This window comes from Canis aureus, chromosome 3 (assembly GCF_053574225.1).
Source record: "Canis aureus isolate CA01 chromosome 3, VMU_Caureus_v.1.0, whole genome shotgun sequence".
NCBI lineage: Eukaryota > Metazoa > Chordata > Mammalia > Carnivora > Canidae > Canis > Canis aureus.
Genome location: NC_135613.1, coordinates 78,999,315 through 79,054,755, shown reverse-complemented (window position 1 = coordinate 79,054,755; position 55,441 = coordinate 78,999,315). Strand labels below are relative to the sequence as shown.

At 36.6% G+C, this 55,441-nt stretch overlaps 3 protein-coding genes across 3 annotated transcripts; 2 read left to right on the top strand and 1 right to left on the bottom strand.

Moving 5' to 3' along the window:
* The first annotated feature begins 7,916 nt into the window (after nt 1–7,916).
* LOC144305857 (olfactory receptor 8D2-like) lies at nt 7,917–8,843 on the top strand. Its single transcript, XM_077884985.1, has one exon. The coding sequence runs from the start codon at nt 7,917–7,919 to the stop codon at nt 8,841–8,843; it is 927 nt and encodes a 308-aa protein (XP_077741111.1).
* A 10,082-nt stretch (nt 8,844–18,925) lies between these two features.
* LOC144305849 (olfactory receptor 8D1) lies at nt 18,926–19,858 on the top strand. The gene has a single exon (XM_077884971.1). The coding sequence runs from the start codon at nt 18,932–18,934 to the stop codon at nt 19,856–19,858; it is 927 nt and encodes a 308-aa protein (XP_077741097.1). The 5' UTR covers nt 18,926–18,931.
* A 10,672-nt stretch (nt 19,859–30,530) lies between these two features.
* Nucleotides 30,531–31,484, bottom strand: LOC144305841 (olfactory receptor 8D1-like). Its single transcript, XM_077884969.1, has one exon. The coding sequence runs from the start codon at nt 31,470–31,472 to the stop codon at nt 30,531–30,533; it is 942 nt and encodes a 313-aa protein (XP_077741095.1). The 5' UTR covers nt 31,473–31,484.
* Nucleotides 31,485–55,441: the final 23,957 nt, after the last annotated feature.

The window sequence follows — 55,441 nt, the reverse complement described above, 5'->3', positions numbered from 1 at the left end:
GACATGGAAAGAGAGAGAGGCAGAGACACAGGAGGAGGGAGAAGCAGGCTCCACGCCAGGAGCCCGACGCGGGACGCGGAACTCGATCCCGGGACCCCAGGACCGCGCCCCGGGCCAAAGACAGGCGCCAAACCACCAACCCACTCAGGGATCCCCTCATAGTGTCAGATTTTAACGCACTTCTCTCAAGTATTGATGCATCAAGCAGAATCTAAAAAGGAAATAGCCAATTTCAGCAAGAAAAGCAACAACCTGGACCTGTAGATATTATGCATAGGACCTTGCATTTGTCAATAAAACATATATTATCTTTTTAAGCAAATGCAGAATATGCTTCAAAATTCGCTTAAGGACAGGTCCTCAGATTGAGTCTCAAGTAAGAAAATATTCTGATTAAAGTTTAGTGCAGATAGAAATAAAAGAGAAAAATATACTCACCCCTCCTGTCTTTGGAATTTTATGAAACATTTCCGAATATTTCATAGAGCAAAAGATTAAAAAATAAAAATTATTTGGAACTGAATGATAATTAAAACACATATACCAAGACATGTGAGGTAAATTCTAGAGTATACAGACATTAAAGCCTTAAATTAACCTTGTTTAAGAAGCCATTTTGAAATCAAGGTGCTTAGGTTACAATGTATAAATTAACATAAATCCAAAGAAAAACACTATAATAATAAGATAATATTACCAATATAGTAATATAATACGTTAATAATATGTATTAGAAAGCAGAGCAATATAGTAAGAAATGAGAGTGAAGAGGAACAGCAAAAACAAAAGCTGACTATTTAAACAACAAATAAAATAAAAAAATTTCTAGCAAGGTCCAAAAATCAATAGCTCTTGATAATAAGAAGATGCAAATAAATATTAAGCATCAAAAATGGAGAAATAACTTAAAATGTCAGATACAGTAAAAACATATTGAGGACACCATGAATTTTACATAAATATTTGAAAACAGATGCAGTGGGTAATTTTGTGTAAAAACATAACTTATCAGAAACTCATTTAAAGAGGTCTGAATAAACCTATAAGCAGTAAAGAAATCAATTTTATATACGTGCTGCCGAAGCAAGCACCTAAGCAGTAAAGAAATCAGATTAGTAGTTTGAAATCTCTCTCTCCAAAAATGCTTAACTAGTTTTACATTTAAGTTCTCACATAAATACAAAAATAGATTATCTCTAACTTATGTGAACATCTTTGTGGAGCAAAAATAGAGGGCTAGCTCTCTCAAACTGTTACAATACCATTCATATCTCAACCATAAGAGAATAGTATGAGAAAGGAATATTAAAGGGAGACCTCACATGTTTGGAAGGGTTAGAAATTTACTCGCATTTTACAGAATTATTCAAGCTCTCTGGCATTTTTGTCACAAAGTATGAAGTTGGGTTTTGAACAGGTGGCATAAGCTAATTAAAATACTGAAGTCATCAAAAGGGTATTTTAATTAGATCTGTTCCAGAACCAGCTGTATTTAAGGCCCTATGTTCCCTTATTGATTTTATGACAGCAAACAGATGGACTATTTAATAGAAAAAAAAATTCAGGGGCTTTCCCAGACAACAAATTCTTTGGGGGCTATCTGAGAACATTAAGAGTTCAGGCAAAAATATTTGCTAAGAAGAATAATATTTGGCAAAAACCTTTGTAAGTTCTAAGCTCTTGTAGAGTATATTTTTACTATTGATTTTTACTAACAGGGACCAATCCCTTGCATAATGAGATATTTTTGAGATTGTACAGACCTCTAATTTGTTTTGTTTCATGTTCATTAATTGTGTAATGTACACAGAGCCAAATCTTGAGAGATTTGTCAACCTTTGGGAATTAGTTGTATGTTTTTAAGCTCCACTTCCACATTTGCAGATAGTATTAGGGTCCAGTTTTTGAATGTTTCAAGGTAAGTGGATATCATCTTCTTGGTAGATTAGAGAAAAAGGCTCTACAGATTTGGATTGGCTCTGTTTAAATCCTCTAATCATTCTTCTTCCAAATAGTAGATTAACATTATCAGTTATATGGCACTAAATATGTACTAGTTGTTTTTTTTTTTAATAATCTCCATTAACTGAGAAAACATTTCTGTAAGATGGGTTTTACAGATGAGGACATGGAAACATAGGTTATATAAATTGCTCAAAGTCCAACAACTCCAAATGACAAGGCCAAGATTTGATCTGAGGTAGACTGGCTCTAGAATGGTATTAAAGTTCTAATCGCTATGTTGTTGTATTCATTTTTTTTTGAGGGTGCATTCATTTACTTTTTTAAAAAAAAAGATTTTATGTATTTATTTGAGAGAGAGCAAGAGCAGGTGGCGGGGAGGAGGGCAAAGGGAGAGGGAGAAACAGACTCCCCGCTGAGCAGGGAGCCAGCCTCAGGGCTCAATCCCAGAACCCCAAGATCCTGGCCTGAGCAGAATGCAGACACTTAACCGAGTTACCCAGGCGCCCCTATTCATTTGCTTTTTTAAACAACTGCAAAAAAAATTACATTGCAAGATGGGTAGTTTGCTTTGAAAAGTTTGCCTGGAGTAGGTAATCTTGAATTTTAGATGTACTTATTTATTTACATTACATGTACACTGGATGACTTAATTTTCTTAATTTGATTTCCCGTTATCTGCGTTGGGTTTCGATGTTTCCTATCAGTGAGCCAAACAATTTCCACAGAGCCCAATATTTGAATGCCTTTTTGTCCTGAAATCTGTTGTGTTGGCTTAACTGCAAGATCTTTCTTATGCAGATGGATTTTGCTAGTTAAATGGTGTCCAATCAAAAGCATAATCTGCAAATGTAGTACTCACTTGTCAAACTTAAGTTGTTGGGCTGTTAGCCCCTGGTTGTTAGAGTTTAAGAAATTGGTAAAGATATTTAGATGTGGAAAGGTCTATGTATTCACTCATATTGACAGCATTTAATGACCTCATCCTCATGTTGCTCCCACTGCTGGTCTGGGCAATTTAATGCCATAGCTCTTCCTAAAGAGAGCGAAAACAGAGTTGGCATAATTGCCAATACAGCTCCTTCTTAAATCTAAATCATAATATCCTGTTATTCATAGCCACTAATAAGCACCCAGCTCTAGACAATTCTTCCAAGTTTGCTGTAGGAACCCTGGGACTCTCCAGACCCCTTTGCTTCTTGAATTATGACTTTTAAAGTTTTTTTGCTTTTCTAGTAGAGAGTGCTCTTCTCCATGAGACCCAAGAACAAACACTGTTTTTCTCATTGAATACATTCCCCCAAGCTCCCATTTATGCTCCCTGGGTAAGGGTGCCTACTGCTTTGGGGATCTTTGGAATGATACAAAGTAAACTTGGAAAGTACTTTATAAATGTAAGAAATAATAAAAAAATAAAAACAATAGTAACTGATAATTACATAGTGGCTTAAGGTTTTTCAAAGCTCAGTACAGATCTTTTTATCTTCATAACTACCTTTTTTTTCGCAACTACTTTTTTTGTAGGAGAGAGAACAAAGATTCAGAGAGGATAAATCTAGTCACACAGACTCTAAACTGAGTTCTTTTAGCCCATTCTACCTCCAAATAAGATGCCTTTCTACTTATGTCACCATAGGATCATAGGGTAAATGATTTGAAATTAACAAAGATTTTATTCTGATGAAAGTCATACAGATGTTCTGTAACATTTACTTTGGATAAATTAATAAACACAGGAATATGTCCTTTCCTCAGTGTTTGAATTCTATGAAAAATTAAACTTTATTCTCTAAATCCAGAAGATTGAACCTTATGAATTCTATTTTCTTAACAAAAATATCTACTTCATTGGAGCTCAAAAGACTGCTACATTCCCAATAATATTTGAGACTGTAGTAAATAATATTTGGTATCTAGTAAATTTCATTATTCTTTTTTTTTTTAAAGATTTTATTTATTTATTCATGAAAGACACACAGAGAGAAAGAGAGAGAGGCAGAGACACAGGCAGAGGGAGAAGCAGGCTCCATGCAGGGAGCCCGATGTGGGACTCGATCCCAGGTCTCCAGGATCACGCCCCCTGGGCTGAAGGCGGCGCTAAACCGCTGAGCCACCCAGGGATTCCCTATTGTTTCTTGAATAAAGTTACATTGTAGAGAGGAACCTAACAGTGGGATTTCTCCAATAACTATAACATTTCATTCTGGATCCTACAACAAATTATTTCAGTAGATGTCATCTCAGATTTATATAGATAACTATATCTAAAAAGTAAGAGTATGCAGGAAGAACTGTCTGAGATTTACATATCTCTGTTAAATAAAAGAAATAAAATTTTATTTTAAAATTTAATTTAGGCACACATTTGTATTTATAATTATTATACATTATATATTATATATACTTAATATATATTTATATTTTAATCCTGGATGTTTTATTGGTAATTTGATAAAGGATCTGTTGAGTAATATTCTTATATCCTTAAAACACTAGGTACTTTCCTTAGATATTCATTTATGCTTCTCAAGGATGGGAGCTGACACTTTTCTGTCCCCACTACACTACCCCCACACTCTAAAACCTCAATAACAATAGCATTGTAGGCCACTAACCACAGGGGAGAAAAATTGGGAGGTAAACAAAATAGTGTCTTTCTTTTCCTTCATTTGGTGTAATAACCTCTCATTTTCAGTGATATCTCACATATGTAAATACCTTATTATCCTTGCCAAACTTTAAAGTGCTTCATTTACTGAATTACTTTGATAGGAAATTTAAATATTTCATTTCATGATCCCTTGCCTTTTTCAGTTGATGAAACTGAAAATAAATAAATGTTCTTTTGGTGATTCAGAGCAATCATTTTTATGCACAAGAACTATTTTGTGTATGTGCCTGTGTTTTTTTTTTTAAGATTATTTATTTATGAGAGAGAGAGAGAAAGAAAAAGGTAACAAGGGGAAGAGCAGAAGGAGAGAAACAAGTAGACACCATGCTGAGTGTGGAGCCTTATGCCAGGGGTCCATCTCATGAGCCTGAGACCATGACCTGAGCCAAAACCAAGAGTCAGACGCTTAAAGTACTAAGCCACGCACGGCACCCCATGTATCTACGTTTTTATGTGTTCACATTTTCCTGATTCCTAGGTAACTATGCAGTGTGAGGAATATTTTTTACTTTTTTTTTTAAGATGGTTTTCTGGAGGCCTCTTTTCTTACTCTTAAACTGTTCTTGCTATCCTCAGCTTTTTAAAAACAGTTTTCTCATGTCTCCCTTCTTTTAAACTTGCTGCCTTCAATTCTGATCTCATCCATGTTTGTTAAAATTATTTCTTGGGCAGCCTGGGTGGCCCAGCGGTTTGGAGCCACCTTCAGCCCGGGGTGTGATCCTGGAGTCCCTGCATGGAGCCTGCTTCTCCTTCTACCTGTGTCTCTGCCTCTCTCTCTCTCTCTCTCCCTCTCTCTCTCTCTCTTTCTCTGTGAGTCTTTCATGAATAAATAAATAAATAATAAATAAATAAATAAAATCTTTAAAAAATTATTTCTTAAAAATAATAGGGCACTGAGAGGACCAATGTCAGCTGAGAACAAGCAAACTGTAATAAATGGCTATTATGACATTTATATTGATGTCTGCAAGGTGTTTTTGCTTGCATGTAGTTTTTTGGCAATATTGAAAAATTTAAGTCACTACATAAATATCTCCAGAAAGGTGAAATATTACTTCACATTTGTTGCTTTCCTCCATCTATTGAGCTTCCTCAAAACCTAACCTAAAGGGCTTTGTTTGCGCTGACACATCAGCAATTTTAGTCTCCAAATCAGCAGGAATACCTCTACAGTCAGAGAGAGATAGGTCTGTCCTGGTTCTGACCTCTGGAAAACCCACCCTGATGGTCATAATTTCCACATTATTTGGGATTATAGAAGGAATTTTAGTAGTTTATGTGTGAAACTATTAAAAAACTATGGTATCTACTAAGTGAATCTCAACCCCAAATCCCCCACCTTTCTCCTGGCTCACTTCCATGGAGTATTGTCTTCTATATGAGTAATGACAACCTAAGACATTGGTCTTATTCTCATGGATCCTTGGAGAAGTTCAGAGCATTTATCTGGTGATGGTCACATCTTATCACCATTGCTAATTGCTAATTGGGCTGCATAGAGATGTATCCTGACAACTCCCACTCGGTTTCTGTTAGGTTATTATCTAATTTCCTGAATTCAGAAACATAGCTCTCTTCTCATATGTTCTTAGAGCTAATAACACCCTAAAGAATTAAGCCTTTAAATCCACACATATTGAACACCCTTCTTATGTTGTGGAAGTCATAGAAAAATAGACTGCAGCAAAGTTTCATAAATTTTTGTTTGTGATTTTTGTTTGTGATGGAAGATGATCACATGTTGCATATTTTTCACACAAAATAAAAAGCAAACTATATATCACTCTGGAGTTTTTCTCTATTGATATATATTTTTTTAAGATTTTAGTTATTTATTTGAAAAAGAGAGAGAGAGTATGAACAGGGAGAGGGACAGAAGGAGAGGGAAAAGCAGACTCTCAGCTGAGAGCCAGCCCGATGCAGGGCCCGATCCCAGGACCCTGAAACCATGACCCGAGCTGAAGTCAGAGGCTTAATTAACTGAGCCACCCAGCAGCCCTGTTCTATTGATATTTTTTCTCATTTTAGAAATTGGAATTTAAAGTCATATCAAGGTCTAGATACTGCATATAATCTCTCTTGAGTATCATGAATTAAGGAAACATTTTGTACCATTCAACATGCCTCAGTGAAAAATGATCAAACTTGATTCCTCAGATAATAAGAACATATCACATGAAAGCAGGAAATCCTTTTCCCTGGATCCTCTGCTTTCACTTTAGGGAAAACTAAGTCCAGGAATGAGAGATCCTCCAGTTCTGAGCTGTAGTTTTTAGAGAAAGGCCAGTGAGAGTTTGGCTTTTAATTATGGACAACAGGAAAGAGGAGGGAGGGAGGCAGCATTTCATTGATCATTTAGGAACTACATGTGAAAGCCAATTTTCTTTGCTCTTTCTTGAACATGAAAGGTTTAAAATATAGTCTAACAATAGCCTTTGGGGGCCACCTGAATAGTTTAGCGGTTGAGCATCTGCTTTTGGCTCAGGTCATGATCCCAAGTCCCACATCTGGTTCCCCTCAGGGAATCTGCTTCTCCCTCTGCCTATATCTCAGCCTCTCTCTTTGTGTCTCTCATGAATAAATAAATAAAATCTTAAAAAAAAAAAAAGAATAGCCTTTGGCCCCATGTTTCTGTCAACTTCATCTACATTGAAAGGAATTTACTGGCTAATTGAAGTTTTCCATCCATTGCACAGAGTGGGAGAACCAGGTTCTGAACTGATTAGAGCTATTTCTACAATTTTGCCTTTTGTCTACATCATCGCTATAACAGCTTTTTACATTTCTAAGTTCTCAGTTTTAGAGAATACTCATCATGTTGATACATATAGATGGGTTGAAAAATTGAAACAGACTACTTTTTCATCATCAGAGCTTGCCTCAAAGCCATGTTGCAACCAAGACTGGAGTTTCTGTTAATATATGCTCAGAGAAAGAGGATGAACAATCTTCTTTTAATGATATTAATGAAAAAGTAATTAGGTTTTGAAAGTTTGTGCTTTCTTTGAAATTGAGGCTGTTAGGGACTTAAGCCTGGGTGCAAAATGAAAAGTTTCTGACTTAGGAGCATTTGAGAATGGTGGGTGGAAACAAGACTCTGGGTTACACTTACGGTCTTTGTCCTTGACCTTTTAAATCCTTGGAAAGGATCAAGTCTTGAGGCAGATGAGGGATGGAACCGTTCAAGACATAGTATATCATTTGGATTCGGGAATCAGAAAAAAAAACCCTCTAATGCACCTATTTTCTCTTATTTCTTTCTACAGATAATATCTTCTAAGAAATGGCTACTTCCAATCATTCCTTTGTGACTGAATTTATCCTTGAGGGGTTAACAAAATGCCCAGAGCTTCAATTTCCACTTTTCCTACTATTCCTTGGAGTGTATGTGGTCACAGTGGTGGGGAACCTGGGCATGATCCTCTTAATTGCTATCAGTTCTCAACTTCACTCTCCAATGTATTATTTTCTTGGTCATTTGTCATTCATTGATCTCTGTTACTCCTCTGTCATTACGCCAAAAATGCTGATGAACTTTGTGTCAGAGAAGAACATTATCTCCTTTCTGGCGTGCATGACTCAGCTTTACTTCTTCCTTATTTTTGTAATTGCAGAAGGCTACCTTCTGACCGCCATGGCGTATGACCGTTATGTAGCCATCTGTAGCCCACTGCTTTACAATGTTATCATGTCCCATAGGGTCTGCTCCATAATTATGGCTGTGGTATATTCACTGGGTTTGTTTGGGGCTACTGTCCATACTACCCACATGTCAGTGTTGTCCTTCTGTGGGTCTCATGTTGTCAGTCATTATTTTTGTGATATTCTCCCCTTATTGACTCTCTCTTGTTCCAGCACCCACATCAATGAGACATTGTTGTTTATTATTGGAGGAGTTAATACCTTAGCACCTACACTGGCTGTATTCATCTCTTATGCTTTCATTCTTTCCAGCATCCTCCGTATTCGCTCTGCTGAGGGACGGTCCAAAGCCTTTGGCACTTGTAGCTCCCATATCATGGCTGTGGGGATCTTTTTTGGGTCTATCACATTCATGTATTTCAAGCCCCCTTCTAGCAATACTATGGAAGAGGAGAAGGTGTCCTCAGTGTTCTACACCACTGTGATCCCCATGCTGAATCCCATGATCTACAGCCTGAGGAATAAAGATGTGAAGAATGCACTGAGAAAGGTGGTTGGGGGAAGGTAGTCATGCTGACAAAGGGCATTCTCAGAGGGAGCAAGAGAAAAATGAACCAGATGAAAAGTGGTCATGGGCTCCATCTAATTTCTCTCTTCCAGTGGTAAAATTTACCATTATTTACAAAACAAACATTTTATACTTGAGAATAATTGAAGCATTTTTAGAGATGATTAAACAATACAATTTTTTTGTAGTCAATTTAATCCTTGGAGATTTTGTGTGTATTAGAGGAACAAAATTTGACAGAAGAGGGAGAACAAATCAAAATAAAAGAGAGTATCTTGAAGGTAGTAATTATTAATACTATTTTCAATATTAATTTTGAAAGTTCATAATAACAATAGAGTGAGTTAAGGTTGTATTTGAAGAAGTGTGATGTTAATTGATTAAAAATTACTGGAGAGCAGGAGGAGAAGTGTCTTTCTTTCCCTCTTCCTTTCTTTCTTTCTCTCTCTCTTTCTCTCTTTCTTTCTTTTTTTCTTCCAGATGAACATAGGGGAAAGGAAAGAAAATAAAATAAGATGAAAACAGAGAGGGACACAATCCTTATGAGAGACTCTTAACTAGAGGAAACAAACTGAGGGTTGCTGGAGGGGAGGGGAACGGAGGGATGGGGGGAACTGGCTGATGGGCATAGGGAGGGCACTTGAAGGAATGAGCACTGAGTGTTGTATGCAACTGATGAATCACTAAATTCTACCTCGGAAACTAATAATACAGTATATGTTAATTAAATTTAATTGAAATAAAATATTCTAAAAAGAGAGAAGTTTGTATTTAAATTTACTCAGAGAAGGGATTGTTTTCAGCCCATAGGGCTTTATAGTGAGATGTTGAAAATATCAAGACAGAGCTGTGAGGGCTGTAGTACTCAGGGTGAAGAACAACTTGTAGCTGGATTGTGGTGTGTGTAGAGGATGGTGGGGTGGTGAGGAGGGAGAGAAAGAAAGGGGAGACTAGTTTAGGGTGAAGATTAGGGGAAGAGATGTCATTATCTTAGTCTTAACAACATATATACATTCAGTACAGATCAATAGTAACTATCTTGAAGTCCCACATTGCCTCTCTTGAAGGCCATTTCTTAGACTATGACTATCTGGCACACAGTCTAGGAGAGTATGGCTCTAATTTGGAGAGCTGAACTAATTTTTAGCACTGTATTAGGATAATAATTATAATGACAATGGTATTTATTTCTCCCTAAATTCTATCGCTTTTTCCTACCCTCTCTATGAGTCCTAGATTTTGATCCTGTGATTTTGGCTATGTCCAACATTTCCGTTTGGTTCAGGGACTCAACCTTCTCAGAGAACAGAAACACAGTCTCCCTGGTGATTTCTTGCATTGGGACAGGCATTAGAAACCTTCCAGGCATTAGAAACCTCCAGATCACTCTACTCTGGAAAATAGAACTCTCCCTTGGGAGGTATGTGCATAAAGCAGCTGAGAATCAAGCATAAGATTTAGCATTTGGGGTTTTTGTCAATGACTTAAATGAGAACATCAAAGAAGGTTTTAAAAATATTTTATATATTTATTTGAGAGAGAGAACACGAGCAGCAGGAGGAGCAGAAGGAAAGGGAGAGGGACAAGCAGACCCTCGACTGAGTGCCAGAGCCTGACACTGGGCTTGATGTGGGGCTTGATCTCAGGACTCTGAGATCATGACCTGAGCAGAAGTCAAACATTTAACTGACTGAGCCACTCAGTACCCTGAGAATATCAAATAAATTTTTAATCAGTCTTGCAGATCTGTGAAGCTGTGAGAACAGTTAATTTAATGGATGACAAAGTCATGATTCACAAAGACCTCTGGAAACTGGAGTGATGGATATATTTAAGAAGATTAAAATGCACATGGGTAATATAAGATTCCATAGTTTTTTCAACACAAATGAAGAAAGTAAGGGAGAAAGTGGTTAATTGCAGAAAATTAAGGGGTTTTGATGCCAATAAAATCAATATAAGTAAAAAAAGTTAATGTTATCTTGTTTATATTAGGTGCACTTTGGTCTTTAGAATGAGAAAAATCCTAGTCATTATTTGTACTAAAGTGATCAGATAACTTGCGTTTAAATGCAATTTATTCAGTGGTTACCAGTTTTCAAGGGCCACTGACCCCTTGTGTATTCTCAGGAGGATGGCCATGATGAAAGACTTGAAATCTTACATTCATTAATGTATTCATTCTCTCCGTCATTCATTTAACAAATATTTCTAAGCCCAGTACATGTCTGACAATATTGTCTTACAGGTGATAAAAGAATGAACAGAAAACACAAAGTCCTTTCCTTCATTAGATTTAGATTTCATTTCATAGAAAGACGATAAACAAGGAGACAAAAATGCAATATCCTGGAATGCTTTCTAAAAAAAATCACAATAAGAGGATAGAGATTTAAAAACATACATGGGGGTATAGTTAGCTTATAGATAGAAGGGCTGAGGTTTTTAGCTGTGGAACTTGTTTTTGCCATAGGGCATAACTAGGTTAAGTGGGAGAAAGTTACACAGAGGCACACTTTTTCTCAAATTAAGTGACTTTTTCTCACATTTCACATTTCCATACCCCCACCATTTGTATGTGGGATGAGATCCTATACTGCCTCCAGTCTCAGTTTGCTAATTTTTTGGTCCATACACAGCTTATACCTAGGAATATGAAATGCGTGGGAATGTGTTGGGCCATGTATGAATTTCATGACCTTACTGCAACACATTACAACAGAAATATATTCTCTCCTAGTTCTGGAGATCAGACATCCGAATTAGTGTTACTGGACCAAAATCAGGTGTTGGCAGAGCCTAGTTCCTTCTGGAAACTCTAGAGGGAATCTGTTCTTTGCCCCTTCCATCTTCCGGTGCCACCATTTGCCTTAGATGGTGGTTGCATCACGTTAATCTCTACCTCTGTGGTCATATTGCCTCCTCTTCTCCTGTGAAAAATCTCCCTCTGCTTTTACTTCATAAGCACAACTTTGATTGCATTTAGGGCCTACCTGGATAATCCAGGATACTTCCCCATCTCCAGATCCTTAATTAAGTCACATCTGCAGAGTCCTTTTTGACATATAAGGTAACATTCCCAGTATTCAGGGATTAGGAGGTAAATATCCGTGGGAGTCATTTTTCAGCCTACCACAGGCTCTTCAGGAAACAAGGATCTATGAGATTAGTTTAAAATTATATATTCTGTCTGGAATTCTTAGAGGTCTGGCTGAAGCAATAGCATGGAAAAAATGGCTCAAATTCTCTTAGTCATAAAACCACAAAATGTTACTGTAATTCTTTCCGGATACATGTCTAAATGCCCAGAGAAAGGTTATTTATTGAGTCTAACCTATTATCAAAATTTGTCAATATATAAAAATGATATCTTTGTTTCATATTCTATATCCTAAAGGTTCATTAGGGGCATTGATGGGTTCTTAGTAATTAGTACCAGTACTGGAACCAGTCATAATGATCTTACTTCTTTTTGCTCATAGAATTGTTTGATTCCTTGGATTGATTAAAAGTAGAGTCTCTTCCATTTTATTTGACCTTTTTTTTTTTTTTTAAAAAAAGATTTATTTATTTATTTATTCATGAGAGACACAGAAAGGCAGAGACATAGGCAGAGGGCCAAGCAGGCTCCCTGCAGGGAGCCTGATGCCGGACTTGATCTCAGGACCCCAGGATCATGCCCTGAGCCAAAGGCAGATAGATGCTCAACCACTGAGCCACCCAGGTGCCCCTTATTTGACCTTCTTGATTTTAGTTGGATAGTTTCTAAGACAGCAGGAGTAGGTCCTATGTGACATACTTAGCCAGCAACTCATCTCCACCACTGCTTTCATGCAGAATAATTTTGTCCAGGAAGATATCTGCATGGATGAGAAGAGAGAATATATACGAATGGCAGAAGATTAATTATTGATATGTCCTGGGCTATCTTTGAGTTGCATTGTAGAATTTATTAATTCCTACTTATAGTGCTTCATAATTTACAAAATTTTAATTTTGTGTCATATCTCATTTTATGACTTCCCTGTGAAACAGATAGGGTTATTTTACAGATGAGAAAATTAAACACAGATCACAGGCCACGACTGGAGTTGGAGTCTCTTGAATGTCAACCCAGGGCTTTTTCTACATCCTCATGATGAACAATTATTGGAATGAAATTGGGTGGGGGAATGGGTTAAATAAGTAATGGAGATTAAGGAGTGCAGTTGTTGTGATGAGCACTGGGTATTGTATGGAAGTGTTGCATTACTATACTATACTCCTGAAACTAATATCACACTGTGTGTTAACTACCTAGAATTTGAATAAAAACTTTAAAAAAATTTAACATGACTTCTGAATAAAAGGCTAGCTGAATCACAAAAAATGACCTTCTGCTTTTGGAATAGGTCTTCCTTATTTTAATGTTATAGCACTAAGAAATTTGAAAAATATTTTGCTTAAGTCCTGTTACTTTATTGATGAGAAACGAGTGTCAGAGAGCCTCACTGACTTCCTCAGAGTAACACAGAGTACTTTTCTCAAAAGAACATTATATACACCCATGCTCAAAGGAACATTATCTAGAAGAGCCAAAAACTGGGAACAACCCAAGTTCTATCAATGAATAAATGTATAAGCAGAATATGGTATGTACATACAATGAAAAATTTTTCAGCCTTAAAAGAATGGTTTATGTATACAATGGAATATTACTCAGCTATTAGAAATGACAAATACCCACCATTTGCTTCAACGTGGATGGAACTGGAGGGTATTATGCTGAGTGAAGTAAGTCAGTCGGAGAAGGACAAACATTATATGTTCTCATTCATTTGGGGAATATAAATAACAGTGAGAGGGAATATAAGGGAAGAGAGAAGAAATGTGTGGGAAATATCAGAAAGGGAGACAGAACGTAAAGACTGCTAACTCTGGGAAACGAACTAGGGGTGGTAGAAGGGAAGGAGGGCGGGGGGTGGGAGTGAATGGGTGACGGGCACTGGGGGTTATTCTGTATGTTAGTAAATTGAACACCAATAAAAAATAAATTAAAAAAAAAAAGAATTCTAACACTTGCTACAACCTGGATGAATCCTGAAGACACTATGCTAAGTGAAATAGGCCAAACACAAGAAGAGAAATATTGTACGATATCACTCATATGCAAGTACTTTGAGTAATTGAATCCATAGAGTCGGAAAGTAGAAAAGTGGTTGGTAGAGGCTGGGAGAGGGAGGATGGGGTATTATTTCTTAATGAACACAGAGTTTCAGATGAGGGTGATAAAAAACTCCCAGAGATGGATGGGGATGATGATCACATAACAGTGTGAATGTACTTAATGCCATTGAACCGTACACTTAAAATGGTAAATTTTGTGTCAGATAGATAGATGTACTACAATAAAAAATAAATAAATAAAATAAAGGACAAAAAGTTGAATCAATTTAGCATTAGGGAAAAATTACATTTCATTATTTTCTCCTTTTTTAAAAAAACCGACTGATGAAATAGTAGTGAAGAACCAGTAACTGCCTGCAGACTTTTGAGAATCATCGATGCAATTTCTCTGTGTTTCAGAATCCCCATTGGTAACTTGAAAACATAAAATAAGAAAGCACATTTACTACTCTTGGGAAATATAGCAATGGGAGGAGGGTGAGAAGATAATATCATTTTTGCAAAGGGTTATTAAATAGTGAGCACAGCAGTAATCTCTAGGCTCAGTAGGTCTTTAGGGACCTGCGTGTGCAGGAGAGTTAAGTATTTCTACTGATATCTGTGTGCTTAATAAACCTCAAATAAAATTTGCATCTCACTTTACCCTCTTGCTTTTAGGACTAGAGAAGCTAAGTAGGATTTGCTTCAAGATCCAGAGAGATAGTAATACCAGTTGAATTTCGACTTTTACTTTCAGCCAATCAAATAATTTAGTCATTGACATATAAATGTGCATGTTAGACAACAGAAGAGGCTATTCTCTTTCTTGGCTATAGCACAGTTCTGTGTTATGAGCAAAATAAACAATGCCTAAGAATTTCAATCTTTGTTCGGAACCAGGTAAGTGGCCAGTTTCATTTGTGGCAGTTGTACTCCATCTAATAGAAGGGTAGTTAGTGATTAGGAGCAATGCTAACCATATGCAATGTTTTGGTTTTACCAGGAGCACTTGCCCCACTATTCTTTCTACTTGGTTATGTCTTCCATTCATGTTGCCTTGTCACTTCTTCTTTATAAATTGGATCACAACCTACTGCAGAAATGATTCCCAGTCTAAGTTCATCCAGCTCTTGTGTGGAGAATGTCACTGGACTTTCCATGGGACTCTGAAGGTTTTCCTTTCCTGAAGTGCTTCCTATCTATGTATTTATTCATTTTCCTTGTCTTCTTATACACCAGCCCACACAACAAGTCTCTTAGAGTTATAGATACAAAGGCAGATACAACTGCAGGTAGAGTATTAATTATTGGACAGAATATTAAACATCCCTCCCTACCCCTCATATATCTTGAAGGAGTATTCTCATGCCAGTATAAGATAGATTAAGAGCTCTTTCAGCCTGTTTAGTTAATGTTCTGTTTCCTGCTGGTTTTGGAATCACTTGCCAAAGTGCTTTACACCTTTTGAGATAAAGAGCCTTCTATTCTCCAGCTCCCTCCCAGAATGACTTAACACTTCCAATCCCTCTCAAAATTTCCAAATCTAGAGGCACAAATGTTTTAAAACCTAACCACTCCAAATGCTTAAAATATTTTCACTATTCATACCAAGGTGAAAGATCTAGGATGAAGAAGAAACACATGCCTTTCTTCATGCCAAGGCAGTATATTTCTGTCTTTTCGTATTGTATTCCTTTCTATAGTGAATATATTTCTTTTTTAAAAAATTACATTTTAATTAGCCTTTTTATTTTATTTTAAAGATTTATTTATTTAAAAAAGAGAGAAAGCACAAGCAGGAGGGGGAGAGGAAGGGGGGAGAAGCAGACTCCGCACCAAGTGAGCAGCCCAACACGGGGCTCAATTTCACAACCCTGAGATCATGACCTGAACCAAAACCAAGAGTTGGTCACCCAACCAACTGCACCACCAGACACCCGTAGTGTTTTTAGATAATGAACCTTTCAATTCATTATTTTAGTTATCACAATATTTTTTTGAAGTGGGTATTATCATTCCCACTTCACAGATTGAAACACTGAGGTTTATGTTAAATGACTTGCCTCATGTTGGAAAGTGATCTACAGTGAGGTCAGCCCTTAATATAAGCCTCCTTTGATATCAAAGCTTTTTCACTGGCTTGCTGAACAGGATCTAAGTTCTTTCTTGTTAAGCTCCTAAAGGAGCTTAAAACATTTTCATTATCAAATAAATATAAATACTGAGTTAACATAGTTGAACAGATTTCTTTCTACTGCACTATTCAGAGCCTTTAACGAACATATGTTTATAGTAGACCTCCAAGAGAGGCAGATGGAAATATCTGAAAATGGAAGCACATCTATTGGGTTTCTTTTGTTCTTTTTCTTCACAAGACATTGTGAGCATTGCCTGGGAAATGTTGCCTTAGGCTATGAACAGAGTGCCACAATGTGCCCCATTAAGGGTGCTATGGAAAATGTCCTTTAAATAATTTTGAGTACACTCAGTATTCTATTAGATAGCAGGTTCTTCAAATGCCAAAAATAAATATTTTTCTTTTATGTATTTCCTTTAAGCCACAGTCAGTGTTAGGTAAAATTATGAGATCCAGAAGTTTGCATTGGATTTCTATTAGGCTTGTTTTAAACTACTTCAGGGTGTATGCTGTCCCCATGTTCTTCACAACACATGAACCCTATGCTCCTGTTCTTTCACATCATCAAGATTTGTCCTTTCCTGGAAGTTTTGAAATCTGAACCATCTATAACATCCATCTATAACATCTCATAATGTCCAAATCTCCTTGTCTGTCTGTCTCTTAAGGCTTTGTAATAAGTTAGAAAGCAAGAGATGTTAATAATAGATTTAGTCCATCCTTTAAGGAAAAGCAGAAGAGCTTGGTGGAAAAGAACATGGAATCTGGCACAAGATTCCCTAGTTTTAATTCCTGACTTTACTCCTAAATTCTCTGCACCACAGTATTTTATCTGTAAAATAGGGATTAGAAATAGTACCTATTATTTCAAGGGTTCTTGAAAACTTAAGTAGGATAATATATGTAAAGCACTTAGAAGCAATATACAATCAACGAGGAAGAGGAAGAATAATCATTATCATCTCTGGTCTCCTTTTCTGTAGGAAGACTACCTCCTCTAGGTATTATAAATGCCCTCACAAAATTCAAACATGTATCCTCAGTAGTTGTCAATAGGAAGCCTATTTCATTCCCCTTGAAGAAATGGCAGCAGAGCATTTCAGGAGAATCATTTTCTGTCTTGCTTTCTAAGCAAGCACAATCTGTTTTGCTGTTCAGTAATGACTATTAGACATCATCCTGGGCCCATTTCAGGAGTTCCTTTTGGAAATTTCCCACCAATAAGCCTTTGACCCCAAGCCTGGGCTCTTTCCCTACTTTCCTTATTGAAACATTCACATTCTTTGGCTCTCAGATGACTTTGGCTTGTTCTCACATCACCTAAGACTCTACTCTTTTTCTGACCCCCAGAGGAATTTGTGGGCCACATGTTGGCGAGAGAAGTTAATTGAGTAATATTCTGACCAGATTTTTTTTATGAAGAACAAATGCATTTAGTGAAGTACATACTATGTTCCAGGGACAATATTAGCATGGTAATATTTCTTAAGTTGGTGGATTTATTTTTCATGCTCCTAAAGAAAATAATTTAGCACTGTGATACTGGTGGTTTAACCAAGAGGACTAAAAGATATATGATGATTCTGTGCATATAATTAGGCTCTGACCATCCTGTACCTCATGTAAATCTCCTGCACATCTCTACATTCTCAAGCTACTGTTAGAACTTCATTTTCTCATCAACGTTCTCTAAATTTCACTTATAGAAATATTTTCAATCAAGACTGAAAATCTGGAATCTATAAGTTAAAAATATCAAATATATGTGGCTATTTAAAGATTTTAAAATGTATACAGCAATGATACCACAAGTGAAAACAATTCTTAAGCAATAAATCTGAAAGAAAGGATTCAGAGGACAGTTTAACTTCTGTAATAGACAATTTAAGAAGAAAGTAATAACACAATTAGCAATTTATAGATCAAATTCGAATGGCCAGTGTCCTATGAAAATCTGTTTATTTTCATTAGAAGATAAAAAAGGACAAATCAATAAATAATGATTCATCATGTAACAACAATCAACACATTGGCAAAAATGGCTAATGCATATTGCTAGTGGGGATGCAGGAAAAAGGACACTCATGTATTGCTACAGAAAGTGTATATTACTATAGTTTTCTGGAAAGCAACATTGTACTATTTATATGAAGTAAAAATTTATAATCTCTTTGACCCATAAATATCTCCCTTGGGACATTACTTCACGGTAATAAAACACTGGTATGTGTATGTACATTTTTAAATGACAATGTATTTGATAGTAGCATTTTTTAATCCAGGAAAAAGTTAACTTATCAATAAGAAGATGTAATATTTAGTGGTATATCTACACCACCGAATATTATACCACTATTTATGTTCATCAGTTGTTTTGAAGGAATGTTGTAAGAATTTTTTTTAATTGAGAAGGGAAGATGCAAAAATAAATTGTGTTAATAATACTATTCTACATTCTAAGCAAATTACAAAATGTGTATGTGTGTGCATGTGTAATATATACGAGCTTAGCAAGTTAACTGGAAAGAAGTTAATTAAAGGCTCTATGAATGGAAGGGGGAAACAAGGGAAAATAAAAAGTACATACTAATATAAACATAGGAAACAAAGGAAAACAAAAAGTACATACTAATATAAACACAGGACAGGGTGCTTTAGGGAGACAGGACCAGAGATAATGAAAGCTGTGATTCAGTATCTGTTTCTGGACTTTCCTTTTGCAGGTCTGGTTTTGTTTAGACAGAGAGTAAAGATCCACTTTAATATACTTCTTCTTTTCCAATTCCACAGAGATCTCTAAAGAAGAATGGTTGCAGGAAATCATTCTACAGCATCCGAGTTTGTGTTAGTGGGTCTAACACAGCAGCCAGAGCTCCAGCAGCCTCTCTTCCTCCTGTTCCTGGGAATCTATATCCTGACGGTGGTGGGGAACTTGGGCTTGATTCTCCTGATTACCCTGAGCCCTTCCCTTCACACCCCCATGTACTACTTCCTCAGCAGCTTATCATTCATCGATCTCTGCTATTCCTCTGTCATTACCCCCAAAATGCTGGTGAACTTCTTAGGGAGGAAGAATATGATCCTTTATTCTGAGTGCATGACGCAGCTCTTTTTCTTCGTGGTCTTTGTAGTGGCTGAGGGTTACCTCCTGACCGTGATGGCATACGATCGCTACGTTGCCATCTGTAGCCCCCTACTTTACAGTGTGGTCATGTCCCCCCGAGTGTGCTCACTGCTGGTGCTGGTTGCCTTCAGCCTGGGCTTTCTCTCCGCCGTGGCCCATACAAGTGCCATGATGCAACTGTCTTTCTGCAGATCCCACATCATCAACCATTACTTCTGTGATGTTCTTCCTCTCCTCAATCTCTCCTGCTCCGATACACACCTCAATGAGCTTCTGCTTTTTATCATTGCGGGATTTAACACCTTGGTACCCACTCTGGCCGTCTGCATTTCCTATGCCTTCATCTTCTACAGCATCCTTCGAATCCGATCCTCAGAGGGCCGGTCCAAGGCATTTGGTACTTGCAGCTCTCATCTCATGGCTGTGGGGATCTTCTTTGGGTCTATCACATTCATGTATTTCAAGCCCCCTTCCAGTAATTCCCTGGAACAAGAGAAGGTGTCCTCAGTGTTCTACACCACAGTGATCCCCATGCTGAACCCTTTAATATACAGTCTGAGAAACAAGGATGTCAAGAAAGCATTGAGGAAGGTTTTGGTGAAGAAATGAGTCTTGCTTTTGGAGATTTATAGGTGGGAGAAATTAAGGTTTCAACAAAGTATGTCCTTTTTTGTTCATTTTTCCTTGTTAGCCTGTCATGATATGTATACTATCTGGACTTTTAAAATACTTCTCCATCTGTAATTGATTCCATTTTCTCAATGAAATGAAAAGGAGTTTGGTAAAGCAAGTTTTAGTGTTCTTATTTTGGGGCAGGAAAACTGAGGTTTAGACAGTTTTATTTTTTCCTAACTTACTGTGGTAGAAGAGGAATGAGAATTCTTATTTTCTCCAGTGTTAGTCTTCCCCACCCCCGCAACATCCTGTGTTTGCTTTATGGAATACCTGCTGTGTAGGTGGTGCTCAGTTGTTCCCTGACAAGAATGCTAATAGATATGTAACTTGATCCCAGATCTCCATTAATTCTTGAGGGAATGAGACAAATAGGCAAGAGAAAGAAAGAAAGAAGTTTGTAAAAACAGTTATGGAACAAGAATGGCAATTCTAGTCAGTAAGTCTCACTCAAAATACTCTTACTTTTTTTTAATTCAGCATATTCAGAATCTCTTCATTTCTGTTCCATTTCTTTGTTCTCTCTCTCTCTCTTTCTTTCATGATACAATGGTTCTGTACTAAGGGACCTCTGGGCAGATAGTTTCAGGGCTGTGTGGGGTTTCCACTACCTGTTGCAATAAAGTTTGTGAAACGTGCCCCACAGAGAGGGTAACCCCCACATTTGTTTCAGTTGGAGATTGTTCTCAGTGGATTCCTGAACTGAACTGTGATGTTTCTGAGCTTGTGCCCTCACTGCACAAGTAAGTACCACACACTCTAGATGATGTCTTTCCTGGATTTCCATACATTTTAGGTCTCATGTGTTCTGTTTGTTTGTTGTTTGGAGGGGAGGCTATAATGAAACATGCCTCTGATGCTTTGCAGTCCTCACTTGCTTTCCTCTACCTCTAAGGAATGTTCTGTGGAATTTCTAGAATTTTAACTTCCATCTCATGTTGCTTCTCCTCACTCACTGTTACATGTTTAACCAGCAGTTGAAATTAGCTGCCTTTCTCCCTTTACTTTTTTTTTTTTTTTGCCTTTGCCAAAAAAAATCTCTAGATTTCATCTTGGGAAATCATTCTACCTGAGAAATGTGAAATCAGTAGGTCTAGATCTGCCCAAATTTCACTGCCAAATTCTAACAAAGCTTATTTATCTTCAGCTTCCTCCTCTTGACCATCCCCACCAAGAATACACCTTCCCACTGGTTGGTTTAATGAGATCCTGAACTTTACCATGGTCTTGGCCACCTGTTCCTTAATATGTCTTCTCTTCCCTATGCCTTGCTCCATATATTTCTTTCATGATTTCTCAGGATCCAGGTAATGTCTGTGTCTACTCAGACATTGCCACCCTTTAAGATTTTTCTGTCTTTAAAGCAAACATGTACTATTTACTGCTTTTTAGTGGTTTTGATATTGCAGTGAATAGTTTCCTGGATTCAGGTTCTTGGCCTTCAAATTATTTTCTACCGCATAGATTGCTTTATTTATTTATTTATTTATTTATTTATTTATTTATTTTTAAAGATTTTATTTATTTATTCATGGGAGACAGACAGGAGAGAGAGAGGCAAAGACATAGGCAGAGAGAGAAACAGACTCCATGCAGGGAGCCTGATGTGGGACTCGATCCCAGGACTCCAGGATCATACCCTGGGCTGGAGGCAGGCATTTAACCACTGAGCCACCCAGGCGTCCTATCTACCACAAAGATTTAGAATCCCTTCCCTATCCTTCCCTCCTGTCCCCTTGCTCTATTTATCTCCCTCTATTATTCTAGTTTAATTAAATGTTTTACTTTATTTCTTTTTTATAGTGTTTCTGTTATGCAGAAGCAACCTTTACAAATAATTCAATTTCCTCTGCGGACTTGATTCCTATAAGTAGAATCTTTCATCCAGATCTTTAGAATACCTTCTTCTTCTTTTTTTTTTTTTTTTAAGATTTTATTTATTCATTCATGAGAGAGAGAGGCAGAGACACAGGCAGAGGGAAAGCAGGCTCCATGCAGAAGCCCAACATGGGACCGGATTCCAGGACTCCAGGACCACGCCCCGGGCCGAAGGCAGGGCTAAACCGATGAGCCACCCAGGATCCCTAGGCTACCTCCTTAGTCTTTAGGTTTGCAATAATTTCACTGAGCTGTTTTTCTTTCTCAATATAAGATACAATATCCTTTTTATGGTAAGATCCCAGCCCATTTTTATTGGTTTATTAATGAAATCTACCATCCTAAAGGAAAGCTCTTGATTAGAGACAAGAAGCTAAAGCCCTGGTCAGAACTTTTGTATTTAAGAAGTTTAGGGACAAGTTGAGCCCATTCAGTGGAAGCTGACTCTTGAGCCTATGCATAAGCCACAAGAATTCAAGGTTAGGTCCTCCACAGTGCCATGTCTGGATCACAAAGGCAAATTGAGGTGACATAAAAGAGTGATACAATTTAAAGCAGCCTAACAACCCTGTCATACTAATCTTGGAACTATTTCTTGAAGACATGGCTTCAAGATAGAGTGAAACCAACAATTAATTGTCCAATAAAAGTTTATATGAAAAGATTCTCTTCTCCCTATAATGAAATAATTACCTGTCTGGGAAAAAGCTTCCTCTGTATGTCCAAGTTGAAGCTGCAGCAGTATTTGCTTGTGCAATTGGTGAAATTGGCTTAATTTACCAACCTACATTTGACAAGGACCATAGGACACAGGGCTTTGTGGAGGCTTGCTTAACTCACAGTTTTCAAGGGACTTTTCCTCTGTCTTTGCTTAAGGCTCAGCACTCGCAGTGTGGCCTCTGGAGAAGTGAATGGACACCTGCAGAAAATTATTCATTCACCTTTGAACAAACCTGCTGCATATTGCACCTATGAAGGTTAGGATTCCCCCTTGTGGGGGCTTTAGACTCATAACCATTTGCTGGGATCTTATTAAAGTTATGCACAAACTATAAACTATAAAATATTGCAAAATACGTGTGACTTCATGCCACTGAATCAAAATCCCCTCTATCAAAACCCCAGAACTCCTATGTGCACTTTTGCTCCTAAATCTACTTCTCCTGTTAGCTTCTTTATAACCATGACCCAATATACAAAATACAGTAGTTTGAGAAAGTAAAATATATAGCGCTTGTTCTGCATTAATAGAAAAGGTAAATAAGCAATCTGTTGAGTGAAGATCGAAATATCTTTATTTTTTTCGAAATATCTTTATTACATCTTTATTAGTAGTAAAGATATATTTTGGGGCAGATGAATTTTTCAAAACTAAGCTCTAGAATTTGGCAAACTTATTTCCTAATCATAGAAAGGACAGGATTTCTGCAAGTCTCCACAAAGAGGTTGAATTGCATGGGAAAGAGTAACCAAGAATATATTCTTTTTGAAAGTATGCTAATTTTCAAAAAGAAAGAAATCATTTCTTTTCTGAAACTCAGCAGTCAGATAAGTCAATGTACCTCCCTAGGAGGAGTGACTTAGGGTGTGAAACGGATCTGGAGTGTTAGAGTAATAGATATTCCCTCCTCTGGATGAGAATATCAAGAATGAAGGAAGGGTGTCTCATTCCCTTTTCATGGACTTCTAGAATTTAGAAAAACACATTCCAATCAATTCAGGAAAAGAAAAAGGCAAGTCTGTGCTGAATAAAAATAGAATAAAGACAGATAGAAGATTCAAAATTAAGTTATGACAAAAATTCTAAGTCTTATAAAAAATGACAGAAGACCATCTTTATGGTTAAAAACATTTATTCATAAACTTATTAGGATTATTGTTTCCTCCAGAAGGAAAGGTCAGAACCAATAGAAATGAACAAAAGGATTTTAGCTGACCAAAATAAAAATATATAAAATCTTCTTATAAATTCATACAAAAAAATTCATATTCCATAGGAAAGTAGACAAAAATTATTCAGTGAACAAATATAAAAAATATGAATCCAAATTAGAACATTAAATTTGTCCAACTCTATTAGTAGTAATAAAAGTTCAAATAAAACAAGAATAATATGCATATTTAAATATCTATATTACTTTATATCAGATAGTTGATAGTATATATTAAATATATTGAATTGTAAATTCTTTGTGAGCTTTTACCACATTATTGAATTCTTAGGCATGTATGCTTAAAAAATAAAAGTCATATTGGCAAAGACAGAGCTACAATGATATTTATTGCTGTACTATTGATAATTGTAAAAATGAATTAAATGACGCTCAGATATAAGCTGAAATAAAACATAGTATAAATATACAATAGAAAAAGCAGTCAAAAATAATACTTGGGATCATATCCAATGTATATTGAAATTTAAAAAGACATGCATGGCAAATGGCATGCACATACATGACTCACTGGGATAAAAAAATTCTCTAACGCATTAACAATCTTTCTTTTCCTTTTCCAACTACAATAATCATATAGCATACAAATGAATAAGGATAATATTTTAAGGATGATTCCAAAGTCATTTTGGTGTGTGTCTGTTTTGAGTGCAGGGGTACTGGAGGAGTCTCTCTTCTCCTCTAAGCATTTTTGGACATTCTTCCACTGTATCTCATGAATTTTTATATGTGTATATACACAAAATGCACTAAGAATACAAATCCTTGAATTTTTAATTATGTTTATACCTATTTAGTGACTATCCAGATAAAGATATGAATAGACTATTAGCCTCACACCTAAAGGCTTCCTCATACTTTTTCCCAGTCGTATCCACTTCCTTCCAAGAGGCAGCACTAGCACAACTAAGTAGTTTTGCCTTATTTTGAACTTCATATGAAGAATCATACCATGTATATTCTTCTGTATCTAGCTTATACTACTCAAGAATTTTTCTAGAAGACTTATCCATGTTAGAAAAAATGAGTGGGAAATATCAGAAAGGGAGACAGAACATGAGAGACTCCTAACTCTGGGAAACGAACTAGGGGTGGTGGAAGGGGAGGTGGGTGGGGGGTGGGGGTGACTGGGTGATGGGCACTGAGGGGGGCATTTGATGGGATGAGCACTGGGTGTTATTCTATATGTTGGGAAATTGAACACCAATAAAAAATAAATTTATAAATAAAAAAAAAGACTTGTCCATGTTGTGGTATGTTTCTGTAGTCTCCATTTGTATGAATAAAATATATTTTATCCATTCTCCTATGTGAGGGACATTCAGAAATATGTTCCCTTTGGAGCTATTATGATTAATGCTTCTATCAATATACTTTTACTTGTCTTTTGGTTGCTATATATCCTCATTCCTCTTGGGTATATAGCCACTCCTCGGCATATACCTACTGAGCTGTATAATAGGTTATTTAGCTTTAGACAATATTTACATTTAGAAAACAGGGCCAAACTGTTTCCCAAGGTGGTTGATAATGCCAGAGTGCCATCAGCAATGTATGTGAGTTCCCACTACTCTGGATCCTTGTCAACATATAGTATTGTGAGTTTTTTTCACTTTTAATCTTTTTGGTGAACATGTCATAGTATCTCATTATATGCAGTTCCCTAATGTCCAATTATGTTGAAAATGTCACCATATATTACTTGGCTACTTGCCTATGTCTTTTTCATTGTAAAGTATTTTGTCCAGAACTTGGGGGTAGCTGAGGTAATGATACCTGCTTATATTTGAATCTCTCCGTTTGCCTTCCTCAAAGCTATATAGATCAACTAGTGGAACAAGTAAAACCACATAAACACCTCTCCTTCAGCACAGCTAGGTGATAGAGAGCACTACCAACTTCAAATTATCTGTAAGTAGAAAAAAATGACACTAGAAACAAGCAAAGGTATTGGTCCCTGAGAATTAAGTCTATCTTACATACAAAAAATACTGAAAAAGTAGACCTAGTAGACCAGAACATTAACTAGAGGAAAAAAATCTAAAAAGTGCATAGTATACAAGATGTAATCTTAGAGAAGCAACACTTGCAAGGGAGAAGAGGATTAAATGAGGGAAGAGGTAGCTTCTCAGGGTCATGGGATCAAGCCCCTTGTGAGGTTCTGCACTCAGCATGGAGTCTGCTTGTCCCTCTCCCTTTGCTCCTCCCACGGTTTGCTCTCTCTCTCTCTCTTTCGCTCTCTCTCTCTCAAATAAATAATAAAAGTCTTCTATTTTTTTTTTAAGAATGTTGGAGAACAGGAAGGTGTAAGAGATGATGATGTTAGCTATTGCCAACAGATTGAATTCACCTAGAGATATTGTGAGGAGATTTTTTGCTTGGCAAGAGCAAAAATACAAAGAAAAAGAAAGCTATATCATACAACCAGAATAGGAGATACATCCTTTTGCTCCCATACAAAACTTCCCAGGAGTCTGGGGGTCACAACTTAGCGGTGAAAAAGATCTAGGAATGACAAATTCCAGAGAAAAAAATACATGGGAGATTGGAGCTTGGAACTGAAAGAGACTATAGGATCATATATTAAAGTTTCACACTACAGTGACCCCATATATCCCTAGAAATGAGAGGAGGAGAAGCCACTTGGGTTCTGGTTGATCTATTCATTCTTCAAGGACAAACTCAGTTATGCTGGAATAATTGCACCTGGTCATTTGCTTCAGGTAGTAGGGAATATGAAACCAGAAAAAGAAAAATCATAGGATGGGGGCACCCGGGTAGCTCAGTTAGTTAAGCAGACTCCTAACTGAGCAGGAAGCCTGAACCAGGTCCTTGATCCTAGGACCCTGAAATCATGACCTGAGCCAAAGGCAGATGCTTAACCCACTGAGCCATCCAGGCATCCCAGAATAACCTAATTTTAAATGGAAGAAATTGCTTAGCTTTTGATTATTATAACCTATATGATATTGTATCTGTGGTGTTATGGGAGTTTCATGTCTCTGCTGAACAAGGTACCTGCTGTCTCCTTAGAAAGAGAGGAGGTGGGGCATTTGAGCGTCTGCCTTTGGCTCAGGTTGTGGTCCTGGGATCGAGTCCCTCATCGGGCTCCCCACAGGGAGCCTGCTTCTCCCTCTGCCTTTGTCTCTGCCTCTCCCAGTGTCTCTCATGAATAAATAAATAAAATCTTTGGAAAAAAAAAAGAAGAGGTGTTCATGGATATGTGCAGTAGTCCTTGACAAAAAAATAATGGTTTCATTTATTTTGTTCACTTTTCTTATTTTCCTTCCTTCCTTTATTTTCTTTGCAATGGCTGAAGGTGCTATGTGGTATCTTTTCATTTGCTCATTCCCAATGTAGTCAGTTCTGTATATCTCTGGTATATATAGTGTGTGAATTCACATGGAATCCTCTTCCAGATCATCTGAGAGCTGTTCATTCTCTTCTTTGAGGTATAATTTAAGGACTTGTTATGTTTTTAACCACTTTTCTTTAACTTGGGAGTGTGGGGCAGATGGAGGAGAGAATTTTGTGTGTACCTCATATTTGATGAACAGGGTCTTGTGCTTTTTCCTGGGATTTTGTTTTATGTGTTGAGTCAAAATTCACTCCACCTACTCAAGAGAGGAAGTTATGCCCATTTGGGTAGTCTTAGAATTCAGCTCACTGCTAGAATTGGGTATGAAGCTCTGGAGACTTTGCTTCTATTAGAAAAGCACTTCTTAAATTGGAGTTTATGGGTCTGGAAACTTGGATAGAAAGTTTATTGTCTCTAATCTCTAAATTAAAATTTAACATTACCTTCAAGTCAGAATCTTAGTAACTGATCATGTTGAAATATGTAATAATCTATGACTTTCTTATCAACAGAATCACATATATTTTCCTAACATATAAAGTTGTACATATGTCAAAAAGGTTCTTAGGGTATAATGGAGTTCATCATGAACATTTATAACCATCACTACTTCAAATTATAGTAATTATTAGATCTGCTACTAGATCCTGTGACTTAATTCACTGATAAATCACAAATTTATTTTAACTATTTTGATTTCAATAGTTTATTATAATGTTAAGTCATATGCATTTTATGCAGTTAGAAACATTATTCTAAGAAAGAATCTAATTCTTCATCTGGCCACCTAAATGATCTCTGATCCAAAAAAGGGGATTAGGAGCATTTACATTCTAGAGAGTCAGCACTGGTTGTATGTAATATCTCTTCTTAATCTCTTCCACATTTGTAATATCTTCCTAATGGTGATTTGTAGTCTCAGTCATAAAAGGAAGGGGAATATAGATTTGTCCTCAGCCTCAGTCTGTTTACCTCTAAAATGATGACATTAGTAAGAATTCCCACAATTTTGTAAATACAAATTTTTATCACTACCATATTTTGATGTTAATTTCTTGGATTAATTTTTTTGTTTTATTTTATACATTTATTGTATTTTCCTTTTTGTACTTAGATCAGTAATTCTGTAATTTGTGTTTATTTGTCATCCTTACTGGTAAATCAGGTTCACATTCTTGTTTCTTTCTTTCAGTAGTATGTAAATGGACACTAGAGAACTTGTTGGGGTGAGAAGGGATGAGGAGTTCTATGAGAGAGTGAATATGCAGAGTTGGGAAAACACAAATAGAAATAAAACTTAGGAGAAGAGAAAATGGAGAGGGAAAGAATAACCTTTCTGAGTTTTAAATTTTATCACTAAGAAAGTGGTAAATTGGATTAGATATGCCTCACTACCATTAGAGATCTGCATTATTTTTCTGGGATTTTCTGTATTTTGACAATATCCAGCTTATTTAATATACTAGGTAGGAAATTCTAAGGTGTTTAGGCATAAAGTAGGCCTAGAAAACTTCATGTCCTTTATTTTCATATAATCTAAGTGAAGAAAATTACTTTATAAGAATTCCTTCAGTTCTTTACTAATACAGGAATAACCAAGACTACATAAGAGTTTCCATCGATGACACTCACCAATTCAATCATTAGTATGGTCATTGCAATCTTATGAGTTTCTAATTATATAAATTCTTTTGGATTTATTAATTGATATTTCTGTGAAGGCCTTTCCCTTTTCTACTACTTTTCATTTTAATTGTCATTATTGTTTTTGTATCAGTAAGGACTTGTAGATTTTCATAAACTACCCATTCTGATGTTCAAGATGTCCTAAATTTGTCCAGAAGAAGGTCTTTCTGTTTGACACATTTTTGTAAATTTAGGGAACTTATTTATTCTGTGGAATACTAAAATATTCTAGGCTTATCCTGAATTTTAGGTACCCTCACCCTGGAATCTGCCATTTCTCCATGAAGTCCTGGTTTCTGTCAGTGGAGTGTGATAGAAACCAAATTATTATAGGATAATAGGCATGAACTTTGTTACTTGGATTTCATTGCTTCTAGGCCCATTTGTTGGAAAGAATAAGAATAATCTATTAATCAGATCATGTCATTCTTCTGTTCAAACCCTTCCATGGCTTCCTTCCCACTTCACATAGAGAAACAGTTAGACCTTTCAAACTTGCCTTAAGGACTGGCAGGTTTTGCCTCCTTCCCTTACCATTCCCCTGATACCACCTCTCATGCCTCTGCCCCTTCACCCTCCTTAAACAGTGGTCTTTAAACTACAGTTCCTTAACAGTGCCCATACATGCTCTTCTTTCAGAGATTATATTTGACGTTCGCTTTGCCTTAACTTTTTTTCTCATGGTCATATAGCTTGATTTCCTACTTCCTTCAGGTTTCCGGTAAATATTAGATTTCTCAGAGTCTGACCTCCATGTATTAAAGGGCAAGCCTCTCCTCCCTCCAGTCCCAACACCCTCCTCTGCTTTAGTTTATTCCAAAGCACTGATCATTATTGGATATAGTATGTATTTTCTTGTCCACTGGTTTATGGGAGCAAAATACTCCTAATGAAGAGAGAATTTTTTTGTCTGTCACAAAGTTTCCCAGCAAATACTATTGATGGACTTACTAAATGAATGAATTTTAATGGTATATTGAGGCTCAGGGATTATTCTGAATGATGGGAGAATAAATAGTGAATAATAAGGGAGTTATCCAAAGGGAAGTCATCTTGAGATCCAACAGAAAGGAGTCAAGGTATGCAGTAAATTGGAAAGATAATATGTAGATTAAAATTATAGTGAAAACTAAAAATGAGAAATCATTTTGTCCCTTTCTGCCATCCCCCACCCAACTGTCACCCCATTTGACACCTCCATAGGACAGATATTATTTTTGATGATTCTAACAACAGCTAGAAGTCATATGAAAATACTACTTCTTGTTTCCTAGCGACTAAATTCCCTTCAAATTCTATTAAAGAAATGTCCGTTGCTTATACAACTCTCTTGAGTATTAAAATGTATAAACTGAGGGGATTTACACATTCAACCATTATTAGACAATACAACTTTAAAATAAGTTTGATTAGGAGATTTCAGTTTAGAAGGACAATTTACAGAAAGGAAGGTTTCTGTTGTATATATGTTTAGAGGGTGCAAAAGTGTAGGGTAGGAAGTCTGTTTCTTGAATGGCTTGACTAGACATAGTAAAAGAACACTGGGTGTTGGGAGTAGGTAGGGGCACCTAAAGAAGAAATGAGGGTCACCAAAACCAAATCCTTCAGATATTTTACTTTAAGATGGCCCATGTTTCTAAACTAATTGGTTCCTCTTAAAAACAAGAAGAAATAAAACTTCAGATAAGATCTATGTTCAAAGCTGCCATTTCTTTTCGATTAAAAGTGCTGTTTCCTATGCAGACTGAGAAAGTAACCCATTATTTAGGACTTTTTTAAGGGATTCCTTGACATCCTTGTTCCTAAGGCTATAGATAAGGGGGTTAAGCATGGGAATCACTGTGGTATAAAACACAGAAGCCACCTTCTCCTGTATTATGTTGCTGGAAGATGGTTTAAAATACATGAAGATGATGGAGCCATAGAAGACCCCAACAGCTGCAAGGTGGGAACTGCAGGTACTGAAAGCTTTGGATCTGCCTTCAGCTGAGTGGATGCATAAGATGCTGGAAAGAATGAAGGCATAAGAGATAAAGATGGCTAAAGCACATGCAAATACATTGAATCCAACCAAAATCATTACCAAGAGTTCCTTGGTGGAGTCTCTTGAACAAGATATATTCAGAAGAGGAAGGATGTCACAGAAGTAATGGTGGATGATATTAGTTCCACAGAAGGATCGACTAGATATGTAGCTGGTGTGGACTAAGGCTCCAATGGCGCCCACTGTATACACACTGGTGACCAGTAGAAAACAGATTCTGTTGGACATGGTGACATTATAGAGCAAGGGGTTACAGATAGCAACATAACGATCATATGCCATTGCTGTCAGCATGTAGGAGTCATCAATACCAAAGAAGCAGAAGAAAAAGAGTTGAGCCATGCACTCAGGAAAGGAGGTGAGATTCTTTTCTGAAACAAAGTTCACCAACAGCTTGGGAATTATGACAGTGGAGTAGCAGAGATCTATGAAGGACAGATTACTGAGAAAATAATACATGGGCATATGAAGCTGAGAACTGATTCTGATTAAAAAGATCAAGCCCATATTTCCCACGATGCAGACCATATAGATAAGTAGAAACAGGACAAAGAGAGGGAGCTGGAGTCCAGGCTGGTCTGTTAACCCCTCAAGGATAAACTCAGTAACTGAAGAATGATTTTCTGTATCCATTCTCCCACTTATGATAGACTGAGGGATTCAGGGTAGAGGTTCTTAATAGACAAACATTGCCATCTGATAGAATTTAGTGATCCAAGATCTGATGAATGAGATAATTTCTAAGTGACACAGAATTTCCAGAAACCAAGAGACTAAAACCTACTGTTAGTTGAAGCCTTTTTCAAGATGTTGATTGTTCATTTGGCTTCAGTTTTCATTTCATTCCATTTCATTACTCCCACTTTTAGACTCTCCGATAAATGTAAACTAACTCTTGTGTTATTCAGTCACCTTTAGAGAAATGCTTTAGAGATGCCACAGACTTTGCTGGTCTTCAGTCTGCAGCAATCTGTGCTCTCTTCAGATGTCTTGGAGCTTAACCTTTCCCTTGCTGGCATCCCTTGGATTTCCCCTTTGTGGCTTTGGCATCTTCAGTTTGCTCATTCAGTCTTGGACCCCAGTCTCACAAAGCTTTGGTTTCCTCCAAGCTTTCCATCTTCCCTCTGAGTTGCCGGTTTTGACTTTTCTTTTTGCTACTCATGTTATTAATCAGATAGGAGAGGAATGAAGGCATGTTGGAGATGGCAGGAACAGGGCAGTGCTAGAAGGGAAGCTGTTATGATGGGCTGGAGGAAGAGGAGAAGGAAGAGTGGTAACAGCAGGAGTTGCTTGCATTTACTGAGTCCCTATCATGTGCCAGCCACAATGTTAAGAACATTTTATTTATGATCTCATTTACACTTTATAACAATTTCATGAAATAGATATGGTTATTATATCCATTTTGTAGATTAACGGAGAGACAAAGAAGTTAAATAAATACATGCCCTAAGTCACCAAACATGAATGCAATGTTATTTTACTATTGTACAAATGAGTTTATGCAAATATTCCAAGCTTACACAGTTAGTAAGTGTTGAAGTCAGAACTCCTATCTCTGTCCGTTTTACTACAAATAAAACAATGTCCCCTATGAATCATTTTTTTTCTGACATTTTTGTAACTTCCATGCAGCTTTGTTATTCTTATTTTATTATTATTATTACTGTTAAATCCCTTACTCTGATATTTTCCTCTAAAGAGAAAATTAGAGCAATATGCTGTAGCTTTTGATAAGCATTTAAAGGATATTATCCTCATGTGTAAGTAAGATGATCTTGCTCCTTCAATAGCTTTAAGTTGGAAAACAGAAAGGAAAGATTTGCATGTGCACACTTACACACACACAAACACACATGTTATTCTGTGTTTAAACAAGTCCCATTATCCAATTCCTAAAAGTATGAACTTGTTAGATAATAACCGCAACCGTGTGACCATGCAAATCCTTCCATTTAGCTTTTCAATAGGCCTCCAGTTACAAAGGGTGGAATGAACCAGGGCCAAGGATACTAAAGCTCCATGAGGGCCACAAAACATAGTAGCAAGTACATAAAAATATAAAAGCCCTTTCTAGGTTCCTTGGATGTTATGGGAGCAACTTTTTCTTTACCATTTCCAAAACCAAACCAAAATGTTGCTCTGTCTGGTCAAATCAGATTTATCAGTGTTTCACTGATAAATTATAGACCACTTAATGTTTATCTGTAATTTTGCTCTTATTCCTTTGAGCATGGAAAGATGAAAACCCACCTTTTCTCAAAACCAATTTAAAAGTACCATCTGGGGGTGCCTGGTTAGGTGTCCAACTCTTGGTTTTGGCTCAGGTCATGACCTCATGCTCCTGAGATGGAGCCCTGCATTATTAGGCTCTGCCCTCAGTGGAGAGTCTGCTTGATATTTTCTCTCTCATCTCCCTCTGGCCCTGCCCACCACAGTGTCACTGTCACTCTCTCTCTCTCTGAAATTAATAAATAAATAAATATTTTTAAAAGTATCTTCTGCTCTAGCAGTTTTTTGGTGGAATCTTCAGAGTTTCTTTTTGTTATGTCACATGGCTAGGACTTCCAGTACTGTGTTGAATAAAAGTGGTGAGAGTAGAGTGCACTCATCATCAGATAAATGCAAATCAAAACCATATCATCTCATACCTGTCAGCATGGCTAAAATCAACAGCATAAGAAACAACAGATGTTGGCAGGGAAATAGAGAAAAAAAAGGACGCTCTTGCACTGTTGGTGAGAATGCAAATTGGTGCAGCTGATCTAGATAAACAGTATGGAGGGTCCTCAAAAAGTTAAAAATAAAACTAGCCTACAATCCAGTAATTACACTGCTGGGTATTTACCCAAAAAACACAGAAACACTAATTCAAAAGAATACATGCATCCTTATGTTTATAACAGCATAATTTGCAGTGGTTAAAATATGAAAGCAACCCAACTGTCTATTGATGAATGGATAAAGAAGAGATGGTATCGCTATACAATGGAATATTACTCAGTCATAAAAAAAACAATGAAATCTTGCCATTTGCAATGACATAGATGGAGCTAAAGAGTATAATGCTAAGTCGGTCAGAGAAGGACAAATACCCTATAATTTAACTCATATGTAGAATTTAAGAAACAAAACAAATAAGCAAAGGGGAAAAACAGAGAGAAAGACAAACCAAGAAACAGATTCTTAACTACAAAGAATAAACTGATGGTTACCAGAAAGGAGGTGGGTGAGGAAATGGGTGAAATAGGTGATGGAGATTAAGAAGTGCTCTTGTAGTGATGAGCACTGGGTCATGTATGGAGTTGTTGAATTACTATATTCTATACCTGAAACTAATATAACACTGTATGCTAACTATACTGGAATCAAAATTAAATTAAAAATAAAATAAATTTAAATAGCTATATTTGTTTTTATCAACTCATGGATTTTAAAATTTTATCATGCAATTCATTAAATCTCATTTTATGGCTTAAAAAAATGTCATCCTTCATGAAACTTTTTCTGATTCCATGTTACTTCTCTTTCTCTGACTTCTTTCTCCTTGAAGGTACTCTGTGACTCACAGCATATAATGTAACTTCTTATAGTATAGTTGTGGTTTAGTCATTGTGAGGTGATGAAGAGCTGAGTTTATTACATCATGTCAAACTGGATTCATTTTTAGGCATGATCCTCTCCTAGCTTTGTGACCCTAAGTTACTTCTCCTACATAAACTACAGTTTCTTCATCCACAAAACAAATAATTCCTGCTATATATATATTTTTGAAACAGTTCATTCTTTCACCCAACAACTATTTATTGAGAGTCTTCTGTGTTCTGAAGATACATACACTCTCCTAAAGCTTACATTGTAATTGGGGAGGTCAATAAACCAACAAAAAAATAGATGCACAATTTAGATTCAAGCGATGAGACATACTATGAAGCAAATAAAGCAATGTTAGAGCAAAGGCTGATAATTATAGAGGTAATCAAGGGAGGACTCTTAAGCAGTGACATTTAAGCTGAGTCCTGAATAAACTGAGAGTCTGTTAGAAGACGTCATTGAGAAGATGTGACTGCTGGTTGACAAACAAGGTGGAGCCAGGTAATCAGTGGCCCCTGACCCCCAGCCCTGTCCTTGGAATGTTCTGTCCACCACTCCCAGTGGAAGTCATTTTTAAGGATGAAGCCTTAAGAGTTACATGTTGTTGGGACCATCTGGACAGTAGATGTGACTGAACCCAGTTAAGGTCTCTATATAAATTTAAGATTCCGGCAAGCAAGTACAGAGACACAGTGTCTGGAGGCTGCCCAAGGCAAGCCGCATTAGTAAGCTCCTTTGTTTATTAAATGACCATCTACCTATCTGGAGTGGTCTGCTTCTTTCTACCATCTCTCCATGCCCTCTGCGCCCAGGGGCCAGTTTGTGAACCAACAGACAGACAGCCATGCCAGTATCTGCATAAAAGTTTCTTTCTAGGTCAAATGGGTGAAGACAGTCAAAAGGTACAAACTTTCAGTTATAAGATAAGTCCTGATCATATACTGTACAGCACAGTGAACCCTAGTTGACAATACTGTGTCACATATTTGAAAGTTGTTGACAATAGATATTAGAAGTTCTCATCACTCACAAATGATTTGGTAACTATGTGAGTTGATGGGTGTTATTTCAAATTTAAAATTCAGATAAATATTAAAAACATATACTTGTGTGGGTGATGCCTGGGTGGCTCAGTCGATTAAGCATCCAACTCTTGATTTCAGCTCAGGTCATGATCTCAGGGTTGGGAGATCAAGCCCCGCATGCTCAGGATGGAGGCTGCTTGGGATTCTCTCTCTCCCTCTTTCATCTCCCCTCCCCCGCCACTCCAAGATGTACACACACACACACACACATACACTCTCTCTTTCTAAAAATAAACAAAACCCCAAATATATACTTGTGTGGACTGATAGTAACAGAAATAATTTGATTTATCTTTCCTTGACAAAGTAGTAAGTACACACACACACACACACACACACACACACCAGAAATAGTCTCATAAATACAGAGGACAAACTAGAGGTTACCAGAGGAGAAAGGAGTGAGAGAATGGGCAAAATTGGTGAAGGACATTAAGAAGTAGATTCAAAGATCTTCAGCTAACTCCTAATACAATATGAACTCTGAGTGATGGTGTCTCTGAGGAGTATGGGTGTTTGAAGAGTTTTGTGGATCAGAATGTTTAAGCCTCAAAAAAAAAAAATCAATGTTCTTTTTATTAGAATAGGTTTCTCTGGAATAGGTTTCTCATCCTAGAATTACAACCAGGAGAGAAAAACAGGGAGAATAAATAAATAAAAATTTCAGAGACAATACCAGAAGTTTTTTCCTTTTATTTTTAAGGTTGGTTTTGGGGACTCTTGTGAATCCACTGTTGGAAAAGCATAAAGTAGGAAGGGACATAGTTTTTGACTCTGAGTATAGCACTTTAGGAGGTGGGCTAGGAGTCAGGAGCTAGTTTTTATTCATAGGTTGACCCGTTGCTAGCCCAGAGATGTTGGATAGCAAGTAGGTTAATGCCAATGTCCTTTTAGTTAAGGAGGAATTCCTGACTATGCCTTGTAATATTACATTATTAATGCATGTGCAAATGCTCTGTAAACTTCAACATTCAATATAAATGAGAGATATCAATAGAGCTGGACTTGTCTTGGGGAAGAAAAGTAAGAGTTTGAGGTTATAAGAGCAGACACCTAGTGGAAGGAGAAATGGTCTTTGTGTGTTGCACTCTCTGTGGCCACCTGTCTTGAAGCAGACACTGCCCACCCCTACGGTGTTGTTCAAATAACATGGGTAGTGAGAACTTTTAACTTTCTCCCAAATTCAATTTCAACTATAATATTTCATCAAAGGTAGATAGAATTTTATAACTTACCTGAATATTACCACCAGGTAAAGTGATGCTGGACCTACGTGTCTCATAGAGTTCATGTGTGCACATGCGCGCACACACACACATTTACAAGACAATTGTATCACCAAACACTAATGGCCCACAATCTCTCTAATTCTGTCAAAATCATACAGTTGATTCTGCATAAGAATACAAGGAGTATTGATGAAAAGTAACAGTTTATGACCAACTAAGCACAGCAAGGAAAGTAATTCTACTGACCTTCAGTCCTCTATTATTAAAGGAAAGATTTATTTGAAATTATTTGGATTTGAAGGAGATGATTTGAAGCAAAATTCCCCTTTGGGGCTTATCACTCCTGTGGTTGGACTCTATAGGGAAGAAACAATTACAAAGGACATGTTTGTTGGCAATATAGTAGTGTTCCTCTTGATCCATGGGGGTTTACGATAAACACCAAACTTTTCTCCCAAGTGTTAAGATTAATAATGATTCCATAGCAGATATCAAACTTTTAATGCTGTGTTAAAAATTAAATTACCTTGTCAAAACCACAAAATTTTATTAGATTTTTCTGTAGCATTTTTGATTTTCTATCATCCAGCCAAACCCATTTCATCATCTGCCACATGGAAGAAATTTTTATTTGTACTTATCTAACCATTTCATCATCTGTCACATAGAAGAATTTTTTATTTGTAACTCATCTAACCATTTTAGAAGATTATATATCTTCTAAAAAGAATAAGTGACCTGTTTCCTTTCTGTGATTTCAAAGGGTGTGGAAAACATATGTCCATGCAATTTTCCAGGTTGTTCCTAATTTCAAATCTGTGATATTTTTGCCAGTCTACACTGTCATGAATTGTCCTTTCATTTATTTATCAAAAATTTCACAGCTTTAATGAGGTATGACTGACACACAATCAATTGCATATATTTAAAGTGCAAAATTAGGGTCTGTCTTAACTCAGCTCGTAACCCCAGAGTCCTGGGATGGAGTCCAGCATCTGGCTCCCTACAAGGTGCCTGCTTCTCCCTCTGCCTATGTCTCTGCCTCTCTCTGTGTGTCTCTCATGAATGAATAAATAATTTTTTTAAAAGTGTACAATTGGGTAAATTTCAAATATTTAACTGTGAAACCAACACCAAAATTGAGAAAATGAACATACTCACTCCCTTAGCAACCCTTCCCTCTTAATTTTCTTCCACCCCTTCCCAAGGCAACCAGGAATCTATTTTCTGTTACTGAGGCTTGCACTTTCAAGAATATTATACTTCAGAACCATACTATATATACTCATTGCTTGACTTCTTTTATTCAGCATAATTATTTTGAGATTCGCTCATGGTCTTATGTGTATCAATAGTTTCTTTCTTTTTTTTTTTTTTTAAAGATTTTATTTATTTATTCATGACAGACACAGAGAGGCAGAGACATTGGGAGAGGGAGAAGCAGGCTCCCCACTGGGAGCCCAATGTAGGACTTGATCCCAGGACCCTGAGACCAGAACCTGAGCCAAAGGCAAACACTCAACCACTGAGCCACCCAGGATCCCCTCAATAGTTTCTTTCTTACTTTCTTCTTTTCTTTTCTTTTCTTTTTTCTTTTCTTTTCTTTTCTTTTCTTTTCTCTTTTTTCTTTTCTTTTTTCTTTTCTTTTCTTTCTTTTCTTTTCTTTTCTTTTCTTTTCTTTTCTTTTCTTTTCTTTTCTTCTTTTTCTTTTGGCATAAGAATGTCTAATTTTTCTGGCACTGTCAGATTTCCTTGGCATATGATTTTGTTGAGATCAATTGTCTATGTGTGGATCTATTTTTTAATTCTTTATTTTACTCCATTTATCTATCATCTAACTAGATGCCTATAGAACACTCTCTTATTCATTGTAGCTTCAGAACATGTCTTGAAATTTGTAATGTAGACCCTCCAGCATTGTTTTTCTATATCAAAGTTCTTTTCTTTCATTCCAGGCCTTTTGTATTTCCTTATGAATTTTAGAAACAGTTTATCAATCTTTACAAAATGCTTACTGGGCTTTTGAATAAGATTATATTGAATCTATGAACAAATTTGAGGAAAACTAACATCATATTAATGAGTCTGCTAATGCAAGAATACAGTATATTCAGGTTTTCTTTAATTTCTCTCAATAAAGTTTTGTTTATAAAGATTTTGCACATATTAAGCCAGATTTATCACTAAGGAGTTCATGTGTTTGGTGCTTTTGCAAGTGATATTTTATTGTATTATTATTTTAAAGATTTTATTTATTTGACAGAGTGAGAGAGAAAGAGCGAGAGAGCACAGAGGGAGAGGGAGAGGAAGAAGCAGACTCCCCACTGAGCAGGGAGTCTGATGCGGCGCTCCATACCAGGACCCTGAGATCATGACCTGAGCTGAAGGCTAGTGCTTAATCGACTGAGCCAGCCAGGCGTGCCTGCAAATGGTATTTTAAAGTTTAGTTTCCTTTTGTTCGTTTTTAATTATTGAAAATGATGGATTTTTATATGATTGTTTTTTACTTTTAAATTTTATTTAAAATCAGTTTAGTAACATATAGTGTATTATCAGTTTCAGAGGTAGAATTCAGTGATGCATTAGGTTCATATAACGCCCAGGGCTCATTACATTACATCAAGTGCCCTCCTTAATACCCATCACCCAGTAACCCCATTCCCCAACCTACCTAGACAATCACAATCACGTATCATTAAAAATTTTTACTTTTCCCTTTCTGAACTAAATGAACTGTATTAGTTTGTTGGTATTAGTGTTGATATTTTCCCTTATTACTCTGAAGTCTATGTTACCTAACATTGAAGTGGGTTTCTTGTAGACAGCATAGAGTTGAGTTAGTTGTTTTTTTAGCCATTCAGTGGACATTGTCAAATGTAGACCATTTACAAATAAACTGATTATTGGTATGTTAGGGCTTAAATCTGCTATTTTATTATTTGTGTTGTTTTTTTTCTTTTGTTTCTCTTTCCTCTGATTCCCTTTCTTGATTTGCTGTGGGTTACTTAATATTTTTTTAGAATATTGTATACTAGACATTGTAATTTATTTATAGTAAATGAGATTTAAAGTAAACGTACTAGCTGTTAAAATATATAAAAATTAAATTTCCATTTTAAAAAAGAAAACATGGGATCCCTGGGTGGCGCAGCGGTTTGGCGCCTGCCTTTGGCCCAGGGCGCGATCCTGGAGACCCGGGATCAAATCCCACGTCGGGCTCCCGGTGCATGGAGCCTGCTTCTCCCTCTGCCTATGTCTCTGCCTCTCTCTCTCTCTCTCTCTGTGACTATCATAAATAAATAAATAAAAATTAAAAAAAAATAAAAAAATAAAAAAGAAAACATAATAAACGTAATAAAAACTAGAAGAAATAAATGTGAACTGTATGCTTAGGGATGAAAATATAGTCACTGAAATAGAAATTAATTGGTGTTTGGATTAAACTCTAGATTGGATATAGTTGAAGACATATTTAGAGAACTAGACATTATCACTGAGGAATTAGAGAATCAGGAAAATGAGTCCTGAGGATTCACCTAGAATGCATAAAGGAGAGAAAAAAAAATGATTAAAAAAAACAAAAAAAGGCAGTTAAGAGACAGAGAAGATACACTGAGAGCCTCCACTTCTATTCTTCAGGTAAATACCTAGTAGGGCAATTCTTGGATCATGTGGTAATTCTATTTTTAACTCTCTGAGGAACCTGTTGGCCATCTGTATGTCTTTTGTTGATAAATGTTTAATCATGTCTCGTGCCCATTTTTTAGTCTAATTGGTATGCCAGAAGAAGGTGATGGAGGGAGGGACTGATGATACAGGATTTGAAAAGATAGCTAATGATAATTTTCCAAAATTGGAAAAAGACAGGAATCTTCAGGGTAAAAGTGAATTTATATAAATATGTTTTCCTAAGATTTCCGTGTTGGTTCAACTATTTTTTGCACTTTTCCTACAAATTCTTGAATATATTTATTAGATATTTTTGTATCACTTTCTGATAGTTCCAATAGACAGCTTCTCTGTAGATCCATTCCTGGTGATACTTTTCCTTGAATGGAGTATTTTCTTGCTTTTTCCATCACACACACACACACAATTATATATACTTATTTATTTAGGAAGGAGTTATACCGGAGAGTTATACTCTTTAGAACAGTAGACACTGAGGGATACTCCTGCTGTATTTTCCCCCCAGTTGTGGGAGCTCTCTCCTACATCTCACAGTCAAAGTGAGAGATGATTACTTAGACTCTGCCAAGTGTTAACCTCATATGTGACTAAGCCGTAAGTTTAAGAAAATTGAACTGACCTCAGGTTAGTTGAACATCCAGTCTTCCACACTACCAGCTAGTGATAGCTATTGACATAGCTACTGGAATTTCTTAGACACTATTTACTAAATAGACAATAAAAAATAGATTTAGTTGACAGTTCTATACGCATAATTTACATTTGTAATTACAAACCTTCTGTCAAAGAAATATCCTGCCCTACAGGATTTAGTGTGCAGATATTTGCAAACATTTATGGAAGAAATAATGCTAAATCTTAAGCTAAGTATTTAAGAAAACAGTAGATGAAGGAACATATTCCAACTCAATTTATGAAACCAGAATCACCCTATCCAGAACCAGATGAGGACAATTTCAAAAAGAAAAAAGAAACATCCTTAACAAACAGTAGGCAAGCTGAACCCGGCAATATCATTTATGGCACCCACTGAGCCACCTGGGCACCCCATCTGCACTGTATCTTAATAGATGTGCTAGTTTCTCAACTGAATACATTTTTCAAAATTCATTGAATTGTATAAATACTTGCTTATTTTACTGTAATTATCTAAAAATGGGTATTATATAAAAATAAGAAAATATAGAAGGGTACATGACCCTCAGTGAGCATAATTTTTAAAGAAAATGACTCATAAATATGGTTACATAAAAATCTACACAACAAAAGGCATAGTGCCTTTCGGAGGACAAGGACAAGTTACTAACTGGGAAAGATTAATTGATACGCATATAACCTGCAAAGAATTCATAACCAGAATTATAAAGAACCTCCATAGGGACGTCTGCATGGCTCAGTGGTTGAGCATCTGCCTTCAGCTCAGGGTGTGAACCCAAGGTCCTGGGATTGAATCCTACATCAGGCTCCCCAGAGGGAGCCTCTTTTCTCTCTGCCTGTGTCTCTGCCTCTCTCTGCGTGTCTCTCATGAATAAAACCTTTTTTTTTTAAAAAAAAAAACCTCCACAAATTAACAGGAGAGGGCTCAACAATGAAATATAACAACAGGCAAAGGATAAAAACAACATTTCTCAGAACAAGAAACCCAATGGCCAATAAACAAATGCAGAGAATTTAACTTTACAGAATTAGCTTGACACAAGTGCCCAGGATACCAGATTTCAAGGACTCCGTGCTATGCTGGCCATCATTCTAGTCTCCCACTTTCTTAGGAAAAATGCCCTCAGTAAATTGGGAGACAGGAAAATCTGGCTGGTGAGATTCACTGGTGAGATGCTACTCCTGAATGTCCTTATCAGTGAGGAAGGCATATAACTCCAATGCTTCCTGCATTTTAAGATAATTGTCAAAGTAAAATGAGCTAGAGTGTGCATGAATTGCTACCAATTTGACACATCGTCATTTGTTATTTCTCCTCTGTTGAGAGGCTTGGATTTTCTTATCTAAAATGGATACAAAATGGGTCACCTGGGTGGCTCAGCGGTTGAGCATCTGCCTTTGGCACAGGTCATGATCATGACCTGAGTCAAAGGGGTTCTGGGATCGAGTCCTGCATCAGGCTCCTTATAGGGAGCCTGCTTCTCACTCTGCCTGTGTCTCTGTCTTTCTCTCTCTCTCTCTCTCATAAATAAATAATTAAGATCTTAAAATAAAATAAAAAGATTCAAATAAGGTGGGCACTCATCTCTCATGAAAATCTGTTTTATGACTATAATTCTTTAGTTTACAGAAGAATTTCAATATATTGTCATTTTGGGAAACAGTTACTGGTAGTGGAACATCACATCAAATATATGTAGAGTGCACATACATTTCCACATGCACCTTTACGATCTATTTAGGAACGGTAACATCACCCACGTCATGTATCGCTCACAAACATACCCACAAAGGGTATCTTTTCTAATGTCCAGGGAGAAACAATACATGCTTCTCATGTTGAGGGCCATAAGCAATTTGAGGCTTTAAGTAAAAAATAAACAGGACTCATTTTCTTGAAGACCTAGCTGCTTAAAAATGTGATGGTGAAAAAAAAAACAGGAATTTTTATATTGAAAATTGCAGATCTAGTAGGAAATAGAATATGAAACTTCTTAAAAATTACAGCAACCTTAAACTACCTTCCTCTCCTCACGCCATGTCGCTAGTATTCTCTCGTCTGCCAGCAGAGTTACTTAGTGGAAAATTTTAAGACTTATCTGAAGAGCATAGGACCCAGACTTAGAAGACTTGGATCTGAAATCTGCCTCCATCAGAAAATGCCTTAGCCTTTGTCCACTGTTCCATCAACATAATTGTGTAGAGATTCTGTTGTATCGATAAAGTGCATCATTAGGAGAAGGGACAGGCTGTTCCAAGAGGCTCTACAGTGTGATAGTCACGACCCTGGTGTATTAATCATGGTCTAGAATCTGCCTTCCGCCCTGCCAGCTTAGAAACCTAATTTTGTCTGTGGGCAGACAGGAAATTGTTCTTTTGGGAATGGATTTCACAATAACAAAGCTTAACAAGCTGATGTGCGCAAGCAGAATGCTACTTTTTTTTTTTAAATTACAATAAAATCAGGACACTTGGAGATATTACCAGTCTTCTGATGCAGTCATCTACGTGGGAGATCAGTTCATTACCTGAAGGCCAGTGTATTAATTCAAAAAGAGAACTCTGTTTGTTACAGGAACTTGCATAATGCCATCTGCATGACTCATTCTTTCCCTGTAGAGAGGCTTGAGTGTGAAGCCAAGTAAGTACAAAGGCTTAGAGGTTACATCACTGTTTCACTTAACATTTAAGAGAAAACTAATGATAAAAAGTAGAACACATAAAATATGCAGGTAAGAAGACAGAATTTGTCATATTGTATAAAATAAGTTGCAACTATATGTTGTCTATGAGAGACACGCTCTAGATTTAATGACATAAATAGCTTGGAAGTAAAAGGATAGTATACATGGGAGAGCTGTATTGGCTCTACAAATATCAGATGAAATTCATTTCAGAACCAGGAATAAAAAGGGCATTGTTTACCAACAAAGAGGTCAATTCTCCAACAAGATATAAAAACATAAATGTATGCACCTGACAGTATCAAAATATAAAACTAGTAGATATAAAAAAGAGAAATATACAAATCCACGGTAATAATTGGAGATGTCAATACTGTACATTCAGTAATTGGTAGGAGAGTAGACAGGAAATCAGTAAAGACAAAAAAGTTGAAAAATTGTAACTAATCAACCTGACCTACTGGACAGTAATAGAACAATTCATGTAATTTGATACACTTACTTTTCAGAAGCACATAGACTATTTACCAAGATGGAATGTAGTCAGAGCCATGAAAGTAAACTTCATAAATTTAAAATGACTCAAATTATAAAAATGTATTATCAGAACATAAACATTAAAATAGAGGAATTAAAGGATATCCGGAGAATCCTCAAATATTTGGGAACTGAACAATTCATTTTTACATAGTGCATGGGAAAAGAGAATCACAGGGACATTAGACAGAAAATATTTTAAATGTAATGACAATGAAATTTGATGGGATACAAATTTTATGGGATATAGTGAAGAAAGAGCTTAGAAACTTAGAACATTAAATGTCTATCACATCAAGAAAGAAGAAAGTTCTCAAATCAATAATCTAAGCTACCACTATAAAACTCAAAAAGAGAGATACCAGGGGCTCCCAGGTGGCTGAGTTGTTTAAGTGTCCTACTCTTGATCTCAGCTCAGGTCTTGATCTCAGGGTGGTGAGTTCAAGCTCTGAGCTGGACTCCATGCGGGGCAAGGAGCCTACTTACAAAGAGAAAGAAAGAAAGAAAGAAAGAAAGAAAGAAAGAAAGAAAGAAAGAAAGAAAGAAAGAAAGAAAGAAAGAAAGAAAGAAAGAAAGAAAGAAAGAAAGAAGGAAAGAGAGAGAGAGAGAGAGAGAGAGAGAAAGAAAGAAAGAAAGAAAGAAAGAAAGAAAGAGAAAAAGAGAGAGAGAAAGAGAGAGAGGAGAGAGAGACCAAATGAAAGCCAAAGTAAACAGAGGGAAGGAAATAGTAAGGAAAAGAAGAGAATCGAGGAAATTTAGATGAGAAAAACAGTAATTAAAAAAAAAGAACTAAAAGTGAGTTATCTTTTAAAATTAATAAAACTAATAAAAACTCTAGACATAATGATCAAGAAATAAAGAGAGAAAACACAAATTTTAAATCAGGAAAAAGGGAATAGCAGTACACACATTACAAATGTTAAAAGGATAATAGAGGAACACTATGAACAACTGATAGGCCAAGGATTGTGGAGACTTGCTCCACTCTTTTGTCTTCCTCCTGGAAGATAAACCTCAGGATTTGTGCCATTTCTCAACCTTGCAGAGCCACATCAGCTAATGCTCGTACCATAAAAAAATGAGGGTTGCGGGAGGAGGAACTTTTGAATATGATAGGTAAGTTTATTACCTTGATTGTGGTGATGGTTTCATATCATTCTTCCTATTCTTCATCTTTAACAAGTGGAAGGAGGAAACTTCTTAAATTTGAATTTTGAATAAATAATATTTGAGACACATTTACATTAAAAATAATTTATTTTTTTTTTGAAATTCCAATGTAATCGGGCTTTCTCTACTTTTACTTCTAAATCTGGCAACCCAGACTGGTCTGGAACTCCTAAGATCATGTGTCCTTGCACTAACACTCAATAGGACTAAATAGGTTCTCTTTTATTAATTTTGTTTAGGTCAAAGATACAAGGTGATAAATTAAGTCCCTTTAAACTCCAAGTTTCCATTTAATAACAAAAAGTGTATTGTTGATGCATGCTAGAACATAGATATACCTTGAAAACATTATGCTGAGTGAAAGACACAAACGTGGTGATCTGAAGGGGCTCCTGCACCCCAGCAGGAGCAATGTCCACAGTAGCCAAACTATGGAAAGAGCCCAGATGTTCATCAACAGATGAATGGATAAAGAAGATGTAATATCTGTATATAATCTCAGCCATCAAAAATAGTGGAATTTTGCCATTTGCAAAGACATGGATAGAACTAGAGGGTATTATGCTAAGCAAAATAGGTCAATCAGAGAAAGACCATTATCATAGGATCTCGCCCATATGTGGGATTTAAGATACAAACCAGAGGAGCATAGGAGAAGAGAAGGAAAAATAAAACAAGATAAACTCAGACAGGGAAACAAATCATAAGAGACTCTCAATCATAGAAATCAAACTGAGGATTGCTGGAGGGAAGGGAGTGAGGGATAGGGTAACTGGGTGATGGACTTTAAGGAGGGCACGTTATGGAATGAGCACTGGGTGTTATTCACAACTGATGAATCACTAAACTCTACCTCTGAAACTAATAATATGTTAATTAATTGAATTTAAATTTTAAAAAAGATAGAAGAAAGAAAGAAAGAAAGAAAGAAAGAAAGAAAGAAAGAAAGAAAGAAAGAAAGAGAAAAAGAGAAAATATTATGCTAAGTGTAAGGAGCCAGACACAAAAGACCATATGTAGCATGATTCAATTTACATAAAATACCCAGAACAGTCAACACCATAGAGACAGAAGGTACATTAATGGTTGCCAGGGGCTGGGAAAGAGGTCATGGGGAGTATTTTGGAGTGAAAAAAAAAAGATCTGAAAATAGAGTGGTGATGGGTACACAAATTTGTGACTATACTAAATGCCACTGAACTGTTTGATTTAAAATACTAAATATGTGTATTTGTCCAAAATAGAAACGCAATATAGTTAAGGTCCATGTAAGCTAAGTTTATTGGCAGAGATTGGTCTTTGAGCATTCTCCCTACTGCTGCTAAGTTGGTAAGATTCAGCTCACAAATGATGTAATTTTCGGCGAGTTGGGCATACATAATTCAATTTAAAAAATGTTTAAAAGACATCAACTCTGTTTAATATTAAGCATCCATTTCTTAAAACAGACAAGATCATTAGAATTTTTACTCTAAAGTTAGATAGTAATTTTTATGAGGAATAACACTGGATGGCTGAAAGGGGATCTCATTTTTATTTTCTTACTTCTGCCGGCTTTCCATGTTATATTATAAAGGCCATTTAGCCTCCCCGGATCTTCTAATTCCTTAGAGAAATATACAGGGGCTGTTTTATATGATAGTCAAGCTCCATGCACCTCCAGTTTGCTAAGAGGATATGAGAAATCATTTATTTTCATGCAGATGGCATATTTTCCACTGATTTTTATAGGATTTTATGATATTTTATTAAAGTGGATATTTCATAGATATATTATTAAAAACATTGTTCTCTTTCCCAGTTCTGCTGTGGTATAGTGAGTTTGCCTGTATGAGTATGTATGTTTGAGTTTGTGTGTGGTTTTGTCATTGTTGTTCAAGGTAATAGTTATAGGGGTAGAATACTTTTAAGAAAAGACCCCATAAGTCTTTTTAATCACTAAACACACAATATGTGCCTGAATTATATATTTCAGAGGACTGAGGATGAGCTGAGCTATGTCCGCACAACATATACTGATAGAACCAGCAAATATAAGATGAATGTGTTGCCCAGTTGATAAATATAGTGCTCTGTATCCTCTTCCAAGTTCATTCTGAGGCTCACATAGTTCACCCTGGCTCTGTTGCTCAGATTAACTTCCTCTTTATTAATTTTATTTTTCTTTATGCACTGGGCACAGGCTGCTCTGAACAAAAAGAATGCCTAACAAAAATGTGATTGGCAGATTTCACTGATGCTCTTTGGTGGTGAAATTACAACTCAGAACATGTGACCATTTGGAGCCCTGGCATCAAATAATTCCTTTTCGCCATTGCATTTTGTCAAAGTCAATAAAAGGTGGTTGAAATTTATGTAAGGCATTTTTATTACTAACACCTATGAGAGGTAAATGCCACAAGATTTCACCTTTCCTTTTTAATGTGGCGATTAGAAGGAATCAATTCCACCTTGGAGGTGCTAGGGAAATTAATGTGAATGGTGTATGTGTTTATTTGTAATGACTGAGTTAAATGTGAGTGTGTGTGTGTGTGTGTGTGTGTGTGTGTGTGTTATACTGATGCTCAGTTTTGCCTTAGAATACTACCAGAGAGGGATCCCTGGGTGGCGCAGCGGTTTAGCGCCTGCCTTTGCCCTAGGGCGCGATCCTAGAGACCCGGGATCGAATCCCACGTCAGGCTCCCGGTGCATGGAGCCTGCTTCTCCCTCTGCCTGTGTCTCTGCCTCTCTTTCTCTCTGTGACTATCATAAAAAAAAAAAAGAATACTACCAGAGAGAAGTCAACAGTGCATCACTTTAACAAAAATCCCAAAATTGCCTCACCCAATCCCCAGGGTGATCAATCCACTTTGTGCCATTACAAAACTCTGTATGACATATGAATGAAGACCTCTGAAATTAGTTAACCAAAAAGTTAGTTTTTCAGAGATTACCTAATTTAGGGAGTTCTTATAGGATGATATTTGGTAACAGATTTATGTTAAATTTACTTTTCATGTAAAGGTTTGCATGGTTGTAATTTTAAGAAACAAGGAACTTTTTCTTGGTCTTATTGACACGGCATTAATCTGTATGGTATTGATTGTTTGTGTGTCACTTTGAAATGAACCTAGAAAGCATACTTTGTTAACTTTAGATATCACATGTCGTATGTGGTTGCTATCATAACAGTGTAGAGACTATGCTTTTTGAAATAAGACCTATTTGGGGGCAAGTATCAGCTTTACTATTAAGCAGAAGTATAACTTGGAGTGCATCCCTGAATTTATCAACCTCTGCTTTCAAATCTGTAAAATGAGAGCCATCCCTACTTCATGAAAATACAGGATTAAACAAGTGATAAATGCAAAGAGTTTAATGCAGAGCTTTACACAGTGAAATGATCTATAAGGATTAGCTATCATCTCATATCATTATAGCAAAATTTTACTTCTTTTTTCATATCTCAAGCTCTCCCTTAATGATAGATCTTTAGTTTATTTGCTTCAAAATACAGCAAAAATTTATTTTTTAAAAAGATTTTACTTGTTTATTTGACAAAGAGAGAGCACAAGAAGGAGGAATGACAGAGGGAGAGGGACAAGCAGGCTCCTCGCTGAGAAGGGAGTTCCACACAGGGCTTGATTCCAGGACCCCCAGATCATGACCTGAGCCAAACGCAGAGGCTTAGCCCGCTGAGGCACTCAGGTGCCCAAAATACAGGTAAATTGGGGATCCCTGGGTGGCTCAGCAGTTTAACGTCTGCCTTTGGCTCAGGGCGTGGTCCTGGAGTCCTGGGATCGAGTCCCGCATGGGGCTTCCTGCATGGAGCCTGCTTCTGCCTCTGCCTGTGTCTCTGCCTCTCTCTTTCTGTGTGTCTCTCATGTATAAATAAATAAATCTTTAAAAAAAAAATACAGGTAAATTTAAACAAGTGTGTCAGCTGACTTCTGTTATTAAATTTGCCTTCAATTTAATGTAGCATATTATATTTTTTCTTTCGCTAAATTACTTTGACAGAGCCCTGATTCCTCGCAGTAATTACAACAACATCATGGTCACTTCTACTTTCCTAAGATCTTTATGCCCTTATTTTACTACAGGAAATTGGGGATTGGATCCTACATGTTCCCTTCTCTTTCTTCTTCCTTAATTAATGAAGCTTCATACTAAAACTCTCTCTCCTTACAACTGGCACATTTTGACTAAATTCAAATACATGTTGATGTTGACATAAACTAATCCCAACATCATTTTTGTGTGTGTGGAATCATGTTTAAATTTTTAGCACTTTAGTAGTTCGGATGAAGAGTATCACATGTTGAAAAATAAATAGGATTATAATAAGAAACAGAACTTTGCTCATTTTTTATACTTACATATAAGAGGTATAAAACAATGTATCATATACATCTGTTAAAATATACTATTACAATAAATCCTATTAACATTTATGGTGCCTACATTCTGCAAAGCATTATGTTAAGCACTTAACAAAAAAAATTCCACCTGTTAGTATGCAAGTAGAAATCTCATACATTGCCATTGGGGTTATAAAATGGCATAGCCACTTCGGAAAATAATTAGACTGCCTCTTGTAAAGTGAAATACATATTTACATAAGATACAACAATGCCACTCTTTGTATTTACCCAAGAAAAATGAAAAATGTGTCTAGACAAAGACGTATGTGTATGTTCATGGCAGGTTTATTCAAAACAGTAAAAAACTGGAAACAACTGAAATAGTAGTGATCAACAAATAAATAAATTGTATTTTATTCATGAGATGGCATATTTCTGAACGATTAACATGGAGGGACTTCAAATATAGACCAAAACATAAATGAATGTCAACATCATTGTACTGAGTGAAAGAATCCAGACATCAAGGAGTTTACATTATAGATCTCATTCATATAAAATCTTAGAAAAGGCAAAACAAATATATAGTGACATAAGGCAGATTAATTGCTGCCTGGGCTGGGGGTGTTTGAGGATTGACTGCAAAGGGACATGTGCAAATTTTTGCCTTTAATACTGGTAGGTACATCCTTAAACCTTCACAAGGGCCTTTATGCCCTTGGTTCTGCTAATCTCTTATAGTTAATGGTGTTCTACTTTTCATAAAATATAAAAATATTAGTACTTTATACTGTACACTGTATAATATATACTATGATATATATAAAGTCCATATAATATTTCATAAGTTTATGTATACAATGGAATATTACTCAGCTATTAGAAATGACAAATACCCACCATTTGCTTCAACGTGGATGGAACTGGAGGGTATTATGCTGAGTGAAGTAAGTCAGTCGGAGAAGGACAAACATTATATGTTCTCATTCATTTGGGGAATATAAATAATAGTGAAAGGGAAAATAAGGGAAGGGAGAAGAAATGTGTGGGAAATATCAGAAAGGGAGACAGAACGTAAAGACTGCTAACTCTGGGAAACGAACTAGGGGTGGTAGAAGGGGAGGAGGGCGGGGGGTGGGAGTGAATGGGTGACGGGCACTGGGTGTTATTCTGTATGTTAGTAAATTGAACACCAATAAAAAAATAAAAAAAAAATAATATATCCCCCTAAAAACCACAATTGCACTTTATGGTATAGTTGTTATGTCTGTGGAAAAACTGAAACCTTGTTAAATTTTTCCTTCTTTCTGACTTCTTTCTTTCTTTCTTTCTTTCTTTCTTCTTTCTTTCTTTCTTTCTTTCTTTCTTTCTTTCTTTCTTTCTCTTTCTTTCTTTCTTTCTCTTTCTTTCTTTCTTTCTTTCTTTCTTCTTTCTTTCTTTTTTTCTTTTCTTTCTTTCTTTCTTTCTTTCTTTCTTTCTTTCTTTCTTTCTTCTTTCTTTCTTCTTTTTTCTCTTTCTTTTGGTGGCTTCTTGGTAGATTCTATAGGATTTTCCACATAAATGATCATCAAATCTGGAAATACAGACCATTATGCCTTCATTCCTAATATGGATGCCTTTCATTCTTTTTTCTTGAATTTTTGCTCTGGCTGGAGCCTTCAGCCCAATATTGAGAAGTAGTGAGAGCAAGCACCTTTCTTTGTTCTTGATATTAGGTGGAAAACATATATTAATCAAGAGAAATCACACAATGATTTAAACAGGAAGAGTTTAATATAAATATTTTTTCATTAGGGATTAAAGTTATAAGAATTTGGCTCTTGAGAGCTTTGGAGAATTCTAAAAAATATGAGTAGTAGACATGAGCAAAACTCTGTCTGGGGTGACCTAGAACATGAAAGACAGAGTCCTTCCCTTCCCTGACTGAGACCTAGAACTCCATGGTGACGTCATTGCCTTGACTTATTATATGGTGGAGAAATGACCAAAGGGCCTCCAGCTGCTGGAAACTTACTCTCCAAGATGCCAAGTATGGGGAAGTACTGAGGCTCAGAACTCACTAGATCCTGAGAAAGCTGCTCATTTCTGGACACTGGTGAAATAAGGTGCTGGAGAGGCCATCCTATGTAGGAGTCTAGTGCAATTTCATGACCATCTTGGGCTGGGGTGGTTCTGGGCTGGCTGCATGAGTTAAAGACTGAGAATCAGCCTGCTAGGTGGTCTACCATGCGGGACACCCAGGAAATATGCACATGCCCCCAGCTAAGAAGAAGGTGTGGGAAACAGTGATCTGGTTTTGGGTTGCAGGTTCTTTCTATCTGAAACTCCTGGCAATGCCACACTGTCTCAGTTAAGTTGGAGAAAATGAGTGGTAGCCAAATTCTGAAGAAGTTCCACCCTTGTACTGGAGAAACCACAAGAAGCCAAGCAATGGAAGAACTAATTTTTATTTTCATTGACCTCCTTTATTGTTTTTCTGTATTATATTACTAATTTCTGCTTTTCTCTATTAATTTCTTCTGCATATGTTTAATATGCTCTTCTGTTGGCAATTAAGGTAACTGCTTTGATACCTTTCTTTTCTAGTATGATTTTAGTGCTATAATTTCATTGTAAGTACTGCATTAGCTATATCCCATACAATTTTATTTTATTTTATCTAGCTCAAAATACTTTCTATTTTCTCTTTCAATTTCTTTTTTAAGCCATTCCAAATATTCAGTTATTTTCTGGATTAATTTTTGTTGAGTTCTTGGTTCTTTTGACTTATAATTGCCATCTTACTTTGAAAAAAAATTTTGGTCATTATTCCTTTAAATATTTTTTCTCTTCTCTCCCTCTCCTCTTTCCTTTGGGGACTCCAATTATATTTATATTATTAGGCTGCTTAAAATTGTCCCATGCCTCACTGATGCTCTGCCCATAATGTTTTTCAATAGTTCTCTCTGTATTTCATTTAGGTTATTTCCATTGCTATGACAGAATTTACAAATTTTCTGCAGTGCCTAACTTGTTACTGCTCTAATCCAGTGAATTTTTCATCTTAGACATTATATTTTAATCTTTAGAATTTTGATTTAGGTGATTTTTTATCCATATTTTTCATAATGCCTATGATTTTCTTTACCTTTTGAAAATATGGAATATAATTAAAAGTTACTGTTTTAATGTCTTTGTCTACTAATTTTACTTTTCTGGTTATTTGAATATTGACTTATTAAATCATAATTATGGGGCAGCCCCTGTGGCTCAGCAGTTTAGCTCCACCTTTGGTCCAGGGCATGATCCTGGAGAGCCAAGATCATGTGGGGCTCCCTGCATGGAGCCTGCTTCTCCCCCTGCCTGTGTCTCTGCCACTGTCTCTCTGTCTTTCTCTCTCTGTGAATAAATACATAAAATCTTAAAAAAAAAAAAGTAAATAAATCATAATTATGGGCCTTGTGTTTCTATTTCTCTGTATGTCTGGAAAATTTTTTAAATTTTTATTTTTATTTTTATTCCAGTATAGTTAACATACAGTGTCATATTACTTTCAGGTGTATAATATAATGATTCAACAATTCTATACATTACTCAGTATTCATCATGATAAGTGTTATATACCTGGAAATTTTTGATTCTATAATGCACTTAAGTAGGAAAAGTTTGATTCTTTCAAGACTTGCTTTTAAGCTTTTTTGAGTAGATTCTGATTAACTTTATTTCTGCTGGTAGTTTTGTTTCACTACTGAGACAAAATCTTCATAAATACTTTACTCAATGCCTCGTATAACGCAAAGGTTTTCCACGTTTGAGAGTGGAAATATCAAACTATTCTTAGCTCTAGTGTCTTCCAGGGAGTGCTGTATTTTGATGTATTTCTTTAGAGAGACAGTTCTTGTTCTGACAGGCAGTTATGTTAATTCTGGATCAGCTTAATCAATAAAGGTCTTGTTTTCAGGTTTCTTTATTCTGTGCCTAAATTAGCTTTACTTTAGGGCCAATTAAGCCCCCACACACCTAACCTGTGACCTTTTTAGATCTCTACTAAATGTCTTGTATCTTCTTAGGAAGGTAGGAACTTGAATGATTTTTAGTTCTAAGCAAGTTCTTGAATATTTTTATTTACAGCCCCTACTTGTAATAATTGTTTCAGAACTTTTCTTTGCCTGGCCTTGTGGGATTTCACCCTATGCATTCACAAATTAGTGTTTAGCCACACACGCAAGAGGATCCGATGCTGGGGCACCTGGGTGGTTCAGTCAGTTGAGTATCTGACTTGGGCTCAGGTAATGATCTCAGAGTCCTGGGATCAAGCCCCCATGTAGATCCATCCACATGGGGGCTGCTTCTCCCTTCCCCTCTGCCTCCTCAACCCTACATGTGGGCTCTCTCTCTCAAATGAATAAATAAAATCTTTTTTTTGCATATTTTTTATTGGAGTTTGATTTGCCAACATATAGTATAACACCCAGTGCTCATCCCATCAAGTGCCCCCCTCAGTGTCCATCACCCAGTCACCTTGTCCCCCCCGCCCACCTCCGCTTCCACTACCTCTTGTTCATTTCCTAGAGTTAGGAGTCTCTCATGTGCTGTCACCCTCACTGATATTTCCCACTCATTTTCTCTCCTTTCCCCTATAATCCCTTTTACTATTTTTTATATTCCCCAAATGAATGAGACCATATAATGTTTGTCCTTCTCTAATTGACTTACTTCACTTAGCATAATACCCTCCAGTTCCATACACATTGAAGCAAATGGTGGGTATTTATCGTTTCTAAAGAGGATCCCTTATTGATTTCTGTGAATAGCTGCCTCCACTCTAGTGCTCTGCCTCACAAGTTCTTTCCACTTTAACAACTGGAACTCTGACTTCTGCCCATCAATTCAGCAAGACTTAACATCCTTCTTTGCCAACGTCTAGGAATTGTCTCAAAGCAGGAGGCCAGAACGAGTGTAAGTCTCATCTCATTGTTTTTCCTTCTCTCAGGCATCACAGTCCTATGCCTTTTAGTATATTAAAAGTGTTTATATATACACATCACTTCAATTTTCTGTAGCTTATAGAGTGAGCAAGTTTTAGGAGTTTTGTAGCAATTATTCCTTTTACTTTTGATCCCTGTGTAATATCATTGACATTATGGTTATTCAAATTTCATATGATGTCTTTGATGTATTGTTTTTTTAAAATTTTTATTTATTTATGATAGTCACAGAGAGAGAGAGAGAGAGGCAGAGACACAGGCAGAGGGAGAAGCAGGCTCCATGCACCAGGAGCCTGATGTGGGATTCGATCCCAGGTCTCCAGGATCGCGCCCTGGGCCAAAGAAAGGCGCCAAACCGCTGCGCCACCCAGGGATCCCTGATGTATTGTTTTCAATCATTTCTCCTGTTGCATTCTTTTTTGAGAGAGAGAGATAGTGACCTGCAGACATGAGCAGGGAGGGGCAGCAGGAGAGGGAGAGTCCTCATCAGGTTGCACATCCAGTACAGAGCCTGTTGCAAAGCTCTGCCTCGACCCTGGGATCATGACCTGAGCTGAAATCAGTTGGAAGCTTAACCCACTGAGCCACCCAGGAAACCTCATCTGCTGCATTCTAATTTTACCTATCAGATTTTGAAAAATGACTT

What these genes read in the sequence shown, in the direction of transcription:
- LOC144305857 (XM_077884985.1), top strand. Translation starts at nt 7,917, where the DNA reads ATGGCTACTTCCAATCATTCCTTTGTGACTGAATTTATCCTTGAGGGG.
- LOC144305841 (XM_077884969.1), bottom strand. Translation starts at nt 31,472, where the DNA reads ATGGATACAGAAAATCATTCTTCAGTTACTGAGTTTATCCTTGAGGGG.
- LOC144305849 (XM_077884971.1), top strand. Translation starts at nt 18,932, where the DNA reads ATGGTTGCAGGAAATCATTCTACAGCATCCGAGTTTGTGTTAGTGGGT.